Consider the following 72,089-nt stretch of genomic DNA (forward strand, 5'->3'; position numbering starts at 1 on the left):
GCAAAGATGAGGCTGGCTGTATAATAGCCCTGAAGTATATATGTGCAAGACTGAAATCAAGATTAAAGGAGAAAAAGAAAGGCAACCAGCTTCCATTATATGTTCTTCGAGTACGTGCTAACCATTTCCAAGATCACAAATTGTTTTGAAATCTTAAACCTCGTTGACAGGGAACTAGAAGAACTGTGAATTAAACTGTGAATTAAAATCAAAGAAGTATTAAAATGAAAAAAGATTGCCAAAGATCAAGAAACAGAAGAAAGTAAAATGGATGGCAGAAGTAAGTGGGTTAAACAGCCATGAGAAGTTAATTAAAGACAAAAATCTAAGGGAAAAATTACCAAAAGTTTCAGAGAACAATTGAATGAGAAAAACAGCAGAGGCATTGTAAACACATTAAAAATGAAAACAGGTACAAAAAACTCCCCAGGTTCTCCAAAAGATCCATGTACGTAGAATTTCCAACCTGAAACTAAACAAAACAATGTCAGTGAGATGGTAGTACAGCTAGTAATTGATTCCAAGAAAATCAAATCAGATGGAAAGAGTAAGCTGAAATAATGTACAGTAGGGATAATTATACCAAGATTCCTTTTTGAGCACCCCTAGTAGTAGCACCGAACCAGACTATCTCAGGGACTGCCTTCTGCTGCACGAATCCCAGCGACCAGTTAGGTCCCACAGAGTGGGTCTTCTCCGGGTCCCGTCAACTAAACAATGCCGCTTGGCGGGACCCAGGGGAAGAGCCTTCTCTGTGGCGGCCCCGGCCCTCTGGAACCAACTCCCCCCAGAGATTAGAATTGCTCCCACCCTCCTTGCCTTTCGTAAGCTTCTTAAAACCCACCTCTGCCGCCAGGCATGGGGGAACTGAGATACTCTTTCCCCCTAGGCCTTTACAATTTTATGCATGGTATGTCTGTATGTATGTTTGGTTTTACAATAAGGGTTTTTAAACTGTTTTAATATTGGATTGTCATATGCTGTTTTACTACTGTTGTTAGCCGCCCCGAGTCTACGGAGAGGGGCGGCATACAAATCCAATAAAATCAATCAATTCAAATTAAAAAAAACAGGCCAACATTAGCAAGTCAGGTGTCTTTAAAAATAGAATATCAGCAGAACTATGCAAGCAGCAGAAACATTAATAAAGGTTCCAATCTGTTAATGATACTGTATGCGGAAGGCAGGAGGAAGAACTTCAGACTGGACAAATGACATCTAAAAGATATCTTGGTCCATGGAAGGAGAGGAGGCTTGGAAAGCATTTCAGAAGGAACCGTCCCAACTTTCTAGAGAGAAAAAGAGGAGGGGGGGGGGCAATATATTTTCAGTCTTGTAATATTTTGTTACCTTTTACAATAAAGGTAGAACTAATATTCCCTTATTATCTAGGTTATCTCAAACAGCCAATATACTGAAACTATGCCTGCAAATTAGGGAAACAGTACAGTATATTACAGACATAGAAACATAGAAGACTGACGGCAGAAAAAGACCTCATGATCCATCTAGTCTGCCCTTATACTATTTTCTGTATTTTAGCTTAGGATGGAGATATGTTTATCCCAGGCATGTTTAAATTTAGTTACTGTGGATTTATCAACCACGTCTGCTGGAAGTTTGTTCCAAGGATCTACTACTTTCAGTAAAATAATATTTTCTCATGTTGCTTTTGATCTTTCCCCCAACTAACTTCAGATTGTGCCCCCTTGTTCTTGTGTTCACTTTCCTATTAAAAACACTTCCCTCCTGAACCTTATTTAACCCTTTAACATATTTTAATGTTTCAATCATGTCTCCCCTTTTCCTTCTGTTCTCCAGACTATACAGATTGAGTTCATTAAGTCTTTCCGGATACGTTTTATGCTTAAGACCTTCCACCATTTTTGCAGCCCTTCTTTGGACCTGTTCAATTTTGTCAATATCTTTTTGTAGGTGAGGTCTCCAGAACTGAACACAGTATTCCAAATGTGGTCTCGCCAGCGCTCTATATAGCGGGATCATAATCTCCCTCTTCCTGCTTGTTATACCTCTAGCTATGCAGCCAAGCATTCTATTTGCTTTCCCTACCGCCTGCCTGCACTGTTCACCCACTGTTCACCAAGACTGGAAGATATCTGTATCCCAATACAAAAAGAAAAGAAAATGAGCAAAATGTCCAAAATATGCTTAATCTCTCGTGGTAGCAAAACAACATTTAGGATCATACAATGTAATTTAGAGCCATACGAAGAAAAGAAAGCGCTAGATGTTGAAGCTGGTTTTAGAAAAGCCTGCGGAACAAGAAATATTATTACTGACATGCGCTAGAAAAGCGAGAAAGCCAAAAATACCCCAGTGAAATCAGTACTTGTTTCAAAACTATAGAAAAGCCTTGGATTTTGTTGACCATGTCAAAGTACGTAATGTCCCTAGGAAAACAGGAATCTCAGAGTATCTCATGGATCTTATGCAAAACAGAAGAGGAAGCCACAGTCGGAGCACAACATGGTTAAACAAACTGACTTCAGACAGTAAAAACAAGACAAGGTTGTATACTTTCTCCTGATTCATTCAGTTTATATGCTGGATATATACTGAGAAAGGCTGGACTGGAACACAATATAGAATTAAAACTGGAGGCAGAAACATTACAAATTTGCAGTATGCTGATGACACTACTCTGATAACTGAAAATGCAAAGGATACCGGTAGGCCAGCTCAAGTAATGAAAGCAAAGGAGCACCAATGGAAAAAATCGAGATGGAGATTAAATATAAAGATGACCAAACTAATGACGAGAGATACAACCATTGCCTTAAAACTGACAAATAAACATACTGACGTGGTAGAGTGTTTCTGCCTTTCAGGATTGACAATGAGCAATGAAGCAATACACTGCAGATTAGCACTTGGTGAGATCGCAACTGGAGACTTTGGAGAAGTTATATAGTGTGAAACGTTTGTATCTACAAAGACCAGAACTGTGGAGGCAATACTTTTTCTCTGTTACTCTATGGAAGCAAAAATTGGATTTTGAAGGAGGATAGAGGAAAAAAAATTAGAATGTTGGTGTTGCAAAAGAATTCTGATAATACCAGATAGCCAAGTGGATCATACAGCTAATCAATCCAGAGTTAGAAACATAGAAGATTGACAGCAGAAAAAGACCTCATTGTCCATCTATTCTACCTTTATACTATTTCCTGTATTTTATCTTAGGATGGATATATGTATATCCCAGGCAGGTTTAAATTCAGTAACTGTGGATTTACCAACCACGTCTGCTGGAAGTTTGTTCCAAGCATCTACTACTCTTTCAGCAATATATTTTCTCATGTTGCTTCTAATCTTTCCCCCAACTAATCTCATATTGTGCCCCCTTGTTCTTGTGTTCACTTTCCTATTAAAAACACTTCCCTCCTGAACCTTACTTTACTTTAACATATTTAAATGTTTCAATCATGTCCCCCCTTTCCCTTCTGTCCTCCAGACTGAGTTCATTAAGTCTTTCCTGATAAGTTTTATGCTTAAGACCTTCCACCATTTTTTGTAGCCCTTCTTTGGACCCGTTCAATTTTATCAATATCTTTTTGTAGGTGAGGTTTCCAGAACTGAACACAGTATTACAAATGTGGTCTCACCAGCGCTCTATACCAACACTCTATACAATTCTCATTCAAGGCACAGATATCCAGACTCAAAATTATATTTCAAGGTATGTGAATATCTTGACAAATCTAAGAGAGAAAAGGATGACCAGCAATGAAATGGATGGACATGATCACAATATCACTGGATGCACTGTTGGAAAATCTGAAGGACCGGTCACTTGGGCCTAGCTTTGTGGCTGTTAAGAGACAACACCAAACTAATAACATATAATAAATCAACGTTGCGTAATAGAGTAGGAAAAATGTGTATGTCTGATCCAGGATACTTCTCGGATGTGTTAAAATAGGGAAGGTATTCTTTTCGGTTCCTTGCTTACTTAAATTAAGATGTTTATTAAGACATTCAATTTCAGTTTCACCAAGGTTAAAAAAGAGCTCATTGGTTTTCTTGCACAGATTAAGGGAGTAAGGAAAAAAAAATCATTTCTGGGAGGTTGCAGTCTGTCTCACAATCTGCAAAAATGATGGAGCATCCAGCTGCCCTTATTGTTTGGAATAATTATGGCTTTTCTGTTAAAGTTTTATTAGAAACATAGAAACATAGAAGACTGACGGCAGAAAAAGACCTCATGGTCCATCTAGTCTGCCCTTATACTATTTCCTGTATTTTATCTTACAATGGATATATGTTTATCCCAGGCATGTTTAAATTCGGTTACTGTGGATTTACCAACGTCTGCTGGAAGTTTGTTCCAAGGATCTACTACTCTTTCAGTAAAATAATATTTTCTCATGTTGCCTTTGATCTTTCCCCCAACTAACTTCAGATTGTGTCCCCTTGTTCTTGTGTTCACTTTCCTGTTAAAAACACTTCCCTCCTGAACCCTATTTAACCCTTTAACATATTTAAATGTTTCGATCATGACCCCCCCTATTCCTTCTGTCCTCCAGACTATACAGATTGAGTTCATTAAGTCTTTCCTGATACGTTTTATGCTTAAGACCTTCCACCATTCTTGTAGCCCGTCTTTGGACCCGTTCAATTTTGTCAATATCTTTTTGTAGGTGAGGTCTCCAGAACTGAACACAGTATTCCAAACGTGGTCTCACCAGCGCTCTATATAAGGGGATCACAATCTCCCTCTTCCTGCTTGTTATGCCTCTAGCTATGTAGCCAAGCATCCTACTTGCCTTTCCTACCGCCCGACCACACTGCTCACCCATTCTGAGACTGTCAGAAATCACTACCCCTAAATCCTTCTCTTCTGAAGTTTTTGCTAACACAGAACTGCCAATGCAATACTCAGATTGAGGATTCCTTTTCCCCAAGTGCATTATTTTACATTTGGAAACATTAAACTGCAGTTTCCATTGCTTTGACCATTTATCTAGTAACGCTAAATCATTTACCATATTACAGACCCCTCCAGGAATATCAACCCTATTGCACACTTTAGAGTCATCGGCAAATAGGCAAACCTTCCCTACCAAACCTTCCCCTGTCACTCACAAACATATTAAAAAGAATAGGACCCAGAACAGACCCTTGTGGCATACTGGTATAATCTAATATAATTATTCTTCCTTCTTACAGATCGCTTTCAGCTTCCTTTCTAAAATCCAATCAACCTAATTAACTAAGCTGAAAAGTTTAAACGTTTATTTACAGTACAATAATGTCCACCAAAATTGGAAAGGAAGCAAATTCACGAAATAATGTAGCAATCGGAGAAGTTGTGTGTGACCGAAATTTGTAGACAGCAGCAGTATCAAGCCCCATATAAGGCATCAATCTCTACCTGTACTTACTGCTACATCTCAAATGCTAGTATGCATTTCCTCTCTTTCCCACTGAGTCCAGCTATCACATAGCAGAAATTGCTGTTGAAGAGGCCTTGCAAAAAGCAGCAGGAAGAGGAAGTGAGAGCTATTAATATACGCAGAGCAGATTTGCCCACAAAGTATGTTATACAGTTTGAGGTTACAATAACCCTGCCTAGAACAGGAATAGGAAGAATGGTCGACAAGGTTTCCTAGTTAAAACCTATGCTTAGCATTTGCAGCCATCTCTTGCTTTCTGCCAAATAATGTTGCTCTCCAATTGCTCTACAGATCCCTGTACAAACACTAGCTTGCATGAAATATGGAAGCAACTGTGGTCGATATGGTCTTGTCTTCATTATATTGGAAGTTTCTGCACTAAAACAGGAATTGAGGCAGAGGAACATAACTCATTATGACTGGAAACGGCTGCTCCCACACTTATCCCTCAACTAAAGCAAGTGAGCTGCATAAAATATCAGTAAATTGCTTTTTAAAAATGCATTAGTATTTTTTATAAAAATGCTTAGTATTTGTGGATTATCAAGTCTTTGTCAGGCCTAACCTCCAGGACAGTTTTTAAAGCAGACACGAATACCCGTAAATATCCCACACGCTACAGAAATCCAGAAGCAAGGAATCAATGATGCATTTTGCAAATCTTACCTCTTACATTTGTCGCCTATCAGACTGCATTAAAAGACTGTGCCAGCAATGTCACCAATTCACAAAGGCAAGATTTCAGTTAACTGGTAGAAACCCCATAGTGTTACAAAAAGATGAAATATCTGCATAATACATTCAGTTTCTCAGTACATCTTTTTTTTTTAAAGTGCAGATTATACTGTACATAGTATGGATTTGGCCCAAAATAGAGATGATATAGGCAGAGTTCCTCGTACGTCATGATATGAAGAGCCACCACTCTTTTCCACCAAAAACAGAGTGACTGCAAACCATTCAAGTTCAAAATGAAGTTTATAAATTACCAGTAGGAGAAAAACAAGAGACTTGCAAGATTACAATTCTATATAGGATCCTCATGCTATTTCAGGAGGCCCCAAGATCTTAGAATGCACTTTTGGGAAAAAAATATTTCTCATTAATATAGCAGACTTCACACTGTCTATTTTAGGACTCCTTCTCTATGTGCAGAATTTGTGTGTGTGTGTGTGTACACACGCACATAAACATAGAGACTTCAAAACTTAAATGAAAACCAACTCTAAAAAAAGCAAGGGGCAAAAATAAACCTGAAAAGAGAGATTAGAAATTAAAGGTATCCAGCCCTAGCAGAACCTAACCAGAAATATTTCCCATCAAAACCTGTCAATTTCTGTGCAACTCCATTGGGTTAAAATATCATTCACTTCTCAATCCTGTTTACTTTTTGCTGGCAATGCTTAATTTAGTGCAATTTATTATAAATCCGATTGAGAACTCCTAGACATAGACATTTTGACCATGGAAATAAATGAAGCAGCCCCACAGACTGCATGTTTCCAAGTCTGGCTATCTCTGAGCATGCCATTGTATGGAAATGAAAAGGGGAGCTATAGCTGATAATGGTTTGAAAGGAAACGCAATAGGGGAATATCTCTTTCTCTCTCAACAATTTCCTCCGTGGTATTTCTAGTGGGTTTCAAAGACTGGATTATGTTAAGATGGAGCTAGGAGCTTTGCACACAACAATGTGGATCTGCAGATGGATCCTGTAACTTTCTGCACACGGTATATTGGTAGTACATTCCCAGAAAAGCAAATCACGGAGTAAAACACTTTTCAAACTTCCCTTATAAACTTTGCTGTCCATCCTGTTAATTCCATCTGGTTCTGACTTTTGGAGTGTTAATAGGTTGAGAATTAGGTCAACGCTCCTCCCCTGTCTAATCTTTGGGAGAATGGGCAAAACAGAAATGGCTACCCTGTAGTCCTAAAGTTGTTTAATTCACAAAGCTTTAAATGGGACAGCTAGTTCTCCTGTGACAAAGTACTGGGTACTTATCTTTCCCCACCTTTTGTGTTGCAGCAAAGAAAACCCCCAGAACTGATGTATTAACCTGAACATGTCAGGGTTGCTTGGGCAGAAGTGGTATTAATGGGAAAGTGTAAGATCCAATACTACTCCAGCAGATGGGAAAGCTGTACAGAAGGAGGTCTAAAGTGTCTCTTCAAAGCTCATCTGTACTGATATTATTCCACCGAAGGAAAAGCAAAAAGTGAGACAACAAGGTGAGGGTAAAGGACAAATCAAATAAGAACAGAAATCAAAGAACAGAGAGCAACTCAATTATTTTTGTCCCTCTGACCCCAAGACAGACATCCCCTCTTGTTCTTCTCTGCCTCTCGTCCTCCTGCCCCTGCCTTTTGCAGTCTGAAAGCAGAGTCCAAACAGCAGCCAATCCTGGGAAGGCTCTGGTCCTAAGCGAGGCAGCATCCTTAGAAACGGGACCCAGCCCACCGGTTGGGGCACTAGAGATTCCCCCATGATTCTGGAGGGGGGAACTGGTCCACATCGCCCATTTCATTGTAAGTCTGATCTGCCATGGTGAAGGTCAGCTTGTATCGTAGTCTCACTTTCTCCTAGACAGAGAGAAAAGATGTATAACAATGAAGAGAGAAGGACTCGGGGATGAGGGATGAGATTTGCAAATGTGGGGAAAGGAGTGGAGTAGAGGAACTAGGACAGTGATGGCGAACCTTTTTCTCCTTCAGGTGCCAAAAAAGCGTGGGCGTGCGCTATCACGCATGCGTGAGTGCCCACACCCATAATTCAATGCTTGGGGAGGGCGAGAACAGCTTCTCCAACCCTCCCGGAGGCCCTCTAAAGGCCATAAACGGACTGTTTCCCAACTTCAGGTGGGCCCAATAGGGTCATGTTTCGCCCTCCCCAGTCTCCAAAGGCTTCCCCGGAGCTGGGGGAGGGTAAAAACGCCCTCCCCATCCCCCTGGAGGCTCTCTGGAAGCCAAAAACACTCTCTCAGAGCCTCTGTGAGAACCAAAAATCAGTTGGCTGGCACACACATGTACGTTGGAGCTGAGCCAAGGCAATGACTTGTGTGCCAGCAGATATGGCTCCGTGTACCACCTGTGGCACCCGTGCCCTAGGTTCGCCATCACTGAACTAGGACTTCTGAGGAAGACAACTCTAGATCAAGAACATGGCCTGGTGGGGTTTCCCCATCACCGCCGCTACCTGTGCATTTGCGTGCGCAGCTTTGTGTGCCCAATCTATGTGAGATATATGGCTTCTGCCCAGAAAGCCAAATCTTGTGTGAGGACGCTCATGCATGCGAGGGTTTGCCAATTTCCAGCGTCTTATTGCTTTGCGGCAGCTTTATTTGCTGAAAATTGGCAAAATCTCTCACGCGTGAGCATTCTCACGCAAGATTTGGCTTCCTGCACATGTGCAGAAGCCAAATCTTGCACACGTGCACATGTCGGGGACACAGAGCTTGTGCCCAGCTCCATTTTTCCTACCGTAACGTCACCCCCCACCATCCAACCAGGAACCCACTACGGAACACAGCCTCCACTTATATTTCCCTTAAAGGAGGTAACGTTACCTTTTGTGGATTTGCAAGCAGGAGGACCTGGGTGATTGCTGTAGGGGGCACTATTGGGTTGAATGGTGGGAGCTCTGTCCCTGAAGGTGGCTGCAGTTTCACTTTCATCACCTGTACAAATAAAAGCACATCTGTACAACTCTATGGTTTACTCATTAAAGAACCAGAGTTGCCTCCACACAGCCCAATAAAGGCATTACCTAATTAAAAAGGTTGTAGGCTTTGCATCTACTCTCTGGAAGAATTGGACTGATATATTAAACCACATCCATCCATTGATTAATATAATAATTCAAATTCATACTTGTTTTACAGTCTTTACGAATATTATATTTCTTTTTTCAATGAAAAGACAATGGGAAATATGAAAGCAATCATTTTAAAAATTCTTCAACTAAACAAAATTATTCTAAGGAACAGGCCATTGCAATCAGTGTACCAAGGGTAGCATGGAAGTATATCAACATATTGATGACCTCTCTCCAGATCAACATGAAGGTATGGAAGTGTTGCGGTTCACCAGCTGTCCATGCAACTGGTAGCAGATCCTGCCAGAGAAGAGGCTGATATAGTGATGCGCCAGTGGCCTGTGCAACTGGCACCTGAGCCAGACAGTGAGGAGCCTATTCTTAATACATGGGCATGCAGAGGTGCCAAAAGGCAAAAGTGGTTCCTCAGAAGATCTCCTCAACAGTAGGCCACTTGACCACTCCCCTAGCCTATTTAAGGGATGATGATGCAGGCAACAATTTGCAGGGAACAATGTTCATTCATATTCCTTAATCTCTTGTCTCCAGAAATGTCTGATCGGCTCCTGTTCTCTCTCTTGGCATTCTTCCTGCAAATTGCTTCTGGGCATTTTGCCAACCATTGTTGGCAAGACTGTTTACTCAGACTTCATTTATTATTTCCTGGACTCGTGCCGGTTATTAATGAAGTTGAATTAACAGCCGGTGTTCAGCAAAGACTGTTCTACACTGTATTTGTGTTTGCCAACTACCAAGAACGTTCATTAGTAGTCTTTAATTTAGTAAACAAAGGTTTGGACAGAATTTGTGTGTGCTGTGTTCTTTGTGGTTTGTAGCTGGGCAGAACAGGAAGTGAAACATTAACCCCAAACAAAAAGCGGAATTATTCTATTATAACTGGTAGTGGTTCTCCAAAGCCTCAGTTTTTTCACATTTTAAAGTAGCCTTTCAGGTAAGAGAAAATAAGGAATGAAACCAAGTCATGCCTTTCACTAGTAGGTTATGACTTCTCCTTAACTCAGTTGGGAAAAATCAGCAGAAGTTGTAGGCAAAGTAAGTACTAGATCAGAGGTCTTCAAACTTGGCAACTTTAAGACTTTTGGATTTCAACTCCCAGAATTCTTCAACCAGCAGAAAAAATCAGAAGTTGTAGGAAATGTAAGTATTAGATCAGAGGTCTTCAAACTTGGTATAGCTGTCTGGAGAATTCTGGGAGTTGAAATCCACAAGTCTTAAAGTTGCCAAGTTTGAAGACCTCTGCATTGGATAGATAAGTGCTTACTCAGACACTTATACTAGGTAATTTGAGGATGGGTGGTGACTTCCTAGTGTTGTCAAACAATTAAAATAGGTGTACGTGACATTTTCATTTGCATAACAATATTACCTTTGGGACGGCAGACTGAAAGATGATGTTCCTAATAGGCAGAGGGGCTGTGCTTAGCATAGAGATGACCACCACTAGTACATCAGGTCGGTCAGGCAGAGAGTCCTTGGCAAAGTGGAAGAGGACACGGAAACCATGCTGGTCATACACAGTCACTGGGAGAATGCTGCCTAGAATAAGCACCACCAGGAAAGGCATAAAACATAAGATTAGAATGGCCAATCCAAGGAACCACCTTCCCCACCCCATTTCTAACTCTCATCATTGATGTTCCAACTACTGGGAACCTCACATTTTAACTTTCCCTTGTCTTTGAAAAGCCAGGTTGAGGCAATGGAGGTACAGTGGTACCTCTACTTATGAACGTAATTTGTTCCGTGACCAGGTTCTTAAGTAGAAAAGTTTGTAAGGAGGAGCAATTTTTCCCATAGGAATCAATGTAAAAGCAAATAATGTGTGTGATTGGGGAAACCACAGGGAGTGGAGGCCCTGTTTCCTCCCAGGAGATTCCTAGAGAGGCCCCACGGAGGCTTCTCCCTGCCTTTTCTGGTTACAGTTTTGGAGGCTCGGGTTTGTAAATGGAAAATGGTTCTTGAGAAGAGGCAAAAAAATCTTGAACACCTGATTCTTATCTAGAAAAGTTTGTAAGTGGAGATGTTCTTAGGTAGAGGTACCACTGTATCTTGCAAATGTAAACGGAGAAGAATTCTTTGCACAAACTCTTCCCCAAGTTTTCCAATTTGCATGAATGTCAGACACAAGGAAACAGAGTGATATTTTGAGCTGATCATTCTTTACTTGTTGTCTGACTCAATATTGGGTTTCTACCAGTACGGGCCACACTGTAGCTCCGGTAGAGAAAATGGAGCTGCATATACAGCTCCACGTCCTGGCACATGCGCACCTGTGTTTGAGCAAGATTTTGCTAATGCGCATGCACAGGAAGCAAACTCACGTGAAGGGTCACATTTGCAAGTGAGATTTCAGCAATTTTTTGCTTCTGTGCATGCACGAAAGCAAAAAAAAAAATCCGAAATCTCTCGTGTCTTCTCGCGAGATTTTGCTTCCTGTGCATGCACAGAAGTAAAATCGCACACAGGCACATGCAGGCCAGGGTCACAGAGCTCCACAGGAAGCGCATCAGTAGCAGTAAGTGGAGTCCACCCCTGGACTCACTGTATTATTTTGTGAACAGAATATTAAAGGCTGTCAGGAATTCTAAAGGGTGGGGTGGGGATTTCCTGGCCTTCATCACTTCCCCCCTGCAAGGACTCCAAGCTCACCAGTTTTTCCACTCTTTCCAATCCCTCCCCCCCAAAAGAAGCTGGAGATCCCACCACAATAAATGAGCCAAGCCAGATGCTTTGGGATAAGACTGTCCTCCGAAACTTTGCTCGCACTCACTTGGCTTGATAGATTCCAGAGGCACAGTGACATTGGTCAGTGAGAATTCCAAGGGGTGGGGGGAAGTTGGGAGACCTGCCGGAAGGCTTGCACTTCCCGAGTGAGTCGGTGACCCTTGCGGGGCCAAACCAGGAGCTGTTTTTTCCAAGGGCAGGCTGGCGGCAGGGTTTGACGAGAGATTCGGGAAGACGGACGAAGTGCTGTTGGTGCTCAGAGATGGGCTGGAAGTGCTTTTGTTTTGGAGATCCCGCAGCGTTAATCGAGGAGGTGGCTGCTTCTCCCTGCAACGTGTGAAAGAGAGCTTGAGAGTCTCAAGAGAAGGGCCAGAAACAGGCTTCCCTGTTCCCTTTTCAGAAAGAACCTCTGCCCTTCCCCTCCATGCCACGTACCATCTGACTTGAAGAGACTCTGGAGGAAGAGACTGCTGTAACAGTGTCTTGCCTAGCAGATCCAGGTCATCCATACCACTGGTGGCAGCAGGAGAGGCAGGCTGTCCAGCTTCAGCTTTTCCTATTGCAGCTGGTAGTCCTGAAGGGGCGCCGACTTCTGGGCTGTCAGATGACTTTAAATGAAAAAAAGGAGAAAATGTGATACAGGTCCCCACAAAGCCACAGCCGAACTGAATAGCTTAAATACAACCCTTAGATCAGGAGTGTCAAACTGAAAGCCTGGGAGATGGATCCGGCCTGGTGGGGTACTTAGCTCTAGCCCACTGGGCCACCTTGAAAACAGCAAAGGACTTGCCTGTAGGGATCATGCGTTCGCCCAGGTTCGCCTAGTGCACCAGTTGCGGCCCTATTTGGACCGGGACTCACTGCTCACAGTCACTCATGCCCTCATCACCTCGAGGCTCGACTACTGTAACGCTCTCTACATGGGGCTACCTTTGAAAAGTGTTCGGAAACTTCAGATCGTGCAGAATGCAGCTGCGAGAGCAGTCATGGGCTTTCCCAAATATGCCCATGTTACACCAACACTCCGCAGTCTGCATTGGTTGCCGATCAGTTTCCAGTCAAAAATTAAAGTGTTGGTTATGACCTATAAAGCCCTTCATGGCACTGGACCAGATTATCTCAGGGGCCGCCTTCTGCTGCACGAATCCCAGCGACCAGTTAGGTCCCACAGAGTGGGCCTTCTCCGGGTCCCGTCAACTAAACAATGCCGCTTGGCGTGACCCAGGGGAAGAGCCTTCTCTGTGGCGGCCCCGGCCCTCTGGAACCAACTCCCCCCAGAAATTAGAATTGCCCCCACCCTCCTTGCCTTTCGTAAGCTACCGTATATACTCGAGTATAAGCCGACCCGAGTATAAGCCGAGGCACCAATTTTTGCCACAAAAACTGGGAAAACGTATTGACCCGAGTATAAGCCGAGGTTAGAAAATGCAGTGGCTACTGGTAACTTATAAAAATGGAAAACAATAAAATTACATTAATTGAGACATGTTTTAGAATATTTATTTTAAAGAAAACCAGTAAACTAGCTCTGTAAATTTAAAAGAGGGTAAACAAATTAACAATATTAACAATAAATTAAAAAGTAAAAAAAGTAGCTCGATCAGGAACAAAGCTAAAACCTAAGAGTTAAAATCCTTCAAAACTGGATTCCTTCTCATCATTAATTGGATTTACATTATTGTTCTGTTTTTATATATGCTGTGAGCCACCCTGAGTCCCTGGAGAGGGATTGCATACAAATCCAATTAAATAAACAAACAAACAAACAAACAAATAAGTGTATCCAAAGAAGAGCTTCAGCATTAGCTGCTGTGAGGTTATCAGCATAGAAAACCAAAGATAGATAGATAGATAGATAGATAGATAGAGATAGAAAGATAGACAGACAGACAGACAGACAGAAAAATAGATAGATAGATAGATAGAAATAGATAGATAGATAGATAGATATAGATAGAAAGATAGATAGACAGACAGACAGAAAAATAGATAGATAGATAGATAGATATAGATAGAAAGATAGATAGATAGATATAGATAGAAAGATAGATAGACAGACAGACAGACAGATAGAAAAATAGATAGATAGATAGATAGATAGATAGATATAGATAGAAAGATAGATAGACAGATAGACAGACAGATAGAAAAATAGATAGATAGATAGATAGATAGAAATAGATACAGATAGATAGATAGATAGAAAGAAAAATAGTTAGATAGAAAAATAGATAGATAGAAATAGATACAGATAGATAGATAGATGATAGATAGATAGATAGAAAGATAGACAGACAGATAGAAAAATAGATAGATAGATAGAAAGAAATAGATACAGATAGATAGATAGATAGAAAAATAGATAGATAGAAAGATAGACAGATAGAAAAAGAATTCCTGTCTAGCTCTGCCTCATAACACATTATTAGATCCTATCCAAGCAAGGACAGCAACTACCACAAAATACCATTTTTTAAACAGTTTAAATCCTTTCAAAGGAGGGGGAGGAGAATCTGACAGCAGGGGGCCTTTTTAATCCGACTCACCATTGCAAATGGCTGCCTACTTTGCTTGAGCTAGGGAGAGGAACTACGGCTTGCCAGAGGGGACAAAAGCTGGTGCCTCCTCGCTCTGGCTCAAGCAATGGCGCCCTCGTGTGGTGACTTTGTCAATGACCCGAGTATAAGCCGAGGCTGTGTTTTTCAGCCCATTTTTGGGGCTAAAAAACTCGGCTTATACTCGAGTATATACGGTACTTAAAACCCACCTCTGCCGTCAGGCATGGGGGAATTGAGATACTCTTTCCCCCTAGGCCTTTACAATTTTATGCATGTTATGTCTGTATGTATATGTTTGGTTTTTATATTAATGGGGTTTTTTTTAAATCGTTTTTAGTATTGGATTATTATTGTATACTGTTGTATTATTGCTATTAGCCGCCCCCAGTCTGCGGAGAGGAGCGGCATACAAATCCAATAAATAAAATAAATAAATAAATAGAAAAGGTGGATAGAGAAAAATTATTTTCTCTATCACACAATACTAGGACAAGGGGGCACTCCCTAAAGCTCATAGGTAAGAAAGTGAGGACAAATCAAGGGAAATATTTCTTCACCCAGAGGGTCGTTGGTTTATGGAATTCACTTCGAAGAGGTCGTGACAGCTGTCAGCCTGGATAGCTTCAGGGCAGGATTTGACAGATTCATAGATGCCAAATGTATTGGTGGTTATTGAAGCGGATGTCCAAGTGCTGTTTCTATGAGGCAGGCAGGTGCCCTTGGGTACCATTTGTTGGGGGTCAAGGGAAAGGAAGGGTTTTACCTTCTTCTGCTCAAGATCCCCATGTACAATTGGTGGGGCACCATGTGATACAGAATGCTGGACTCAGTGGGCTTTGGCCCGATTCAGCATGGCTCTTCTTATATTCTGCTGTGCTTCCGCCAGCCAAAATGGGCTCCCAAGCTCTGTTTTCGACTGCCTCCTCTAACCCTCTGCTGGTGAAAACAGAATTTGGGAGGGCCATGTGCTGGCTGAATGCTCAGGCCACCACAGGTGCCCCCAACATGAGTGACATCGAGCTGGGCACTCCCATGCTGGCCACACGCACACCCACGCACACACACACACAAGGTCAAACACAACCCTGATGCGGCCCTCAATAAAATCGAATTTGACACCCTTGCCTTAGGTAAAGAACATGCTATACAAAGCACAGATAAACCCTTGGGTTTCTTTCACACACATTGATAGCAATTTCGAATAACTGCAGTCCTCCCAGATACCATTAGAAAAGTCTACAATTTTCTGCACAAATGATCAGGTTTGCACAGAATTTACAAGGTCTACACAATTCAAGGAATGGCATGGATTCAATTACTTATTTGTGGTCATCTCTATTCTGTGTGCCTTTTCTTTAAGCTTTCTAAGATAATTTTTGTCTGAAAGAAAGGAGGGCTCAAGTGTGCTGATTTTCTGATATCCCTTTCAAGAAAGTAAGGTTTCTTTTGTTTTACAAAAAGATAGCTCGGGAAACAAAACAAACGAGAACAGAAGCTTGATTCACACTTTGGTAGCGTCCGTTTTTTAAAAATAAGACTCTGATTTTCTTCTTCTCAAATCAAGATCTAACAATCTCAAATTAAAGCAGATCCAGAAAACCAAGCAACTCCTATCGAGAGGATTTCCTTCAAAAAAGTTATGGTATTTCTGCATACAACCTTGCTCACATACCTATGCTATAGAAACATTTCAACATGCAAGGGCACCTTTATAAACCTAAATAGTCAACTAAAATAATCTCCATTTAGATTTCCACTGGATAATCTGGATACATTTTGATTGAAGAATCTTTAAGAGTATAATATGGAAGATTAGCTTGAAGAATCTGTTGTCACAGCTTTATTATTCCATTGACTTCTAATGCCAGAGTTGTATGATTTATCAACCAATAATGTCCTTTCGGTTTTCTGATAACCAGGATCCTTACCTGGAAACTATTCCATCCACTGTTGTCTGCGCCTTGGACTGAAGAAGCTGGTTGATCAGTAAGCCCTAGACAGGGGATCAGAAATAACGGATTTGAGAAAAGGAGATCCAATTAATGTAAAAGTAAGGAGCCCAAAATACAGTAGTGTTCCTCTCTAATCCAATAACTCAGTATAATATGGAAAACACATTAAAACATCTGTGATTAAAACAGTTAATTAACTAATAATCATAGAATGCCCCCAATACACAATAGATTCAATAAATTATGTTTTTAGTATATTGCTCCCAACAATCTGGGTCCTCATTTTATCAACCTCGGAAGGATGGAAGGTTGAGTGAACCCTGAGCCAGTGAGGATCAAAGTCTTGGCAGTCAGCAGAATTAGACTGCAATACTGCATTCTAGCTATTGTGACCCCACAGCTTTTACTATAACAAGGCTGTTCTAAACAGAAAAGAATAAGGTTTAATAATATAGCAATCCTGCAAGATCAGAGCCATTAAGCAAGGCTTTAAGTAAATTTTGGTATGTTGTGAGTACTTATATTATTGTACAAATGTGCTTAAATCCTTCCCAAATTGCCGATTCTTGATTTAGAAAAATTCATAATTCACTCTTCTTGCAAATGCAGAATTTATTCACAAATTATATATGGATCTCATAGCTTAGAGTGAGCTCTAAAGCACTGTGAAGTGGCAAATAAGTCTAAGTGCTATTGCTGTTATAGAAGAAAAGCTATTCTCAGAGCAAACAACTGGTATTCATAAAAACCTGCTCAGCATTTGACAAACACTAATCCCGCAAGACCTATTTCTACAGAATTTTTTAAGCAAAAAAAGAGAGACTGAGCTAAAATTCTTCTCAAATTTCATTTTTTTTAAATGTTCCCACCTGGCCCACTCTATTCTGCTCAAACACCACTTTTAGAACCGCCACCTTCTGTCCTGCAGAACCGTGGATTTACCTAGTGACATGAGCTCATCGTCCAATAGAGAGACTGAGCTGCTTGGCTCTGGCACAGTTGCTGAGCTACTGCCTGAGAAAGTTGGTACGGCTGGGTAGGCAGGGTTTGCAGGCGGCATGTCCAGTCCTGACAGATCCAGAAGGGCAGAAGTGCTGCCTAAACAAAGAAACAAAGTCTATACCAAGAAGAACAGAATAGCCACAAATACAGCTCTTAGCAATCAATGCCTTACATCCAGGGGCGGATTCCACTTACCACTGTTACTGGTGTCCTTCCCGCAGATCCCAGTGACCCCAGCGCACGCACATCGGAGCGAGATTTGCTTCCTGTGGATGTGCAGGAAGCCAAATCTCATGCAAGAATGTGCAATCGTGTGAGATTTCGGCAATTTTTATGGCGCACACGCAGAAGCAAAAAAACCAATAAAAATTGCCAAAATCTCACGCTCATGCATATCCTCGTGTGAGATTTGGCTTTTTGCACATGTGCAGGAAGCAACTCTCACTCCGACACGCATGTCCGCTGTGTGCAGCTCCATTTTTGCTACCGGAACAGCACACGCCCAATATTGCTTATCTCCAATCCAATAACTCAGTATAATATGGAAAACACATTAAATCATCTGTGATTAAAACAGTTAATTAACTAATAATCATAGAATGTCCCCAATACACAATAAATTCAATAAATTATGGTTTTAGCATATTGCTCCCAACAATCTGGGTCCTCATTTTACCAACCTTGGAAGGATGGAAGAGATTGCTCAGCAAAAATCCTCACCCTACCTCTACTCCCCTCCGCCTTCATTCCCTGGTTATGGTTTTATTATTTTCAATCCTAGAGATGGACTAAATGAGAATGAGCTGGTCACACAAGATCACTTTTTGAATCCTAAAGTTGGGTATCGTGTTCAGATTCCTACTTTAGAGAGGATTCTCAGCCTTCTCCTCCTATGTCAGCAGCAGCTTATTATCCCAGGCTCCTTACCTCGGAGAGAACCTGCCGTTGTTTCGCCGTTGATCTCATCTCCTTTCACAATCTGCTTGTACAAATTGATCACTTGTGTTAAGTTGTCATTAGCTTGCAAAATTTCAGCTGCAACAAGACCAATATGATAGAAATGAAGGTTCAGAGGGTAATTCAAATGTTCCGCAAAAGGGAGAAAGCCTAGCATTAATCATTCTTTAATAAAAAATACAAATGTTTTAAACCTACATTGTTGGTAGGTTTAAAACCTTCAGTTGAAAGTCACACTGACATTTAGTTGTTACTCATAATATACCAACATAATGCAACAAGTCTATACATTGATAAGCAATTTTGCTTCCGCTTAATTATCTAAACTGGTTAGAACAATACAGACATAAAGATGCTCACCAGAGGATGACAAGAGAGATGTCAGAAGTGAAAGGTCACAAGTATATCTATGTACAAGGTAACTTTGGGTGTACTTTAATCCAAAAAGTCATGTGTAAAGTACAGTGATCCCTCTATTATCGCGAGTGTTCCGTTCCAAGACCCCTCGCGATAATCGATTTTTCGCGATGTAGTGTTGCGGAAGTAAAAACACCATCTGCGCATGCGTGCCATTTTTTTCTATGGCCGCGCAGGCGTAGATGGTGGAGTTTGCGTTCCCCACCGCCCACGCAAAGGGGAAACCCCGATTCGGCTCCTCGCTGCTGCTGCGCTACCGAGCAGATCAGCTGCTGGGCGGCCGAAGGAACCTTCCCTGGGTCTTCCCCCTCTTGCTGGCGGGCGGGCGAGCGGCGGGCATCAGCGAGGAGCCGGGGTTTCCCCTTTGCGTGGGCGGCCGGGAAGACCCAGGTTGGGGTTCAGGGGGGTGCTGGGAAGCCCCCCAGGCCGGCTGCGACCTTTTAAAACAGCCGCGCCGCTTCCCAGCTGACTCCTGAAGCCAAACGCGGAAGTGTTTTTTTTTAAATTAATATTTTTTTAAAAATCGCGATATAGCGTTTCGCGAAGATCGAGATCGCAAAACTCGAGGGATCACTGTACTGTACTTTTTGGTGTATAAGATGCACTCCCCCCCCCCCCTCAAAAGTGGGTGGAAATGTCTACGCATCTTATACAGTGAATGTTGCCAAAGGCCCGTCCACGCATCCTTCGACCTCTGCCTCTCAGCAATTTGCCTCCTTACAGCAAACAACAAATAGCCTGGTCAGCTTTAGCACAACGTGATTTAGCACGAGCAGCTGATTGGCAGTTGGATCTGCTTCATGGAATACCGCCTATCAACTGTTCCAGTCTGCGGGGATTGCCACTGCTGCCATCACCACCCTTCGCCACTCCAAACCTGACCTCCGTGTGTCCTGTTTTTAGCCTCCACATGCCCCATTTTGGCCTCTGCATGCCCCATTTTTGGCCCGTTTCAGGCGCTGGGGCTGCAGCCACCTATCCCCGCTGCCTGGAAAAGGTGAAAAATAGGACATGCAGAGGTGGCAATGGTGACGATGGCAATCCCCGCAGGCTGGAACAGCTGATAGGCGATATTCCAGGAGGCAGATCCAACAGTCGATCAGCTGCTCAGGCTAAACCAGCCTGTGCTGAAGTTGACCAGGCTGTTTGCTGCAAGAAGGCAAATTGCTGGGAGGCAGAGGCAGATCTGTTTTCCTTGTTTTCCTCTCCCCAAAAGCTAGGTGCATCTTATAGTCCATAGCGTCTTATAGTCCAAAAAATACAGTAACTTATAATGGAATGTGAAGAAGTCTGTTGATATCTTAGGGTTTACTTGAAATTATTCTAATGTGTAACTGAATGCTTGTTCAAAGTTAACTTACCCAGTGCTTCATCATTGTCCTCTGTGTCACTAGCAAGCCTGAAAAGCATGGGCCTCATGCGTTCACAGCGCTGATACAGCTCCTATAATAAGGAATATTAAAGTTCAGCATAATTAAGTGCACTGTCATGCATAAAAATACATAGTCAAGTAAGTGGGGTGGTTCCATTTTACTGATTATATCTGTGTGAACCTATATGAAATTATAAAATTGATACATTTGAAAAGAAGCAAAAGGGGGAAAAGTAGAAAAGAAAGACAATGTGGGAATCCCCTTCTCAGAAGAACATGAATCCTCCAGTCCTAATTAGAAACATAGAAGACTGGCGGCAGAAAAAGACCTCATGGTCCATCTAGTCTGCCCTTATACTATTTCCTGTATTTTATCTTACAATGGATATATGTTTATCCCAGGCATATTTAAATTCAGTTACTGTGGATTTACCAACCACGTCTGCTGGAAGTTTGTTCCAAGGATCTACTACTCTTTCAGTAAAATAATATTTTCTCATGTTGCTTTTGATCTTTCCCCCAACTAACTTCAGATTGTGTCCTCTTGTTCTTGGGTTCACTTTCCTATTAAAAACACTTCCCTCCTGAACCTTATTTAACCCTTCAACATATTTAAATGTTTCGATCATGTCCCCCCTTTTCCTTCTGTCCTCCAGACTATACAGATTGAGTTCATTAAGTCTTTCCTGATATGTTTTATGCTAAAGACCTTCCACCATTCTTGTAGCCCATCTTTGGACACGTTCAATTTTGTCAATATCTTTTTGTAGGTGAGGTCTCCAGAACTGAACACAGTACTCCAAATGTGGTCTCACCAGCGCTCTATATAAGGGGATCACAATCTCCCTCTTCCTGCTTGTTATACCTCTAGCTATGCAGCCAAGCATCCTACTTGCTTTTCCTACCGCCCGACCACACTGCTCACCCATTTTGAGACTGTCAGAAATCACTACCCCTAAATCCTTCTCTTCTGAAGTTTTTGCTAAAACCGAACTGCCAATGCAATACTCAGATTGAGGATTCCTTTTCCCCAAGTGCATTATTTTACATTTGGAAACATTAAACTGCAGTTTCCATTGCTTTGACCATTTATTTAGTAAAGCTAAATCATTTACCATATTACACACCCCTCTAGGAATATCAACCCTATTGCACACTTTAGAGTCATCGGCAAATAGGCAAACCTTCCCTACCAAACCTTCCCCTATGTCACTCACAAACATATTAAAAAGAATAGGACCCAGAACAGACCCTTGTGGCACACCGCTTGTAACCTGTCTCTGCTCAGAATACTCGCCAGTAACAATAACTCTCTGATGTCTACACTTCAGCCAGCTTGAAATCCACTGAACTATCCAGGGATTAAGTCCAATCTTCACTAATTTATCTATCAGCTCTTTATGTGGAACCGTATCAAAGGCTTTGCTGAAGTCCAGATAGGCATTACAGAAACAATGGGGCTCAGGACAACAGATTTCTTGGATCTTCGATCTGGATGACCTTGAAGTAACAGATGTAAATAGAGCCGCCTCCTTTTAATCCACACTCAGCCATTTGCAATTAAATCTGCAGTCAGAGGCGAGTGTATTTATGACTATGCATGAGTCAAGATTATGAGGAGCACGCCTGAGTGAGGTGCATGTCCCAATTCCAGTTTGGTCATTCCTCATTTTATTCATGGATTCACAACTTCTGAAAGGAGCAGCCAGTTTGCTCTATAAGTGACCGTTTCAATTTGTAATTTCTTTTACTGAGCGATTCCTGAAACATTAACATCTTTTCAATCATTGACGTCACTTATTAAATTTCAAGCTTAAAGGCTAAATTCAATGGTTGGGTGCACACAACACATTATAGTTTATGTCTGCTTTTTGGAATAAGACAGGAATTCAGGGATTCGGTCAGTGAATGAAGCCAAATCAAGCCAAGTATCACAATAGGTTAGTGATCCCACAAGAGAGTCCAGATACTGCTTTGGTTATTGTGGCTAATATGTAGAGCCAAAGAGCAAAAAGCATGTTCTGCCCTCTTCTGGAGGATTGTCAGATTAATCTTCCACCATACTTTTTTGGAGTATTTTTCGCACCTTTTCCACCCACCTAAAAGAGGCTGAAAATTTGGGTGCGTCTTATACTCAAAACTTTTTTCAGCCCTAATGAGGCACTAATGAGTGAAGGATCTTCCTTCCTCCAACTATCAGCTGTGCTTTGGAAGCTTTTTCTCCCAGCCCTAATGAGGCACTAGCGAGTGAAGCCATCTTCTAGTCTTTGCCCACTATTGCATCTCTCTCCCATGATAAGCTGTGCTTTAGAAGCTGGGTTTTTTTTATCCCCAACCAGGAAATAAAAAGCACACATTTCAAAACCAGTAAACTAATGTGTTAAACCTGACCAGACTATGGAGGTTAGGCAGATGAATAACTGGTAGGCAGAATGGGTGAGATCATCTAAGGGCATGGGGTGAGGTATCATCAATATGCAGATGATACCCAGCTTTACATCTCCACCCCTTGTCCAGTCAGTGAAGCAGTGGAAGTGATGTGCCGGTGCCTGGAGGCTGTTGGGGTCTGGATGGGTGTCAACAGACTCAAACTCAACCCTGATAAGATGGAGTGGCTGTGGGTTTTGCCTCCCAAGGACAATTCCATCTGTCCGTCCATTACCCTGGGGGGGGGGAATTACTAATCACCTCAGAGAGGGTCCGCAACTTGGGCGTACTCGATCCACAGCTCACATTAGAGAAACATCTTTCAGCTGTGGTGAGGGGGGCGTTTGCCCAGGTTCGCCTGGTGCACCAGTTGCGGCCCTATCTGGATCGGGAATCACTGCTCACAGTCACTCATGCCCCCATCACCTCAAGGCTCGACTACTGTAATGCTCTCTACATGGGGCTACCTTTGAAAAGTGTTTGGAAACTTCAGATCGTGCAGAATGCAGCTGCGAGAGCAATCATGGGCTTCCCTAAATATGCGCATGTCACACCAACACTCTGCAGTCTGCACTGGTTGCCAATCAGTTTCCAGTCACAATTCAAAGTGTTGGTTATGACGTATAAAGCCCTTCATGGCACCGGACCAGATTATCTCAGGGACCGCCTTCTGCCACACGAATCCCAGCGACCAGTTAGGTCCCACAGAGTGGGCCTTCTCCGGGTCCCGTCGACTAAACAATGTCGTTTGGCGGGCCCCAGGGGAAGAGCCTTCTCTGTGGCGGCCCCGACCCTCTGGAACCAACTCCCCCCAGAGATTAGAATAGCCCCCACCCTCCTTGCCTTTCGTAAGCTCCTTAAAACCCACCTCTGTCATCAGGCATGGGGGAACTGAGATATTCTTTCCCCCTAGGCTTCTACAATTTATGCATGGTATGTTTGTATGTATGATTGGTTTTTATAACAAGGGTTTTTAGCTGTTTTACTATTGGATTGTCACATGCTGTTTTTACCACTGTTGTTAGCCGCCCCGAGTCCACGGAGAGGGGTGGCATGCAAATCCAATAAATAAATAAATTTCTCCCTTCCCTATTTTCCTCTCCAAAAAATAAGGCATGTGTGTCTTATACTCTGAAAAATACGATAATTGGTTACTGATTCTATCAGTCTTTCCCCTCCAACTCTGGAGTATTAGACTATCAGAATTCCCAACGAAGTACTATACATGACAGGCAAAAAAATATGCTAATAAAGATTACATATCTTTGATGCAACAGACAAGCAGTCTTAAGGCAGTTTAAAGATTAACAAGTATCATCGTATACATTTTCTGTAGACTGAAGTCCATGTCAGCATATATATGGAAATTTCTAATGAAGTAGGCTGTAGTGCACAAAACATTAAGCCAAAAAGTAATATGGTGTAATGTGATTTGGAACTTATAATATGGAACCTGTTCAACTTAACAGTAAATGGTGGAAGTATTAGAAACAATTTAGATAATAGTATTTAAAAATAAAAGTAAATTTGCTGAATGTGTATATTTGTTGAATATATATAATAATTAGCATGGTCACATGCTTTGCAAATCTTAGCTGTATTCAGGCATCTAATTTACTCATTTGCAATGCAGCTTAAGCAACAGACTAAGAAATGTAAAGCAGGCATTGGCTGAATGAAAAAATAATGAGGAAGCTGAGCCTCAAGGATAACTGGGGAGATACTTAGATCAATCTTTGTGAGCATCTTTATTACGCTAAATTATGTAACCAAGGATCTTCGATGATGACTTGTAAGGACATATTGAACTAACAATTTTAGATTCGTCATGCAAACATAAATGGGACATTTGCTGCTTATGATGTAAGAACGCCACATATATTCATAGTTAAGAATGTCAAATCCTCCATTGCAAAGCAAAATGTGGATATCTCCTCACTTTCATGAGATCCTCGCTGCTCTCTGTCATCTCTCCATTGCTGTAGTTATTCACCATGTCAGTCAGTAGTTTCACATTGTTATTTACTTCTTCAATGGCGTGCACTCGCTTGGAAATCTTCTCCATTCGCTTTTGGTCCTGGAAGAAGAGAAGAGTTACAACCTCTGCCTACTCCTTAGAACAGGAGTGAGTTTGACACTCCTGCCTTAGAAAAGTAGAAAACTTAAAACATGGCAATCCTGTTATTTTCAATGACTTTGAAAAGAGCCTCAGCTGATGCTATCCCAGTATTATTCTATCAAGATCACTGAATGCTAAGATATTGCAGCTAATAGGTATCCTAAGCAACTCCAGACATCACAATATGCCACAGAAAGCTCTTATAACCGGATGTATTTCAAGACTGTATTTTATTTCTGAATCTTGGAAACCTTCCGTGTGCACAGAAAAAATCCCTATGAAGTAAGTTGTGGGGAGGAAAAGCCGTAGCTTTGAAAACGACAAGATGATCAAACAATGCCAATTGATAAATATGTGGGGGTGGAAGCAAAGCTTGCCTCTTGAACCATCTCTTTGATGAGTTTATTGGCGGCTCGGAGATCTTCCGGATGGGAACTTTTGAGCAGGCGGGCCAGCATCTGCAAAGACACAGAGATTATTTTTTAAAAAATAAATTTTATTAGTTTTTAATAATAACAACAGATACACACTACACAAAAGACAATATACCGTGATGCATGCGCCCATCACCCAACATCATTCATTCAGACCCCTCCACCGAAATGAAGGTGCACTAATTTATATTATTTGAAACCAAGAACATTACACATGATTACAAATTATATAGTGATCCCAGTTTACTCTTTATAACTTGGTCTCAAATTCTACTAACCATAAAACCGCGAACCCTGTCCCTTCTTCCCATCAGTTTTTTCACTTTATTTTCATTAGTCATATTCACCTTTGTATCCATAATTTCAAACTGAATGTGTTCCACCATGTACCGGTACCAATTTTGTATTGTCCATTTTGTTACATCCTTCCAGCCTAGGACTATTACAGCTTGGGCACTTTCTACAGCTGCTTCCTTAATTTCTCTGAATTCACTCATATCACCCCTTATTACTAATACTGCCATCTCCTTTTTAATCACCCATTTTAACATTATTATTATTATTTAGATTTGTATGCCGCCCCTCTCCGCGGACTCGGGGCGGCTCACAGCAAAATATAACAATCGTAACAAATCCAAATAAATTTAAAATATTTAAAAAAGTTTAAAAAAGAACCCCATTTACTAACAAGCACACACACACACACATCCTATTAATTTCATCTTGCACCTCTTTCCAGAATTTCTGCACCCCCAACCACTCCCAAAACATATGCATGAACATCCATTTTTCCTGACATCCATGCCAACAGGCAGCCTTAACATTCTGATAGATATATGCAAGTTGTGCAGGTATATGGTACCACTTATGTAAAATATTTCATTTTTCTCCTCATTTCTCTAATCCTTGTACAGTGATCCCTCGATTTTCGCGATCTCGATTATTGCGAAACGCTATACCACGGTTTTTCAAAAAATATTAATTAAAAAATACTCCACGGTTTTTTTGCTATACCGCGGTTTTTCCCACCCGATGACGTCACTCTCTTCCTTCCTTTCTCATCTTTCTTTCTCTCTCTCTTTCTCTATCTTGCTTCTTCCTCTCACACTCTCTTCCTCCCTCTCTCATCTCTTTCTTTCCTTCTCTCTCTTTCTCTATCTCTCCCCCTCTTGCTCTCGAGCGGCGGGCGGCGGGCAGCAGCGAGGAGCCGAAGATCGGGGTTTCCCCTTTGCGTGGGTGGTGGGGAACACCCAGGGAAGGTTTCTTCGGCCGCCCAGCAGCTGATCTGCTCGGCAGCGCTGCTGCAGGAGGACCCGTGTCCGAAAGCCGGTGAGAGGGGTGGATCGGGCGGGCGGGCGAGCGGCGAGCAGGCGGTAGCGGCGAGGGCGCCGGACGCGCTGGGGGGGGGCGGGGGCAGCCGACATTCAAAGCAATCTTCGTCGGCTTCCGCACTTTCATTGCTCCCTGGCTCCACCATCTGCGCATGCGCGGCCATGGAAAAAGGGCGCGCATGCGCAGATGGTGTTTTTACTTCCGCACCACTATACTGCGGAAAATCGATTATCGCGAGAGGTCTTGGAATGTAACCCTCGCGATAATCGAGGGATCACTGTATTCTTAATTTTGCCTATATTCTCCACTATATTCTTCATATCTTGTGCATCTATTTGCAACTCACTTTGCCACCATCTAGTTAATCCCTATTATCTGCCTGTGGCTTTGTACTGTCACTTTTGTCTCTTAAAATTTTCTCTAATTCTGTCTCTTGACTTAGTTGTGCTTCTTTATTTTCTCTTCCCTTCAAGCATGTGCATATTGTGTTTATTTGTAACCATCTCTTTTGGCTCAACCACCATTCTATTCGGTTTCTGCTGACTCTTCTATCGTCTTCATTTAACTGTTCTATCCTGTTTATCCCCCTGCCCTTCAGCTCATCTATTACTTTATTTAGATTTCTTTCATTATCTCTATTTATAACATGTAACGTTGAAAACTTTGACTTATTGAATCCTAATTTTCCCTGCCACTTTTTCTAAGGTCCCTTTCAAAGTTCCTATTAATTTATCTAAATCACTTTTATTCCAAGGTGGAAGGTGGATCAAAGACACCGAGATTAGAAAAAATAGGTGTCTGTGGAAAGCTTACAATAGAAGGATATCTGAAAAAATAGATATGAGATATAGAGCAGGATAATTTAAGAGCATTACTTTCCACATAATGTTATAGTTTTAAATCAAGACCGTTAGAAATTTCATCCTTATATAGTTTGATAGAGACCTAAAACACCCCCGAAGGTACTCTAATCAATAATAGAGTACAGATAAATTTAATATTTTCTACTTTCTATGTAGATCAGGCTAGTATAATCTGTGAGATATTAAGATAAACAGCCAGATTTCATGGGCTGTTTCTAAACTTGTTTAAGGAAAGAAAAGTGGTGACTGAACCACTCACATGTTGCCAATTTGTTTTTAAGAATATTATATTGAACTGTATAGTCCATGCCTATAGACAATTTCATCTTTTAGCCCAGACCAGAGCAATCTGGGCACTCTAGTTGTCTGATTACAAATATACTGGTCCCTTAAAAAAAAGGAGAAAAAAAAAAGCTCAAAACAAAAACGAAGAGAAACAAGGAGCAAAAAATAGAGGTTGACTCATTCAATCCTAATCCTATCCAAATTTATTAAAACTTGCTGGTGCCTGTTCACTGCAACCCTAATATACCATATTTTTCAGCCTATAAGCACCTTTTCCCTCCCTAAAAGAGGCTGATAATTAGGGTGCGTCTTATACTCTGAATGTAGCTTTTTTCCCCCCCAGACATAACTAGCTGCTAACGATCTTTCCAGCTCTTACCCTCCAGGCTCTTTCATTGTTTCTCTCTGTGAAGAATGTTTTCCAAGCCCTAAGTCTTTGCAGGGCTTTTTTCATTACTCTAACTTGCTCCGAGTAACTTTCTTTCCAGCCCTAACCAGGTGCTAACGATGTTCCCAGCTTTTACTGGCTTGCAAGTTCTTTCATTGTTACTCTCTCAGAATAAAGGTTTTTTTAAAGTCCTTAACCAGGAGATAAAATGTGCTGAACCTGATTAGACTAAGGACGCTAGCCAGATGAATACCTGGTAAGCAGATTCTTTTCCCTATTTTCCTCCCCAAAAACTAAGGTGCGTCTTGTACTCTGGTGAGTCTTATAGTCCGAAAAATATGGTAGTTCACTTTCCACCCCAAAACCCTTTCCGGTGATATAGTACCTTGAAAAGCTAAGTGTTTCAAACCTTAGACAAAGCAATTACTATAAAGTATCTAGTCAATGAATTATTTTTTACCTTGGATTTCTCTTCATCATCAAAGATGGCATTCTTTGGTCTAGGAGAAGGTAGAGGGAAAGGTGCATCATCTGGCAACTTGGGGTCACATTTTACAATCCCTGGGGAGGAAAAAAAAAAGGAAAGCTCCTACTAAAGGTTCCCAAGCAGCCAAAAGCAAGTAGACAAATAATCCATTTCACTATCAGGCCAATTTAATAAGTCTCCCTGATTTGACCCCTTTTTCCAAGTGAATGAAAGTTGCAGTGAAGTAGACAGTTAAAATAAATGGAGGAACTACAGGTAACTCTTCGGCTTACAAGAGTTCATTTAGTGAACTTTGTGGCAAACCCTGAGATACTGGAAGACTGCTATCATGTCTCCCCTGGTCCTTCATTTCATTAAACTAGCCATGCTCAGTTCCTGTTCTTCATATGTTTAGACTGCAGTCCCCTATTCATCACTCTTCTCTGCACTTTCTCTAGAGTCCCAATATCCTTTTTGTATTAATCGTTTTAATATTAATTAAACCGTACCCTGTTTCCCCGAAAATAAGACATACCCCGAAAGTAAGGCATGTCAGAGGTTTTGCAGAATTTGCTAATATAAGGCACCCCCCTGAAAATAAAGGCGTAGTCAAGTTTACATACGGTACGGTGGAAAAACATACGGTACCATTCTGTTCATAGCGGTACCATAATAATGTGGCGTCCCCTGCTGGCCCCTTCCATTGCTTTGTACCTTCCAGTACAGCAGACACATTCTGCTGCTGTCTCACCGCCATTACAGTCTCCACTACAGTGCGTAGACTGTAGTTCCTCTGGTGGCCGGAAGCTGCAATAGCGGGAGTGTACTGTTGTACCATATAAGTGCCGTCGTTTGTGTGTGTGTGTGCCATATTGACAGGTACGGTACCGTAATCAGTGTACCGTACGGTACACTTTCTTTTGGGGTGTCAGCTTTTCTGCCTGTAATAAGAATTTATCTTATTTGAGAAATATAAGGCACCCCCTGAAAAATAATACGTAGAACAACTTTTGGAGCAAAAATTAATATAAGACAGTGTCTTATTTTCGGGGAAACACGGTATTAATCATTCGGAAGGAATGTCTGCACAGAAAAGTATATCTCACCTTGTTTTTTTAACATCTGATATGCTTCTGTAATTTTCACTTCTTCAGGCAGTCCCAACGTCCAGCTGTACATCAATTCTAAGATTTTTGATTTCACTTTTTCTGGAGTTCTACTTCCTAGATACTGAGGAAGAAACAAATCACATCTCATACTTAACGTGAAGGGGTTAAAGAAAATTACAAGGGTTTGCTTCCAGGGTGTTCAGGACCAAGCATGAGATGAAGCGTCATGTGTTTGGTTCTACACTGAAGAGGAAGGCAAATCCAACAGTTGCAATCCTGACAATATCAGACATTAATTAAAATAAATCATCAGCAATTCGTCACTTTTCATTTACAGTGTACTAGCACAGGACTCGAAAGAAAATGACTCAAAATACAAGGTTTTCTTAATGCAGCCAATAACGTTACAGTGGTACCTCTACTTACGAACTTAATTCGTTCCGTGACCAGGTTTTTAAGTAGTAAAGTTTGTAAGAAGAAGCAATTTTTCCCATAGGAATCAATGTAAAAGCAAATAATGCGTGCGATTGGGGAAACCACAGGGAGGGTGGAAGCCCTGTTTCCTCCCAGGAGATTCCTAGAGAGGCCCCACGGAGGATTCTCACTGCCTTTTCCGTCCCTGTTTCCTCCCAGGAGATAACTAGAGAGGTTCCATGGAGGCTTCTAACTGCCTTTTCTGGTTAGTTTCGGAGGCTTGGGTTTGTAAGTGGAAAATGGTTCTTGAGAAGAGAGAAAAAAATCTTGAACACCCGGTTCTTATCTAGAAAAGTTTGTAAGTAGAGGCATTCTTAGGTAGAGGTACCACTGTACTTTTTATTCAACATGTTGAAATATGAAGTTGCTCAGTTTGTCACTTTTACTTGTTACACTTCGAACCTGACCCACTAGTAATATTCAGTTTATTTAGTTGACTTTATTGATTAGCCCTGTGGCCATTAGAGTAACAAACACTCACCTTTGGTGACACAACTTTGATGAGCTCGTTAAGGAACCTAAACTTGCCAACTTCATCATGAAAGCGCTTGCCACAGTTTTTCATGCAGGCCTCTAGCACCTGTAAAATAGAACAGGACATGACCCGTAAGGTCCACGTGCCAGAATTCCCTATTCTCTTCATAATGCAATAAAATGGAGGGATGAGGACTGAGAATAATATTGTAAAAAGCCTTCTGAAGCTTTCATACTTATTTTTCTCTCTGCTGAGATAACCACAAGAACAATATAAACCAGTCTTCCTCAATACTGTCTCCTAGCAATTAGATTATAATTATATATAATTTATCTATAATCTATAGATTATAATTTATATAATCTAATTAAAATCAGATTATAATTTCTGAAAGTTTTCCTACATCTGGAAAGCTCTTTATTACCTCTTCCCATTTTGGGAAGAAGTAATAAAAAAGCTTGCTCCTCTGCCAAAAATAACAAATTATGATCTCAGATTGGCTCCACTTAGGGTGACATCTATCTATCTATCTATCTATCTATCTATCTATCTATCTATCTATCTATCTATCTATCTTTCTTTCTTTCTTTCTTTCTTTCTTTCTTTCTTTCTTTCTTTCTTTCTTGATCGGATTTATATGCCGCCCCTCTCCGCAGACTCTGCAGGCAACCAATGCGGACTGCAAAGTGTTGGTGTTATATGGGCATTTTTGGGAAAGCCCATGATTGCTCTCGCAGCTGCATTCTGCACGATCTGAAGTTTCCAAACACTTTTCAAATATTTGGGGGACATTACCTTCCTTGGCTCTTAAACATGGAGAGAATTAGAAGCAATCCCACCATGGCTCAGTACAGAATTAGCCACCTTGGCCTATTGAGAGAACATTGCCTTGTAATAAAAATACACTAGGCCAAAGATAAACAATCTATATCAGTAATGGCAAACCTTTTCTGGTTCATGTGCCAAAAGGGAGTGTGTGCGTGTGCTAGCATGTGCTCACACCCATTCCCTCCGCCCACACATGGGCAAATACCCCTGTGCTGCCCCTTGTACATGCACCCAAACCCACTTCCAGCCCCCACGCATGCGTACAGGCCTCACTGAAGCCTGGGGCAGTGAAAAAACGGCCAAACCGCAAGTCTGTTTTTCTTAACTTCTGGTTTGCCCGCTGGGTGGTTTTTCACACTCCGGGGCTTCAGGGAAGCTTCCTTGGAGTCTCTGGAGGGTGAAACAGCCTTCCTCAAGGCCGAAAATCAGCTGGCTAGCACACACATTCTACAGCTGACATACGGCAACACCTCATGTGCCTTCCAATATGGCTCTGCGTGCCACCTGTGGCAAGCATGCCATAGGTTCGTCATCAATGATCTATATGATGGTTTGTTTGTTTATTATTTATTTATTTATTAGATTTGTATGCCGCCCCTCTCCGCAGACTCGGGGCGGCTCACAACAGTGATAAAAACAATATATAATGACAAATCTAATAATCAGAATCTAAAATAACAATTGTACATTTAAAAATCTAAAAGCAAGGAACCCCAATATAAAAAACATACATACAGTCATATCATGCACAAAACCTACATAGGCAGGGGGAGATGTCTCAGTTCCCCCACGCTTGACGACAGAGGTGGGTTTTAAGGAGTTTACGAAAGGCAAGGAGGGTGGGGGCAGTTCTAATCTCTGGAGGGAGCTGATTCCAGAGGGTCGGAGCCACCACAGAGAAGGCTCTTCCCCTGGGTCCCGCCAGACGACATTGTTTAGTCGACGGGACCTGGAGAAGACCAACTCTGTGGGACCTAACCGGCCGCTGAGATTCGTGCGGCAGAAGGCGGTCTCGCAGATATCCTGGTCCGGTGCCATGAAGGGCTTTTATAGGTAATAACCAACACTTTGAATTGTTTGCAGTATTCAGCCCAAGAATGCCTTATTCAGACAAATAACACACGCGTGTACAGGAATATGAGCCTGCAATTCATTATATAAAATATACAGTTAGTTAAATATGATATAAATGCCAGGAAAAAAATGTGGGCTGCTCCCGGAAACTCAGAGATCTCTCATTTTGTGGCAGGCACAGGTGATAAAGAATCATTGGAAACACCGAACTGAGAGCTAGGCAGGAGTGTCCTTATTAGACACCTGATCCAAAATTTCAAATGTCAATAGACGTGTAGTCAGGTAAGAAATTGCTCTTTCCCAAGTGATTAGGTACAGATAGTATTTACTCTTGCTAGAAATAGATTGCATGTAAAATCATGAAGAGAGGTTGTGATCACAATTTGTGAGGACGGGAACAGCTGATTGCAGAAGGACCTTTTCCATTATCTTAGAATTCATTCATTCAGGTATCAGGTGGGACTAGCTTTTATTTATTTATTTTCTATTAATTGGATTTGTGTGCCGCCCCCCTCTGTGGACTTGGGGTGGCTCACAACAAACGTAGAATACATAGTAAAACAATTTGATCCAATTAATTACAATTAAAACTTAAAAAGATCCTAAAAACTTTAAAACATTCAACTTATCATTCACTCAATAGGTCACTCTAAACACATTCGTTGGTTGGGGGGGTGGAAATCTAGTGGCCCCAGGCCTGGCGGCAAAGATGAGTTTTCAAACATTTTCGGATAGCAAGGAGGCTGGGGGCAGTGTGAATCTCTGGGGGGAGCTGGTTTCAGAGGGCTGGGGCCCCCACAGAGAAGGCCGGCATTGTCTGGCTGACGGGACCCTGAGAAGACCCACTCTGTGGGACCTCACTGGACGCTGGGATTTGTGCAGCAGAAGGTGGTCTGATGCACGAATCCCAGAGTTCACTGCTGTAATTATTGTCCTCTATGTCAGGAGCAGTATTGGGCTGCCCCCTGTATGACTGGGATCGCCCGCTCCATTAGTGAAAATGGCAGTACATGCGCATCTCATGCCCCCACAGCGCCCACGCACAAGAATTTGCTTCCGCGCATGCGCATAAGCAAAGAAAACGGTGAAAATCAGTGATTCTGCTTCCGCGTATAAGCAAATAAATCAACAAAAATAGTCAAAATCTTGCGCATACAAACGTCCTTGCGTGAGATTTTGGAAATTGTCACAGATCACAGTGGAAGTGATGTGCCGGTGTCTGGAGGCTGTTGGGGTCTGGATGGGTGTCAACAGACTCAAACTCAACCCTGATAAGACGGAGTGGCTTTGGGTTTTGCCTCCCAAGGACAATTCCATCTGTCAATCCATTACCCTGGGGGGGGAATTACTAACCCCCTCAGAGAGGGTCCGCAACTTGGGCGTCCTCCTCGATCCACAGATCACATTAGAGAAACATCTTTCAGCTGTGGCGAAGGGGGCGTTTGCCCAGGTTCGCCTGGTACACCAGTTGCGGCCCTATTTGGATCGGGAGTCACTGCTCACAGTCATTCATGCCCTCATCACCTCGAGGCTCGACTACTGTAATGCTCTCTACATGGGGCTACCTTTGAAAAGTGTTCAGAAACTTCAGATCGTGCAGAATGCAGCTGCGAGAGCAATCATGGGCTTCCCTAAATTTGCCCCTGTCACACCAACACTGCGCAGTCTGCATTGGTTGCCGATCAGTTTCCAGTCACAATTCAAAGTGTTGGTTATGACCTATAAAGCCCTTCATGGCACCGGGCCAGGTTATCTTCAGGACCGCCTTCTGCCGCACGAATCCCAACGACCAATTAGGTCTCACAGAGTTGGCCTTCTCCGGATCCCGTCAACTAAACAATGTCGTTTGGCGGGACCCAGGGGAAGAGCCTTCTCTGTGGAGGCCCCGGCTCTCTGGAACCAACTCCCCCCAGAGATAAGAATAGCCCCCACCCTCCTTGCCTTTCGCAAGCTTCTTAAAACCCACCTCTGTCGTCAGGCATGGGGGAATTAAGATATTCTTTCCCCCTAGGCTTCCACAATTTATGTATGGTACGTTCGTATGTATGATTGGTTTTAAAATAAGGCTTTTAAGTTTCTTTAGTATTGGATTGTCGCATGTTGTTTTTATTACTGTTGTTAGCCGCCCCGAGTCTACGGAGAGGGGCAGCATACAAATCCAATAAAATGAAATGAAATTTCTTTGCTTCCACGCATGCGCGGAAACAAATTCTCACGCCGGGGTTTGTGCGCCCAGTGCCGCACGCCAATATGAGCCTCTGGGACTGATCCAGTAGGGAAAGGTAAGTGCGATCCTTCCCTGGTCAGGAGTCTCCAAACCTGGCAACTTTAAGACGTGGACTTCAACTCCCAGAATTCTCCAGCCAGCCAATTGTTTACATGAATGGGGAATATATTTATTAATTTACTATATTGCCATGGGCGAAAGTCTGCCAACTTTCACAGTTGAAAACCAATACGCAAGAATGTTATAACAATCTAAAGCAACCTAAGACTGCACGAGAATAAAACCAAAGTAAAAGAGAACCAGTGCAAGAATCCGGAAAGAAGTACTTTAAAGCTGAATGTTTGAAAAAGCACAGGAAATGCGATTTTCACTGGAAATGGAAGAGATCATAAAAGTGTATCACATGGTCTTTTCTAGAAAGGGTGATATATCAAGTGACTTACAAATGCTGAAAAGATCCTTTGAATTAAGCCAAAAATCATAAAAATAAAGTTATAGTCAAGCCAAATTGTCTCTAAATAAATAACCAAACAGAATTGCAGTTTACTTGAAACCAGAAAACAGTGATGCTATAGTGTCTCTTCTGAAATACTGTATTTTTCTGAGTATAATACTCAAATTTTCTCCCATAGAAGAGGCTGAAAATGTGGTTGTATCTTATACTCCAAATGCAGCTTTTACTAAGCTTTTTTTCAACCCTAACGAGGTTCTAATGAACGAAGTGATCTCTCGTGCTTTGCTAGCAAAGCGATCTCCCCTTTGCCTGCTTTCTCATTGTTTCTCTCTCTGAAGAGAGAGAAAAGCGAAGTGTTTTAGAAACAGGTTTTTATCCCCAACCAGGGGATAAAAAACAAGCACCTACACTCAATGTGCTGAAGCTGACCAGACTAAGGACTAGCCAGATGATACCTGGGAGGCAGATGATTTTTGTCCCTATTTTCCTCCCTGAAAACTAAGGTGCATCTTGTACTCTGAAAAATATGGTACTTGACATCCCATGAAAAGAAGAATGTCTGTATCTGTCAAAGGTGTGGCACTTGAAATCAGAACGCAGAATGGGATGAGGGAATAATCATCCTGACCTTTCACATTTGGTCCTGATTATATCACTACCACCAGTTATTTGTTTGTTTGATTTATTCGATTTTTATTCTGCCCTTCTCCTTAGACTCAGGGCAGCTTACAACATGTTAGCAATAGCACTTTTTTCAACAGAGCCAGCCTATTGCCCCCACAATCCGGGTCCTCATTTTACCCACCTTGGAAGGATGGAAGGCTGAGTCAACCTTGAGCCGGTGGTGAGATTTGAACCGCTGACCTACAGATCTACGCTCAGCTTTAGTGGCCTGCAGTATAGCACTCTACATGCTGTGCCACCCCGGCTTTCTTTCTTTCTTTCTTTCTTTCTTTCTTTCTTTCTTTCTTTCTTTCTTTCTTTCTTTCTTTCTTACCTACCTACCTACCTACCTACCTACTTAATTACTTTACTTACTTACTTGTTTGTTTGTTTGTTTGAATTGAATTTATAGGCCGCCCTTCTCCTTGCGGACTCAGGGCGCTTACAACAGTAAAAAAACATGAAAAAAATTTAAAATATCCCAATACAGTGGTACCTCGAGATACGAGTTTAATTCGTTCCGGACCTGGGCTCTTAAGTCGAGCAGCTCTTATCTCGAACGACTTTTCCCCATAGGAATTAATGTAAATAATTTTAATTGGTTCCAGCCCTCAAAAAACTCACAAAGTTAGTCTAAATTATGCAGAAAGACATGTTTTTAATGAAGAAATGTACATGTACATATAAATGAATAATGAAGTTTCTTTCACTTAACTTGTAAACTTTCTTAAACTTTTAAATTTACATATGTTCAACTTCTCTGCCACCCAATCCTGTAGGAGAGAGGTCCCCAACCCTTTTTGCACCAGGGACCGGCTTTAAGCGATCAAGAGAGGAATGGGTGAATGAATGGACGGAGGGTGGGAAGGAAGGAAGGAAAGAGGGAAGGGACAGGAACAGAGGAAGGAAGCAAGGAAACTTATGAAAGGGGAGAGTAAGAGAGGAATGAGTGAAGGGAGGGAGGGAGGGAAGAAGGTGGGAAGGAGAAAGAAAAGAAGAAATAGAGGAAGGGAAGGTAAAAGAGAGAAAGAAAAAGAGCAAGAAAGAAAGCTGCAAGCACCCCCCCGAGCCCTCCAGGCCGGCTGCAACCTTTTAAAACATGCGCGCCGCTTCGCAGCTGTCTCCTGAAGCCGAACGCGGAAGTTAGCGTTTGGCTTCAGGAGACAGCTCCTTGGCGCTTGTATCTCGAATTTGGGCTTGTAAGTAGAACAAAAATATATCTCCCCTCCCAGCTCTTATCTCGAGTTGCTCTTAAGTAGAGCAGCTCTTATGTCGGGGTTCCACTGTACATAACTAAGAACAAGTAAAAATTTAACCCAATAAAACAGCACACAGTCAACACTCATACAGACTTCAACGACCACAGACCTGCCGACATAAGTGTGCTTTAAGCACTTTTTGAAAGGCAAGGAGAGTGGGGGCAGTAAGAATCTCTGGGGGGGAGTTGGTTCCAGAGGGCTGGGGCCACAACAGAGAAGCTCTCGCCTGCGATCCCGCCAGACGGCACTGTTCGGCTGACGGGACCCGGAGGAGGCAAACTCTGTGACCTACTCGATCACTGTGTGAATGTGTCCCATAAATAATCTGGTCCTAAGTCATGTAGGGCTTTATAGGTGATAACCAACACCTCTTCTTCCAAGATATTCAAACATAACCCCAAGATTTCTTAAGTTGTACCAGCTCTCATTCAGGTAGTTACCAAGAAGCTTTGTTTCCTTCCAACTTGTAGTAAATCAAGCAGGTTGTATATAGTTCATGGCATCTTACCGTGAGAGCCTGCATGGCTTCCCATTCTTGTGGAGACTGGATCTTGTGGGCTAGGAGCCGGGTTGCTAGGGGTGGGCTGTGAGAGAGACATAGAAACAGTGAGTGGAGTCACAGAAACAGTTACTGAAGTAGTAATCTGGATCTTGCTAGTACCCATTTTATTTCAATCTTTATACATTCATAACAACACACGAGCTGCCATTCACTGGAGTTAAGAGCTCTCAATCCAGAGGCTATTCTTTTCAAGTTATTGAGGCATAACAACATTCTTTTCTCTGAGAGTCAAGGAAGTTCAGCCTGCACCTGGAGTGGCATGACTTGGGAGGCCTGTCCAGTTAGGACTGGTGGATTGATTGGACCATGTGATGGACATGTGGGTGCAGGGGAAGGGACTTCGACTTTCCTTTGGGTGGGGAAAAACCCGGGAGGTTTCAGATTCAGATTTTCCCAGATGTGCCGATATGACGTCTCTAATAAAAAGGATCTTTGAGAAATTACTTGCCTCGGGGTCCTTCTTGGTTGGGGTGTTACTTGCAACTCTGACATTTTGTGAAATGGAGCAGATGTGTTGGTAAGATGCTGCCTATTGCTATGTGAACTTGAAATCCCACTTTTCCCTGATGTAGACTTCACATTTTTAAAATTTCTACTGGCTGGCTTCAAGAAAATCTCACTGGTTCTTAAACTCTGCAAATACTTTCTACCCACTTTTTAAAGGTACAATACAACACAATCCAGCAAATGTTAGGAATAAGGCAATTTAGTAAATTGCTAACTGATACTAAGAGACTGATTGAAGTTGACTTCTAAAAGATGTAGCGAAAATTTGATTATGACTCTAGTGTCCAGTCCATTCCCTAGTTTTTTTGGTAGTTATGTGAATCTGGGTTCCCCATTGATTTTGCTTGTCTGACGGTCGCAAAAGGTGATCACAGGGCCCTGGGACACTGCAACTGTCATAAATATGAGTCAGTTGCCAAGCAACTGAATTTCAATCACGTGATCAATGCTGCAAAACAACTATTAAGTGTGAAAAATGGTCATGAGTCACTTTTTTTCAGTGCTGTTATAATTTTAAACCATCACTAAACAAACTGTTGTAAATCAAGGACTGCCTGTAATGCAAAAGAGGCTATCTGCTTTGCTGGACAGCATCCCAATCTCACAAATCAGCTGCTGGTGGATTTATCCAGCCGCATATGAGAAAGGCTGCATGACAAAATGGATTATGCAAACGCAGAATAGTGGATTAATTTAGTAACTACAGCTCAGTAAAGAGCTTTCAACATTTAAAAAAAACCACAAAGGGATGCAGATATAACCATAGGTTTATTTGGAGTGCGTCTTTGGAATACAGTACTTTCTTTCATTATTATAACATTTTTAGCAGATACACCCTAGATCAGTGGTCCCCAACGTTTTTTCCACCAGGGACCAGTTTCAGCAAGACAATTTTTCTATGGCCCAGTGGGGGCGGAAAGGGGTGTGGTTGGGGGCGGGATTAAGCATGGGGGTGCTGGTCCTCCCCGCCCCTCTTTCCCGCCATCGTCCTGTGGCCGGCAGAACCTGCCTCCCAAGCCCTCTTGCCCAGCGGGAGCTAAGCGCTGGAGAGAGGGGGTCAGGCTGGCCCTCCTGCCTCCCCCCAGCCAAAAACGCAAAAGCGCCCCGCGGCAGAAGCCAAAAGAGGCTTGAGCCTCTCGGTCCTTCCTGCCCCTCTGTCCCATCCATCGTCCTGTGGCCGGCAGAACCTGCCTCCCGAGGCCTCTTGCCCGGCGGGAGGCGAAGCGCTGGAGGGAGGGGGTGGCGGCATGAGGGCCGGCAGCTGCTGACTCCACGGACCGGTGCAACATGCCCCGCGGCCCGGTACTGGTCCGCGGCCCGGTGGTTGGGGACCCCTGCCCTAGATAGTCAAATATGAGATTAGGTGTACTAACCCCTCTAATTCTTTGTTCAGCTGGTCACAAAAACCATTGATGTTGTCCCATTCCAAGTCCTTATTTAAAGGATTTGTAGCTCTATCTAAATTGAAAGAGAGAAAAATAGAGTTTTCTTTAATTTTTTTTACTTGCAATCAGAATAAATACACTGCTCAAAAAAATAAAGGGAACACTCAAAAACACATCCTAGATCTAATGAATGAAATATTCTCATTGAATACTTTGTTCTGTACAAAGTTGAATGTGCTGACAACATGTGAAACTGATTGTCAGTGTTGCTTCCTAAGTGGACAGTTTGATTTCACAGAAGTTTGATTTACTTGGAGTTATATTGTGATGTGTAAGTGTTCCCTTTATTTTTTTAAGCAGTATAACTATCAGAGACCATTTAACAATCACATTACACAAAAAGGGAAGTTCTAAAAATTTTATTGCAATGCTGGCATCAGACACAACAGGAATGACACAATAGGGAGACGCCATTGTCAGTGGTAAACCATGTGCTTACCCAACAAAGGTCCCAGGTTTCATTTCCAATCTTTTTTCTTGCCACAGTAAGTTATCTACTTAGCATGTGGAAGTATTACTTAATGATTTGACAGTCCTCAACAAATTCAAAGAAATATCTGGCTCAACCTAAGGTAGCTCTATGAATGGAAATTGGAACATAAGGGAGGGGGAATCAAATTGAGCACATTATTCCCTAAGAAGATACCAAGCTCAAGTCAAGTCTTAATTGTCTATGCTACTGAACAGCAAGTGTTCATTTTAAAAAAATACATAATCCACCATTACAATAATATAACCTCAAAATCAATATTGTTGTCATCTCCGCCGCAGCCAAAAAACTTGCTTACAGCTTCTATTTGTACAAAGCAGAGGAATACATAATAGTCATCTCTTCTGCACACAGCAAACTTAATTTTTAAAAATAATGCTGTCAAGTAAAAAAAAAGAAAGAGGAACAATGTCACACCATGAAGAGAAACGAAAGAGGGCAGCAAGACGGGCTTAAAAATAGCATACGGAATCTGCTACACCTTAAAAATTAAAATGCTGCACAAAAAGTTTTGTGGGCCAAAGTTCCATTCATCAGATGTAGAATAGAATGTTATAGGCCAAGTGTGCTTGGACACACAAATAATTTGTTTTGGTGCATATGCTCTGAGTATACATAAAAGACAAGATAAGTTCATCAAGAATCAGAAGGTACAACACTTAATGATAGTCATAGGGTAGAAATAAGCAATCAAATCATATTAGGAACCAGTCAATATAAATTGTAAGCATACAAGCAACAAAGTTACAATCATACAGTCATTATTGGGAGATGGGTGATGGGAGCAATGAGAAGATTAACAGTAGTGCAGACTTAGTAAATAGTTTGAGGGAAATATTTGTTTAGCAGAGTGATGGTGTTCATGAAAAAACTCTTCTTGTGTCTAGTTGTCTTGGTGTGTAGTGCTTTGTAGTGACGTTTTGAGGTTAGGAGTTGAAACAGTTTAAGTCCAGGATGCGAGGGGTCTGTAAACATTTTCACTGCCCTCTTTTTGACTGGTGCAGTATACAGGTCCTCAATGGAAGGCAAGTTGATAGCAATTGGTTTTTTTGCAGTTCTAATTATTCTCTGAAGTCTGTGTCTGTCTTATTGGGTTTTGCGTGACTCAAAAAGCCCTCTTTTTTGACAAAATCAGCTTGCAAATTACAAACTACCCCATTTTAGGGGTAGTTCATTGCAACTGAAGATTTGCAAAATGACCTCCTTTGAACATGGATTCCATTCGTAACTAAACCTTTTCAGAATTCTTTTTAAAAAACTAATATATTTTTACTGTCCATAATTGATTAATTATTTTAATTAATTAATTAATTAATTAATTAATTAAATTACTTAATCCAGCAACAAGTTTCTGGGGATTTCACTGTCTGATTCGACTAACTAAGCCAGGTTACAAAGCTTCATTCCTGGACACAGTAACAGACTCCCCTAATCTTTGACAGTCGGTTTAGAGCAGGGGTAGGCAAAGTTGGCTCTTCTATGACATATGGACTTCAACTCCCAGAATTCCTGAGGTAGCATCATTGGCTCAGGAATTCTGGGGGTTGAAGTCCACAAGTCATAGAAGAGCCAACTTTGCCTACCCTGGCTTAGCTTGGGTCAGACCGGGGGGCGGGGGGAATCCTCCCCAGGACTAAAGGGGGGGATGGAAGTCTCTCCCTCGCTCGGATGGCCCAACCAAGAGGCAAAACGGGGCAACCTTTTTCCTAGCAAGTCGTGACCCCCGGGATGCAGAAGGGGAACCGCAAAGCATGTGATGGCGAACGGGTCACGCGAAGAAACGCCCTCTTCCAAACAGGCCCGAAGCACCTGCCGTCGCCAGGGTTTAAAGCCCCGGTCGCTCTACTCCCCCAACTTACTGATCCTGGACTCCAACGTCTCTGCCTCCATCTCTGCCTCCATCGTCGGTTCCCGCTCGGTTGCCCCGCCCCCCCGGGCCGGGCCAGTTCAAAGGCGCTGTATTCCTGCCGCCCTCCGGCTCCGGCGGCCCGGAGCCATAGAGTAGAAACCGTCGAGAGGGCCGTTCTGGAAACAATAGAGCTTCGGAAGTTATAAGCCGGAAAACCCTCTGGGAGAGGTGCGAAACTTGCTCCCAACTTCCTCCTCCCTGACGAATCACTGAGATGGACAGGCTTCGTCTAGAGTGTGATGACAGGGCCGAAGGGAAGTTCCACTGAGAGGCCAGCTGAGGCGGGACAGCGGATTTTCTATCTGTGGCAGGAAGGAAAGACAAGACACTACACGGGCAGAATAAAGGAACGGGGAGAGATAGAGAAAAAAATTGAGTTCAGTCGTACAAATTTATTGTGTTCTTTCTATCTCTATGATATGACATTGAGTAAACAAAAACGGAAGCTTTTGACAGAACATCATAGAGAACGATATTTGAGTACGCTAGAACGTCTCGCTATCTTCGGATTGCCTGCGTCAGACTATTCTGACGACTAGACCGGAAAGTGCTATAACTGCCATTCCTTGTTGAAAAGACACACCGTTGCCATAGTCATGCTTTAGGAAAACAAGCTATTCCCTGGTGCACTCTGGGAACTGTGGTGTCATTGGTCAAAAGGAATGTGGGGTGGAAAGCGGTCACTAGGAGGGCGCTCCATTTCCCCCCGAGTCAGTACTTTTGATATGAGTTGGACTACCAAACCCACAATTCCTGGCGAAACTTGCCATAGCCATGCTTTATGAAAATAAGCCCTTTCGTGGTGCGTTCTGGGAACTGTGGTGTCATTGGTCAAAAACAAACGTGTGGTGTGGGGAGTGGCCAGTAGAGGCGCGCTCCATTCCCCCCCCCCCCACTCAGTTATTTTTGATATGGGTTGAACTACCAAACCCATAATTCCTAGCAAAACACCTCGTTAGCGAGTTTGTGAGATTGACACGATTTCTGCGCCAGTGCAGCTGGCCTTGGGCGGCTTTGGAATGCTCGTCCATTAACGAAGGCACACTGGGTCAGAGCGCTAAGTGTGGACTTCAACTTCCAGCATTCCTGAGCCAATCATGCTAGCTCAGGAATTATGGGAGTTGAAGTCCATATGTCATAGAAGAGCCAATTTTGCCTATCCCTGTGCTAGTGGGAGGTAACCGTTGGTTGTTTATTTCTGGGTTGCTAAGCAAATCAGAACTGGAGCGGTACCCATTTATAAAGTCAAAGCTAAATAAGAAAGATTGTGGTTACTTGGGGGGCCCTTAGTGCTCTTTTGAGCTTGCTTGTTTTCTTGCAGGTGTTTCATTGCCCCAACTAACATCAGTGCTAGTAAGGAGTGCTGTAAGTACCGGTAGTTGTCTTATTCCCATTCTGGGTAGCTTAGTACAGTGATGGTGATGATGATGATGATAAATATTAAATAAAGTACACTGAGAGCAAATGTGCCCATGACAAATTCCTTGTGTGTCCAATCACATTTGGCCAATAAAGAATTCCTATTCCTATTCTATTCTATTCTAGCAGCTTATAAGGTAAAAACGTAGACAATAGTAGATGCATCAAATATAAAGAAACACACATTTCCCATCTGTAATAAATATTCTGCAAAGTTGCAGACATTCATTTAATTGTTCCATTACCCCTTTTGTATAATTTGGAATTATTCACTCCATTTTCCTTATTAAAACACAACTACCTTCCTTCCGTGTTTATGTTTTCAAGATCTGTTCAGATGCTACCATGAAATAATCTTCAGAACTTCTCATTAGTAATTATTTCTACTTTTAGCATAATAAAATATGTCATACTTTTGCATTTATTTTCTTTATTTTGATGTTTGTATGTATGAGTGGTTTTCTGGATAAACTACATTATGTATTCCAAACCATAATAGATACATTATTTGCCAAATAGTTACTAGTGGTATTCCATTCATTTTGGGTTCCTCCATATTCCACTCTGGTTTACCATTATTGCTGTTCACTGGAATGCACTCTTGTTTTCACAACCTAAATGACACCAATTCGTAATGTCTGAATCCCAATAACTAGAAGATCAATGCAATGTCCTAACATTTATTTTGATGCCTTCAAGTCAGCGTTGACTTCTTGTGGCTGGCCCTTGTAGCTTTCTTGGCAAATTTCAGAACTGGTTTCCTGTTGCTTACTTCCTAGGGCTAAGAGAGTAATTGGGTCATCATCACAAAGCTGGATTTGATACTAAAACAAGACTAGAAATCGTAGTTTTCTGTTTTCTGACCTAAACCAAATTGCCTCTCTCTGATTTATTGAGGGTATCCACACTCATAATAAACCAACCATCCTTAGTGCAATGTGTGAGTCTAACATTAAGCTGTTTACCACAAATATACATTAATTTACATTTATGCAGTGTTATAATAAATGACATTTTCAAGAGTGTTGTTCATAACATAACTCTGATGGATTGGCTCATTTTCTTGGCAAAATTATTCATTATCTTCCAAATTAGATGATATTGTTGATATCTTTATTATGGCTGTAAAAAAAGAAGCTCTCTAGATAATTAAATACCATTTGTCCTTTTGTCCTTGCTTCTTCAATAAGTTATCCTGCCTGCAATTATGATAGTTAATAATAATAGCTTGTCTTCTATCTGCTCCAGTAGTTTTGTAGCAATATAACGTGTTAACTCTGTACAGTACTTTTAATTTAATGCTTGGAGAAGTTGTCAGCTTGACAATCGCAGAGTCCTCTACTTGATGACTTGCACATCGTACTGTGAAGGTGAGGGCTGTAGAGTAGGGTGCTCCAAGAATCTCATTGACTTGAATGTGATGAAGAAGAAGGCCAATTGTTATAGCACTATTGATATTTCTAAAGCCCATCCAGCTTTGATCTGGTCAATCATAGCATACAAGACTGCTAGAGAAGGGGCAAGATTGAAATGTCTTAAGATAATGGATAACATAAATCTAACATCCCTAGGTCTGTCTGTAAAAATATTAGCAAAATATTTATTGGGGCATGAAGTGAGAACACAGAAATATTACCTGTATGAATTTTGAAGTGGAGACATGTGCTAAGGGTTTAGCATCTGGATGTAGCAGGGCAATGTCAACCCTATCTGTCTGTCTGTCTGTCTGTCTGTCTGTCTGTCTGTCTATCTATCTATCTATCTATCTATCTATCTATCTATCTATCTATCTATCAATCATCTACCTACCTACCTACCTACCTATCTATCTATCTAGACTTATATGCCGCCCCTCTCTATGGACTTGGGGCGGCTTACAACATTTCAATATATAAAACACAAAATACAATATATAAAACACTTCTAATCCAATTAATGGAAATTAATTAATTTAAAAATTATCTTAAAAAGCTAAACATTTAAAAATCAAACATTCACATGCCTACTACCACGTCCTACACATTCACTGGGCAGAGGCTGGGGTCTAGTGGCCCCAAGCCTGATGGCATAAATGCCTTTTCAGATTCTTACGAAAGGCAAGGAGGGTGGGGGCAGTGCGAATATCTGGGGGGAGGGCCGGGGCCCCTGCAGAGAAGGCTCTTCCCCTAAGTCCCGCCTAGTTGACCGGACTTGAAGAAGGCTAACTCTGTGGGACCTAACCGGACACTGGGATTCATGCTTTGCTTCCTAGTTGCCAAATATACAGTATTATGTACAATATAGCATTTCCGCCCCAAGTCTGCGGAGAGGGGCGGCATACAAATCTAATAAATGAAATGAAATTTTCACTAATGACATGGGATATGCATGCAACTTTGAGGGGGGATAGTGCAGCTTTTAGACATCCACATACTATTCAGAAAAGCCTTCGACAACACTTGCTGTTGAGTGGGAAAATAGAAACATAGAAACATAGAAACATAGAAACATAGAAACATAGAAACATAGAAACATAGAAACATAGAAACATAGAAACATAGAAGTCTGACGGCAGAAAAAGACCCCATGGTCCATCTAGTCTGCCCTTATACTATTTTCTGTATTTTATCTTAGGATGGATATATGTTTATCCCAGGCATGTTTAAATTCAGTTACTGTGGATTTATCTACCACGTCTGCTGGAAGTTTGTTCCAAGGATCTACTACTCTTTCAGTAAAATAATATTTTCTCATGTTGCTTTTGATCTTTCCCCCAACTAACCTCAGATTGTGTCCCCTTGTTCTTGTGTTCACTTTCCTATTAAAAACACTTCCCTCCTGGACCTTATTTAACCCTTTAATATATTTAAATGTTTCGATCATGTCCCCCCTTTTCCTTCTGTCCTCCAGACTATACAGATTGAGTTCATTAAGTCTTTCCTGATACGTTTTATACTTAAGACCTTCCACCATTCTTGTAGCCCGTCTTTGGACCCGTTCAATTTTGTCAATATCTTTTTGTAGGTGAGGTCTCCAGAACTGAACACAGTATTCCAAATGTGGTCTCACCAGCATTCTATATAGCGGGATCATAATCTCCCTCTTCCTGCTTGTTATACCTCTAGCTATGCAGCCAAGCATCCTACTTGCTTTCCCTACTGCCTGACTGCACTGTTCACCCATTTTGAGACTGTCAGAAATCACTACGCCTAAATCCTTTTCTTTTGAAGTATTTGCTAACACAGAACTGCCAATACAATAGTCAGATTGAGGATTCCTTTTCCCCAAGTGCATTATTTTACATTTGGAAACATTAAACTGCAGTTTCCATTGCTTTGACCATTTATCTAGTAAAGCTAAATCGTTTACCATATTGCCGACGCCTCCAGGAATATCAACCCTATTGCACACTTTAGAGTCATCGGCAAATAGGCAAACCTTCCCTACCAGACCTTCCCCTATGTCACTCACAAACATATTAAAAAGAATAGGACCCAGAACAGACCCTTGTGGCACACCGCTTGTAACCTGACTCTGCTCAGAATACTCGCCATTCACAAAAACCCTCTGGGGGACTCTCATAAAAATTTATACAGTGTGATAAAATCCAAAGAAAGTGCCATATCCTGGATTTATATTGGCTGACAGCAACACTGCTTAATAAATTACTAAAACCGCATCTATTTCCCCAGAGACACCTCAAACAATGCCACTTCCCATGAATTAGGAATTGTGCCTATGAGAATGCCCATATGACTGTGACAACTAGAGGGAGCCAAACTGCCGTGCATAAATGGAAAATCCCCAAACAGAAGAACCTTTAAGACAGACAAAAGATCAAATATGCTCAGAGTGCTGTCCAATTAAGAAGATATATCTTTTTAAAAAACATTAATTTTAATTATTTTTTTCACAGGTTCGAATTCATACAGGAGAGAGAAAAAAATGTACTGTAGTAATCCTTATGTAAGCATATTGTAGCTATACAGTATCTCCAATCACAACCAAAATCCATTCCATGACTTTAGTTGCAACCTGGTTCGGTCATGACTGGAAGTGAGACTTACTGCACATTTGTGTACACACAAAAAAAAAAGGCACAAAAGGGAAAATTTCCACAGCTGGAGAATTTGCCGTGGCTGTGTTTTATCGCCACTTGAGTTCAGGACCAGATGCAAAAATTTTACAAAATATTTGGTCGTCAACCAATTTGGTCATGGTCAGAAACATTTGTGATCAGAGGTTCTACTGTACCTGGAAATGAATGGAACTGATTTTTCAGATTGTCCAAACACTTGTGCAAAGCCACCCCAAGTCTCCGGAGAGGGGCGGCATACAAATCCAATAAATAAATAAATAAAATCAAGAGGGCTCAACACATCTGGATATGTTCAGGTTGGGGAAGATTACTTGGGGGAAACCTAATGAATCAATGCAACTCCTTACTCAGCATAACAATCAAGAATTTCTTGGAGAAACCAAATTTGGCAGAATTTGACTCCCAATCAATGTTAATAAAGTCCATTGTTTGACTCTGAAAGATTTATATACTTTAAAAATAACTAGCATTTCTTTGGCTGAGCAAGTCAATATCACTGTAGCTTAATTCATTCCTCCACTTACTCTAAATTAGATGTTATAAATTTTATTGTCAATCCATTTCACTTTTCTGAGCAGATGTGTGCGTTTTCAAGATATTGTGAAAATTGTCCTCTCATATTGCATCCAGTTCTTTTGAAAAATATATGTTCTTCAGTTGCTCTTCTACTTCTAGCAATCATCTAATTCGTTATGTCTTTAAAATCATGTTTGCCTTTTGTTATGAAGTGTTGAATTGTATCTACTTTTCATAGTCTATATTAGTACCGTATATAGAAGTGAATAGTATAGAAGTAGTATAGTATATAGGCACACCGTATATAGTATATAGAAGTGCTGTCTGGTTTTGTATTGAATAGTTTAATATACCCTATAAAAGCCACATTCCTACTTCCTTATTACCCTGTCCTTAATTTTATTTTATGAATCCTGTGATTGGAATCATGCAGCACATTAAATCAAACGTAGAGAAGCCAATTACTGTATGTGAAATTTAATGCCAGCCACTTTTTGAGTGATTGCTATCTCAAATCAACCTATTAGTCTTCACTACACCTAGTTTTGTGTGCTAAGTAATTTACTACTTTTTCAGAAGAAGATAATCTAGATATCTCTGAAATAACTAGGAATGGAATAATCTAGCCTTGGAAGAAATCCTTCTTTCTACTTCTATTAAACAGAGGTCAGTTTGAACACAAGGGTTTCTATGTACTCTAGTATATTTCTTAACAATAGTTTGGTTATTTTCTTTAAAATAAATAGAAACCAAGAATCCAGCCAAAGTCTTTCTATCATTGATAATTCCCATGGTGACACCTGTTAGAACTATTTGTTCATTGCTCTGAACATTGTTAATTCCTATTTTTCTGGAATTACCTGTTCTTTTACCTGATTATTTTTTCTTTGTGCATATTTATTGTAAGGACTCATATGTGTTAAGCAACTTTCTATTGATTTTGGCATCATAACTTAAGAAAAGAAATCATCACAAAAAAGATTTTTCAATCTCTCTTCTTTTTCCTGGGACCAAATAAATTGAATCAGTATAACTCATTATATAACTTGAGAAAAATGCAGGGTTATGCAGTTACTTGACTGCATTTCTGTAATTTTTGGCTGGCACTCAAGGTTGGACAGCTATAGACATTCTTGAAAACACTGTCTCAACTATTTTAACTCTGAGTTCAAGTGTGATTCGGGAATGGAATCAGTGCTGATGGATTATTTGCTTGTACAGAAAGCAAACAGTAAAGATGTAACTCCTGATAGGGTTTGATCAATCAGCTGCTTTTGAAATTGTTGTTCTGGATTTTCTTGGTGAATTGGAATATTTTGCTGTGGCAGTTCCACTCCTTGTGGGAATGATCTCAGAGAAAAGATGTCTATATTTTGCTGCAGAGTGCAGAAATCTCTGTTTGAAGGCACTAAAAGCGGCTGTGAGAAGTTTAGGGATAAAATATCACCAGCATGTTGACACTCAGCTTAATAACATCCTAATTAGGAGACATTGAACAAATCCTGCACTGGTTTCTAGTGTAGTGATGGGATGAATGAAAGACAATTAACTGAAGTTGAATAACAAACATCTGAAATATAAACCATGATGCTAAACCATGATTAAATGTATGTTGCACTGTCATGATACATGACAGACACTGCCATGTCTGGTTTTGTTGTCGTCGTTCTTGTGTTCTGATGTTGGATACAAACAAGGAGGTCAGAAAGTTTTGTCTTGTCACAATGCATTTTTGTCACTTCCTATGTAGCCTGCAGATCTCTATGGGATAAATCAAAACAAGATGCAGACATAATAGGTCAATAATTCCCAAGTACAGTAGTACCTCTAGATATGAGCTGCTCCACATGCGAGTATTCCAAGATACGAGCCACGAGGGGAGAGAAATTTCTTTTCGAGACCCGAGCTCAAATTCGGGATACGAGCCGAGCGTCCACTAGGTGGCGCAAGAATCCTTGCTTCTGGTTATCTCGGAGGGCAAAAACAAAGTCTAAAGCCATTTGTTCCAGATACGAGTTGTTTGACATACAAGCTCCCTTCTGGAACGAATTAAACTCGTATCTAGAGGTACTACTGTATAAGAATTGTGATTCCCTCAAAAAAAAAAGATTCATAATTTAGAATAACAGTGTTGGAAGTGTCTGTGGAGGCTTTCTAGTCCAACCCCCTGCTCAAGCAGGAAACCCTATATCAGTGATGTCGAACGTATGGCATGGGTGCCACAGTTGGCATGCGGAACCATATCTGCTGGCACGCAAGCCGTTGACCTAGCTCAGCTTCCACTCAGCCTGGATACATTTTGGGATTCTCTACCTACCTATTTTAACAAGATACGGGAAAACAGAGGAAGAAAAAAAGGCACTTTCTGGGTTGCAGTGAACTGTAGTAGGAAAAAAACCCTCGGAAATTAATGACTGATTTGTATGAGTAAGTTCTTAACTGGAAGCATCTATGGATAATTCAACTCTACAGTATCATTGGGAAAGTTGTACCAATTGACCAGAAAGAGTTGCATCTTCTTATTGCCCTTTATATGTTGAGCCAATGGGATAATATTGATAGAGCTGGGGGGGGGGGGAAATAACTTGAACCAGTTTTGGGTTAGTGAAGGGACAAATATGACTCTGTGTCAATCAACTTGTATGCTTGCTTATCTTTTCATTTATTTGTTTCTGATAGTTGTACTGTCTGTCTATCCATCAAATTCTTTAGATGCGGTCAATAAATCTATGAAAGTTTAAACCAAGCTCAATAATTATAGGTATGCTAAGCTTGGAACAATACACTGGAAATTTATTAAAATGTGAGCACTGTAATAATAGCCAATATTAACCCTTTATCTAAGTCTAGAACAGCCAGCATAAAATCAGTTGCAGCTTTAGCCTCGTTTTAAGAGGCAGTAGAGAGCCAGATTGTGGAGTGGTTAAAGATCAGACCGAAATTGAGAGACCATGAATTGTAGTCCTGCCTTAGGCACAAAGGCAGATGGATAAGGGAATAAATAAAGCTTAGACCCAAAAGCTTCCTTCATAAGTCTGTTCCATAGACAGGATACTACCACGAAAAGACCTTCTTCATTGGGGCTGGCTGCCTTACAGAATTAGATGAAAAATATATCTATTATTGTGCAAGAAAGTACATCTTGAGAGAATTTAAGATTAAGCTAACATAGTTTTTTTCCTTTTCCTATAGAGACATTTAGTTTTTCAAACATGTTGTTGGTTTAGAAAAAGCCACAACCCATCAATAATCATACAAGAATTGTGTCCCCCGTCTTTTTTCTGGTTCCTCCTACCCACTGCATATTCTATATTTAATTTATTTTTATTTATTTATTTATTAGATTTGTATGCCGCCCCTCACAGCATACAATGAAACAATTCATAACAAATCTAATAAATTTAAAAAACTGTTTAAAAACCCCATTATTAAAACAGAAATACACACAAACATACCATACATAAATTGTATAGGCCCGGGGGTGGGTGGGTGGGTGGTGCCTCAGTTCCCCCATGCCTGACGACAGAGGTAGGTTTTAAGGAGTTTGCGAAAGACAAGGAGGGTGGGGGCCGTTCTAATCTCTGGGGGGGGGGGAGTTGATTCCAGAGGGCCGGGGCCGCCACAGAGAAGGCTCTTCCCCTGGGGCCTGCCAAACGACATTGTTTAGTCGACGGGACCTGGAGAAGGCCAACTCTGTGGGACCTAATCAGTCGCTGGGATTCGTACCATTTTTGTCAGAGTCCTCTTATTTATTTGTTCTAAAGAATTCTACTCAGCCTGTTTTCATTTTGTTCTTTCTTACTTTTCTTAGTTCTCTTTCAGCTGTCTGAAGTTCCCACTCTAGAAGTCAGTTTGCTGCAGCAGGCCATCTATTGGGGAGTTTTAAATTGTCTCTCCTCTCTCTCCCCATCACACTCTCAATCTCTCTTGTTTCCCTCTAGTAGCAGCTTTTTCACTTCAGTTCCACTCTCCTATTCCAGCTTTGCCGCATTATTGCAAAGGCAATCAAAAAGAACATGTACTATTTAATGTATTTCAGACATATGGTTTCTAGTTTGATATTCAACTGTCGAATATGATTTTTAAAAAGCTGTTATCTTTGCAAAATGCTGAGCATGGCTGACTTTGTGAAGAAACTTCCGGCAATTTCCCAGAGAACCACAGAGGATTTAGCCTTAGAAGATGAAGTTATGGTATCTAGGCCCCATGGAGGACATTTTCATTTTTACTCTCCCAACCATTCAATATTATTCCAGCATAGTACACATTTTTGTGCTCTCAGTTTACAAAGTGCAGATTGAATTTTTATTGCACATTCTGCTATTCCTGTATCATTTAGTACAGAGGTCCCCAACCGCCGGTCCGCGGACCAGGACCGGGCCGTTGGGGGTTTTCAGCCGGTCCGCGGCGCCGCTGCCCTCCCGGCAGAGAACATGCAGGACGGGGTGGGGCGTCGGGCGGTGACGCAGCCCTCCACACTTCTCCACAGGGCGGGGAGAATCAGGAGGCTCCTTTGGTGGCTGGGGGCTGCCTGGCTTTGTGATTTTGGCTGGGGGGGGGGAGTTAGGAAGGTCCTACTTCTCCTCCCCCAGCCAAAAATTCAAAGCCTATCTGCTGGATACGGGCGATGAGTGGGACAGAGCGGCGCAGAAGCCTCTTGCAGCAGCTGCCACAGCCACTGGCTTCGGCGCCGCTCGTCCCGCCCATCGCCCGTATCCAGCAGAAGCTACTACCCGAGTGCTCTTGGCCGGCGGGATTCAAAGTGCTGGGGTGGGGGGTGTCCTGACAGCCCCCCCACCCCAGTGCTTCGCCTCCCGCTGGGCGGGCTAGAGGCGGGCAGCGGCGGGGGGCGCGATGGATGAAGGTGCGCCGCTCCCCCGAGAAGCGCATTCGGCAGAGGAAGACTCCGCGAATCCCTCGCGGCTCTGTCGCGAGCGCGTCCTCCTGAGGAGGAAATGGAAGCGAGGGCAACGGAACGGCTGTTCGTCGCGGCCCCTGGTGAGTTATGCAGGGCAGGTCAGGGGGCGTCGTTTGCCCGCAGTAAAGATGGTGGTGTTTCCTGTTTCGGGTTTTTTCCCCCTCACTCATGAGAGAGAGGAGTCCCACGATTCTGGCCGCTCTTTACTCGCCGGCTTTTTGCCTGTCCCTGATCTCTCTCTCTCTCACACACACACATACACCCCTTGCAGTGTCTTTGGGACACCTCCGTCTCTCCTTCCCCGAGCTGCTTCTCCTCCCCCCCCCAAACCTGCTGCGTCACTAAGCTCCACCCCTCCATAACCCCACCCCCATATGACCAAAGCCCCCCCCCCACCGGGCCGTGGAAAACTGGTTTAACTTAAAGCCGGTCCCTGGTGTAAAAAAGGTTGGGGACCTCTGATTTAGTATACCGCTGTGTTAGATTACCAGTTACCAAAGTAAAGATCACCAAGCACATTATTAAAACATATATTTAAAAATGTTGAAATGGAATACTGTATACTGCAATTATAAATACATTGGGGGAAAAGGAGAGTCAAGTTTAGCCCTGAGTTTGGCTGATTTCATGGACACATCTGTGCCATTATTTTACTCATAATATGGAAGTATTTACTACTGCTTTTTCTGGGATATTTTTTAGACTACCCCAGTCAAGCCTTTGTTATTCCCCAGTGATTAAATGCCACTGGATTCAGAAAGGCTGAATACACTATTTTGTGCTGAATCCTTATTAAGTACATTCCTAGACAAAATGTACATTTTTGGAATTAAGAGAGTATTCTCCATAAGAAATGCATTATTGCCTGTAATATTTTTCACAACACATTTGTTAATATTTAAGGAGCCTTTAGACTGTAGACTATTTTAAAAAACAATGTCACTATTGATGTAGTGAATGATATGGAAATGAGCTAGTAATAGGCATCCATTTTATCTGAAAAACTATAAATTTGCATTACCATTTTCCCCTCAGAGCTTCTCCAGAAGGATTTGAAAATATATGTCTTAATGCAGAGCAATGAATTTCAAATAACATAGAAGTTCTTTAAAGTTTATACCTGACTTAAAACACTTAAAAGTTTATACCTGAAAACATTATTATTTGTTTGCACAATTTAGGACTTCATTTCACATTTTTTATGGATGCCTTGTGTGCCATTTATTGTCCTAGATGAGCCAAAAATGCAATAATTTATACAGGCTTTCTTGCAAAATACTCCCTGCCATTACTTACTTAATTCTAGGAGTTTGTAGCTTTGTACACACAACAAGGATCTTTTAAACATTATTTTCCCTTTGTGTAGCATAAACAAGTAAATAAACTTTCCTGAAACTTGCACATGGGATTTTTTAAATCAATGCACGAGTCTTGCTAGATGTAACCTCTCTGCCTTCTTCAGTTGTGTGAGATTATTTGTCCAATCAAATCTAACCAGAACACTAATTAATTCTGTTTGGGGAAGATTGGAATTATAGCCCAAAATATATGGCGAGCTCTGAAGAGCACAGGCTGTTCTTAAAACATGAAAAAGAGCTATATTGCTCTTGAGTTAAAATGGTATATATAAGAAATGTCTCCATTCTGGTGGAGGGGTGTGAATCTTGTCTGGCAGTGGGCACCAATCACTGAGCACTTGTTGTATGTTGTGTGTGTGTTGTATACTTTATATTTTAAAACCAATTAAAAAAATAGTTTAAATTTTTTAAAAAAACATGAAAAAGAGCTAGCTATAATGCATACATTGTGTAACCAATTACTATGCTATTCACTGCTATATTGAAGTTCAGTTTCTATTTAATATTTCACCCACAGCTAGTGAAATGTTGAATGGGAAACCATTCAAACCAGAGGCTGTCCTCTGAGTCGCCTTTGAATATATGACCATCCTGTGTAAAAAGGAACATCTACTACTCTCTGTTGAAGACATAATAGCAAGGTTTTTCTCTTTGTGTTCCATTAAAATTTCCCATCTCTTTTCTGAAAGGGCATTGTTGCTTGCTAGTCCCCAAACTTACGCATCCCATGGTACTTATTAGACAACAATATCAAGAAATAATAATAATCAATTTCAAAAGGCGGCTTTGCTCAGAACAGTTTCTATCCTGCGATGATATCTGTAACAGCATCAAACATCCAAATCTGTATATTCCATTGGAAAGAACTTCAAATGTAAATAAATGTAATGTATGGTGTGATTGGACTGTATGATTGCATATTACATTAGGGTTTTTAGTTGTATTTTAAATTATTAGATTTGTGCTACATGCTTATATTGTATTTACTCTGTGAGCCGCCCTGAGTCTTCGGAGAGGGGTGGCATACAAATCTAATAAATAATAATAATAATAATAATAATAATAATAATAATAATAATAATAACTTGATAGGTAAACCAAAATGCCAGACCCAGGCTGAACTTTTGGCTGAATCACCATCACCATCATCTTTTTTAAAATGTTCAGTTGAGTTTAATGAATAAAAGAGATAACAATGCATATATTAAAACCAGAATTGAGAAGACAGCAACACCTGAAGAAACAGTGGATCACTGGGTTAGCCACTGCAAGAAGATTGCACAGGTTGACTGCAAGTAAGGACATGACAAAGTATCAACAGTGTTACATTGGAGGTGAAAGGAAGTCTTCTCGGGATCGAAGAACTCAGGAGCCCGGCCGATTTGGAGGTTGTTCATGTTGCACGCGTGGTTTCTTTCGTCCGTCGTCGCCAGTGAAATAAACCCAGAGACAGGGTTAGGTGAGAACGGTACCTTTATTCAGCTCAGAAAAGGTAAGTGACTTTCAGCTAGTACCGTCTGCTCTGCCTGGGAGAAACCGCTCCTTTTATACATTTGCGGTTCCCGCCAAAGCAAGAGCAGCCGCGTCTGAGCCAATCAGGAGCGACTTCCTGATTCTAGCTCAGACAGCGCTTTAACAAGGAACAAACTATTTACAGAGATACAAGGTAGCCATTACAGGATACAACAGGAGGGTCAAGAAAGATCATTTGTTTGCAAAACTAGAACCGGTGGGATCATAAAATAGTGAAAATAATAAAAAATAAAGAAGTTAAAGTGCTGTAGAGCTTTAGAATTCAAACAGACAGGCACTTGTCACATAATATCCCAGATTTAACAACTGTCAATAAGAAATACAAAAAAAGTCTGGATAATGGACCTGGAGACAACAGAAGTGAGGAGAGAGAACTGGAGAAAATAACAACATTAAAAGACCTGCAAATAGAAATTCTATAGAATGATTGTGGCAAAAAAACCCAAGAAGCAAAGGTAGTGCTGATAATAAAAGCTGCTTTGGATGTAATCCCAAAACAACTGGAATGCAACTTGAACACCATTGGTATTGACAAAATCTCTATCAGTCAATGACAAAAGGCAGTCTTTGCTTGGAGCAGCTTACATCCTTCTGACAATACCTTTAAGACCATCAAACATCCAAATCTTCCAATTCCAGGTTCTTGTGAATTTTGTGAGTGCTCCTTGTCCACCTCAGGGCCTGTCAGATTCTGAGGAGGTTGATCCAGGCCCCTCTGGATACCCTGATCGAGGGTTTGCCCGTTGAAGCAGAGAGTGAGGTAGAAAGTGACTTGAATGAGCCTGAGGGGGCTGATGTGACATTGGTGAGTGGTCCCAGTCAAACAGTGAGGAAGATATGTTAGTGGAAAACAATTGGATAAATCCTCGCTATCGAAGAATGCTTCGAAGGTGAGAGGAGCTCAAGTAAAAGGTATTAATTCACAGCTTTATCTCTTTCAGGTGTGATGTCACTTCCAGGCAATATAAAGGAATGGGATTGTGGGAAAAGGGATGTAGAGTCTCAACGCCATTCTTTGGAAGAAGAAAAAAATGAAGGTGTGTTGGAGCAAAGCATTAAAACCATGATTCTTGCTTCAAACCTGTCATGAGATTGGGATCGGTTTTGAAGGGCTGGGATCAGAACAGTGAAGGTGGACAAAAACGCCAAATGCAATCTGAACATCCGGCTGACTTGTGATGAACCATGGTAATAACTTTTACTTTGTCATGGGATTTGTGTGCTCTGAGGAAGTTGAGAGTTATGCTAGAGGTTACACATACTTTATATGTCTCACTAAAGGAACCAGAAGAAGAGTGTGTCTCTCATAAAACTGGTGAGACATAAACTACAGAAATACATACTGGCTTGATTGTAACCCTAGGCAACCACGCGAGGTGTTGGAGTTCCTGGATACCTGGTGAAAAATGGGCTGCAGGAGTCAGGACTGTTAGCTGAACAACCAGGGCCAGCAGCTGCAGAACTGCTGGAAGAAAAATATTTACCCATCACAAATATCCAGAGATTGAAAACAAAGAAATAATGATCTATTACTAACAGATCAATTCAACAGGAAGAAGGTATTTGAATTACATCTGTCAGTGCAGTTTTGGGCACAGATCTGGGATAATTGAAAGAAACACAAGAATCCAGCTCAATTAAAAGAAGCAAATAGAACAGTGATGGCGAAACCTTTTCCCCTCAGGCGCCGAAAGAGTGTAGGTGTGCTCTATCGCACATGTGCAAGTGACCACACCCACAATTAAATTCCTGGGGAGGACTCTAGAGAATATCATACCACTATCCAGCAGATTACATACTAACACACTTCACCTTCGCAGATTTTATATGTATATGCTATTTTGAACACTCCTTACTTAATCTACAACTATATTACGGAAATCATACTTGTTAAATCCACAACATACAGTAGTACCTCTAGATACGAGTTTAATTCGTTCCAGAATGGAGCTCGTATGTCGATCAGTTCGTATTTGGAACAAATGGCTTTAGACTTTGTCCCCCCCCCCCCCCCGTGGAGATAACCAGAAGCAAGGATTCTTGCGCCACCTAGTGGAAAGCTCGGCTCGTATCCCGAATTTGAGCTTGGGTCTGGAACAGAAATTTCGCTCCCATCGTGGCTTGTATCTTGGAATACTCGCATGTGGAGCAGCTCGTATCTAGAGGTACTACTGTACTTACAAACAGTTCGCTCAACCACTAGAGCCAACAGCAACAGTTGGCTATCCTTGTTCCCCCTCTTTTCTTTTCTTGCCACTCCTCTCTATTTCTTTACTATTTAATCTATACCCATATATGACTATAAATATGTTTATTGATTCTTTGTGTTTTAATTATTATTATTATTATTTATTAGATTTGTATGCTGCTGCCCCTCTCTGCAGACTCGGGGCGGCTCACAACAACAATAAAACAATGTACAACAAATCTAATAATTTAAAATCACTAAAAAACCCTTATTAAAAAGCAAACATACACACAAACATAACATGCATAAACTGTACAGGCCCGGGGGAGATGTCTCAATTCCCCCATGCCTGATGGCAGAGGTGGGTTTTAAGGAGTTTACAAAAGGCAAGGAGGGTGGGGGCAGTTCTAATCTCCTGGTGGAGCTGGTTCCAGAGGGTCGGGGTCACCACAGAGAAGGCTCTTCTCCTGAGTCTCACCAAATGACAATGTTTAGTCAACGGGACCCGAAGAAGGCCAACTCTGTGGGACCTGACTGGTTGCTGGATTTGTGTGGCAGAAGGCGGTCCCGAAGATATTCTGGTCCGATGCCAGAAAATTGTTTAAATAAAGTATTTTTAAAAAAAAAAATATCTTAAGAGTAGTGATGGGCGAACTGAACCCCCACAATTTGGGTCCATACTGAATTTTGTGGTGTTCGGTATGCCGAATACGAACCCAATTTTTTTTTGAAACTTTGGGCAAAGTTTGGGGTCGCGTTCAGCGTTCGGAGCCTTGACCTCACCGGCAGGTTGCTAAGGATGACCAAGGCTGATCACTTCCTGGATTCCATGTAATCCAGGAAGTGATCACCTTGGCATCGTTAGCAACCTGCCAGTATACGTGACGTCAAAGCTCCACCCCCGGAATCTCTTGGTGGGATTCTTCGTTCAGGTTTGGCCAATTTTGCGTAAAGTTCGTCCGAACTTGCCGAACTTGAACACCGTTGGGTTCGCCCATCACTACTTAAGAGCATTAAAAGTTAGTGTCAAAAAAAAATTCCTGGGTAGGGCAAAAACAGTTCCCCCCGGAGACACTCTGGAGTCTGGAAACAGCCTTTTCCCAATTTCTCATGGGCCCAGTAGGCTCGTGTTTCACCCTCCCCAGCCCTCCAAAGGCTTCCCTGTACCTGGGAGAGGATAAAAACAACCTCCTCCATCGCCCCAGAGGCTCTCTGAAGCCAAAAACCAGCTGGCTGGCACACCCATGCACGTTGGAGCTGAGCTAGAGCAACGGTTCGCATACCAGGAGATATGGCTCCATGTGCCATCTGTGGCACCCGTGCCATAGGTTCGCCATCACTGAAATAGAATAAAAAAGAAGCTAAAAGAACTCATCAAGTGTTAGGGAGCAAGAAAGCTTGAATTTTGCAAAAGGAGGAGAATAAGCCAAGGAAGCAATTGGATGGAATAGGAAAGGAAATACTATTCTACATTATAATGATTCTGTAATGGCCGATGGGAATGCCCTTGGGAAACAGGAGAAGGAGCAACCACAGCCTCCCCCACAATGGACAAATAAGAGGCAGCTTAGCAAAGAGGCATAGCAAATGTCTCAATAGGGGAGCCTCTAGTTCAGTGTTTTCCCAACCTTGGCAACTGGAAGATATTTGGACTTCAACTCCCAGAATTCCCCAGCCAGCATTTGCTGGCTGGGGAATTCTGGGAGTTGAAGTCTAAATATCTTCAAGTTGCCAAGGTCGGGAAACACTGCTCTAGTTTCTTCAACAGTAAAAGCGAAGAGGTAGAACTGTACCTTCAGATGCTGTCCCTTAACTTTACACTAAAGGTAATGTTCCAGGGATAGGCAAAGTTGGCTCTTCTATGATATGTGGACTTCAACTCCCAGAATTCCTGAGCTAGCATGTTTGGCTCAGGAATTCTGGGAGTTGAAGTCCATAGGTCATAGAGGAGCCAACTTTGCCTACCCCTGGTTTAGGACTAGCTCTAAGGCAGGGGTGGGTGCAATTTGCTTCCTCCCGCATTGTGTGGCTGCACTGGGCATGTACGTGCTTTGTGCATGCATGTACATGCAGTGCCAAAAAATCTCAAAACATTCAAAAAACCCTTCAGCCCCCAAAACAAGATGGCGCCGCATACAGAGTGCTAGAAACTCTGCTTCTGTGAATGCACAGAAATTAAAAAAAACCTGAGGGGGGGGGGGGAATCCAAATAAATAAATAAATTTTTAAGCCCTCCCCCCCAAAAAAGATGGTGGCGTCCATGGACTGATACCGACATAATTGGTTCCACAATATCATTGTGACATCATCAGCGGTGTTGTTGTCCGGTTCTATAGAACCGGTGTGAACTGGGAGGAACCCATCTCTGATCTAAGGAAAGTTTGACAAAGGCTAAATCTGTAGCCCAAAGACGGGCTACAAGAATGGTGGAAGGTCTTAAGCATAAAACATATCAAGAAAGACTTAATGAACTCAATCTGTATAGTCTGGAGGAGAGAAGGGAAAGGGGGGACATGATTGAAACATTTAAATATGTCGAAGGGTTAAATAAGGTTCAGGAGGGAAGTGTTTTTAATAGGAAAGTGAACACAAGAACAAGGGGGCACAATCTGAAGTTCGTTGGGGGAAAGATCAAAAGCAACGTGAGAAAATATTATTTGACTGAAAGAGTAGTAGATGCTTGGAACAAACTTCCAGCAGACGTGGTTGGTAAATCCACAGTAACTGATTTTAAACATGCCTGGGATAAACATATATCCATCCTAAGATAACATACAAAAAATAGTATAAGGGCAGACTAGATGGATCATGAGGTCTTTTTCTGCCGTCAGTCTTCTATGTTTCTAAGGGCAGACAGGTTCTTGTCCCTCACCCTGAAATTCTTCCTTTGGGCTCAACATCAGATTCCTCTAATATGCCTGCTACCCTTTTGAAGTAATGTTTACCGTATTTTTTTGGAGTATAAGATGCACCTACCCCCCCCCCCCCCAAAAGAGGTTGAAAATATTGGTGCGTCTTATACACCCAATGCAGTCATTTCTACTGTCCCAATGCCCCCCCTGCCTGAAGAGAGCCTTTGAGGACTTGGGGGATGTCAAAAATGCCACCATTTTTGTGAAAAAAATAGGCAAAAAAGTGCAGGTTTTACGAGACCTGCAGAATGCTTCTGGGGGCTGGGAAAGGCAAAAATGCCCCCATATTTGTGAAAAATGGCCTGGGCATTTTTTTGCCTCCCCCAGCAGCATTATGCACACCTCCCAAATCCCCTGTGCACCTCATCTTTGGGAAAAATGGCCCCATTTTTTTTTGCAAAGTGGGACAAAATGGGTGGGGGTTCGGGAAGCCAAAAATGGCTACATTTTGCATATAAGATGCACCAACATTTCCATTCTCTTTTAGGAGGCAAAACGGTGTGTTTTATACTCCCCAAAATACGGTACTTGGACAACTTGATAAAACTTGGGGCATTCATCTACATTTGCCCAAACCTGCTACTCCCCCTTCTCAAGTGTTTTGCCATTCTTCTCACATGCGAGTGATGGGAAGATGATGATGAAGGAATTGAAGGCAGAGAATCTTCTAATTAGGGTACAGTATACAGAATAACAGTTGCAAGGGATCTTGGAGGTCTTCTAGTTCAACCCCCCTGCTCAAGCAGCAGATGCCATACCATATCTTCTTAAAAACCTGCAGTGAAGGCACACCCACAACTTCTGAAGGCAAGCTGTTCTCCTTAGTTCTAGCTTGGATACGTTTTCACCCATTACTTCTTGTCTTATCCTCAGATCCTTTCATAAATAGATTACCCCCTTCTTCTTTGTGACAGCCTCTCAAATGTTTGAAAACTGCAATAAGGTCACCCTAGTCTGGAGATCAGCCATCTGCAGCTCTAGAGTCACATGTGGCTTATTGGGCCCTCTGCTGTGGTTCCCTGTCCTACCACTAGCTGTCTCTGTCCATCACCATACCCTCCCAGTCACTCTCATCTGGCCTGAGAAGGTAAAAGCGATGAAGGGGATGGAGAAGTGGCTGGAGCTGATTCTCTGAAGTCTCAGTCTTCTTGGAGCTCCTTCCAACCCTTGTTGGTGCAAGGCATGCGTCAGTTGTTTGCTCTTCACCCCTAGACCAGTGAGGGTGAACCTATGGCACGGGTGCCACAGGTGGCACTCAGAGACATATCTGCTGGCACGTGAGCCTTTCCCCTAGCTCATCTCCAATGTGCATATGTGTGCCAGAGAGCTGATTTTTTGGCTCAAACAGAAGCTCTGGGAGGGTGTTTTTGGCTTCCAGAGAGTCTCCGAGGGGATGGGGGCAATGTTCCCTCTAATTTTTTTTCGGTGTGGGCAGAAAAGTATAGTGTCTGAGCGGCAGTCACTTTGGGACTGGGCAGCATAGAAGCATGAAATAAATAAATAAATAAATAAATAAATAAATAAATAAATAAATAAATAAATAAATAAATAAATAAATAAATAAATAAATAAATAAATTAATAAATAAATAAATAAATTACCCTTCTTTTTTAATAAAAGAAATTAATAATAAAACCAAACCAAAATCTATTAAAACTAAAACAACCAGCAAAACCAAAAACACAACTATTAATAAATCCATGCTTTAAAATCTTCATTTCTTAAATCTTCACCATAGTATTATAGTAATCTAATAATACTATGAAAATCTATCGGAACACCAATGCATCAATTAATATATTTCCATATTTACTTTGCTATAATTTCATTCTACATTTCCAAGCTCAAATAATTTTCAGGTACTTAGCATTTACTATTATTTTTACATTTTTACACTCCCCCGGCTCCAGGGAAGCCTTTGGATCCTGGGGAGGGTGAAACACAAACCTACTGGGCCTGCCAGAAGTTGGGAAACAGGCCATTTTCAGCTTTCAGAGGGCCTCCAGGGGTGGGGGAAGCTGTTTTCACCCTTCCAGGGCATTGAATTAAGAGTGTGGGCACTCGCGCATGCACAATACAGCACATATGCTCTTTCAGCAACCAAGGAAAAAAAGGTTTGCCATCACTGCCCTAGACACTGGCCCAACCCAGATGCGACTGATGCGGGTTGGGGGACTGGGAATGGAATCCGGGAAGATGGGATGACAGAAAGGGCTGGGCCACGGATTTAAAGCTGTGGCTTTAAAACATGTGTGAGTGTGTGTGTGTTCACAAAAAGGAGGGGGGAGGAGGACGGTCACCAGAGCCTTAATGAAGGAGTGAAGTGCCACATTTGTACCCAAGGCAGCCCCCTCTCTCTCACCGCTCCCCTTCCCCCTTGTGCGGCAGGAGGCAAAGGCTGCCTTGAGTGCAAATGTGGCATGAAGGGCCACTTTGCTCCTGCACTAAGCCTCTGACCATCGCCTTACCACGTTTGCCCCCCCCCCCCAGCTATTCTGCTGAGCATGGTGGGCACGAGGTCCATCCTGAAGCGGTCACCAAACACCCTTTTGGCAATGCATCTGGCCAATAGAACTGTTCTGCCGGGCTCTCTGGTAGGAGCCTCCCAAAAATTCAAGGGTACAAATTGCAGACACACACACATTTGAAAATTCAATACAATGTTCTTTATCACAAAATTCAAAATAAACTAAGCACTCTTTTTCTATTGCAAAGAGCACTCGTCCCAAAACAACCGGGTAGTCTGTACAATTTCCCTTAAGCAGTCATTAAGTACTTAGCTAGCAGCTATGAAGAAACTTCACACCCCTTCTTCTTCCAATGAAGTGAGACACACACACATGTTGCTCTGCTTTGTTTTCAAAGGCGTGAAAAATCAACAAACAAAGTCCAGAAAACAGCCACACACGATTCCTGAAGAACTGTGATCAGATACTCCTTCACAACGGCCAAACCCACATGCTGCTATTTATAGCAGCAGCCCTAATTACTGGAGCCCCACCCAACCACAGGTGGCCTCATTTTCTCTTGTAATAATCCTTCAGTTGTTGTCTCCTATGCATCATTCTACGCATACGTGGATGTGTCATTAATTCTTGTTCAGAATCCAAGGATGATACAGATGATTGATCTCCTCCTGGGCTGTCTGCCAAACTCCCCTCTTCCCTGTCACTCATGCTTCCTTGGTCAGAGGAGGCTTCATCGGCAGATTCCATCGGGAGCAAAACAGGCCTGCGGCATGTGGATGTCTCCCCCACATCCACCTGCACATTCCTTGGGGCAGGAGCTGGGCCAGAGCTAACCACAACAAGGACTGCCTTCAGCCATCAAGTACCTTGTATGTATACTCCTCCAAAAAATAAAGGGAACACTCAAAGAACACATCCTAGATCTGAATGAATAAAATATTCTCATTGAATACTTTGTTCTGTACAAAGTTGAATATGCACAACAGCATGTGAAGTTGATTGTCAATCAGTGTTACTTCCTAAGTGGACAGTTTGATTTCACAGATGTTTGGTTTATATTGTGTTGTTTAAGTGTTCCCTTTATTTTTTTGAGCGGTGTATATGTTTTGGCTATTTGCTAAGCTAAGGCCTAGGTTGGAGAAGTTTAGATTGGACCAGTGTTTCTCAACCTTAGCAGTTTTAAGTTGTGTGTAGATTTCTTGCAGGCTGAGGAATTCAGGGAACTGAAGTCTTCAAATCCATTTGTAGATTTGTACTACTGGGCCTTCTCTGTGGTGGCTCCGACCTTCTGGAATCAGCTCCCTCCAGAGATTAGAACTGCCCCCACCCTCCTTGCCTTTTGTAAACTCCTTAAAACCCACCTCTGTCGTCAAGCGTGGGGGAACTGAAACACCTCCCCCTGCCTATGTAGTTTTCTGTTTATGATATGACTGTATGTATGTTTTTTATATATTGGGGTTCCTTGTTTTTAGACTTTTTTAAATGTATTATTGTTATTTTAGAGTTTAACTATTAGATTTGTCATTATATATTATTTTTATCATTGCTGTGAGCCGCCCCGAGTCTACGGAGAGGGGCGGCATACAAATCTAATAAATAATAATAATAATAATAATAATAATAATAATAATAATAATTGCTGCAGTGAATACAGTGATCTCTCGGTTAGCGCGGGGGTTACGTTCCAAGACCTCCCGCGCTAACCGATTTCCGCGTTATATTGGATGCGGAAGTAAAACCACCATCTGCGCATGTGCGCCATTTTTTTCATGGCCGCACATGCGCAGATGGTGGAGTTTGCGTGTGGGCGGCGGGGAAGACCAAGGGGAGGTTCCTTCAGCCGCCCAACAGCTGATCTGCTCCGCAGCGCGGAAGCAGCGAGGAGCCGAAGATGGGGTAAAGGCAAAGGGGAAACCCCATCTTCGGCTCCTCGCTGCTGCCGCGCTGCGGAGCGGATCAGGTGTTGGGCGGCTGAAGGAACCTTCCCTTGGTCTTCCCGCTTGCCGCTTGCCAGTCCACACACGCCCCCCTGGATGAGCCGGCCACAGGGGCGAGGGGTGGGGATGAAGGGGCAGGACTTCCCGGGCGGAAGGCATGCTCGGCTCTGCCGCTCCAGCCCCTTTCGGCCGAGCAGCCAGGGAAGTCGAGCCAGGCGTGGCGGCGGCCTGCGCCGATGTTCCCCACTGCGACGGAAGGCAGTCGCTTGGCTAGGGAGGCTCGGCCGAAAGCGGCTGGAGCGGCAGAGCCGAGCACGCCTTCCGCCCGGGAAGTCCTGCCCCTTCATCCCCACCCCTCGCCCCTGTGGTCGGCGGGAATGAAAGGGCAGGACTCCCTGGGTGGAAGGCGTGCTCGGCTCTGCCGCTCCAGCCGCTTTCGGCCGAGCCTCCCTAGCCAAGCGACTGCCTTCCGTCGCAGCGGGGAACATCGGCGCAGAAGGCAGGAGAGGACCGGGCGACCGGAGAAGCAGCGCTGCCGCCGCCACGCCTGGCTCGACTTCCCTGGCTGCTTGGCCGGGGAGGCTCGGCCGAAAGCGGCTGGAGCGGCAGAGCCGAGCACGCCTTCCACCCAGCGATTGTTCCGCTGCCGCCAGCATGGCCTGGCTGGCAGCGGAAAATGTAACGGAGCCCACGGGGGATTCGCCTTCCTCCCACCCGCAGCCGAGACTGATTGTGGGCTCCTTCGCAACCTCGGAGAGCTTCCGGGGCATGAAAGCTCACGAAAACCAGGAAGCTCTCCGAGGTTGCGAAGGAGCCCACGATCAGTCGGCTGCCGGCGGGAGGAAAGCGAATGCCACGGGGCTGGGCTCGGCTCCCCCCTCGGCTCCCCCCCTTACCAGCCCCGCCGCGGAAGGCTCCATTCTGTTCCCTGCCGGCCCGATTGAGCGGCCGGCGGTCTCCATTCAGGGAACAGAATAAAAAAAATTTTTTTAAAAAAAAATTTTTTTTTTTAAAATAATATTTTAATATTTTATTTTTTAAATAATATTTTTTGAAAAACCGCGTTGCAGCGTTTCGCGCTAATCGAGAACGCGCAAGTCGAGGGACCACTGTAGTTGAAACAAAACAGCAATCGCTTTTACCTGAAGGTAACAATTCTAATTCCAGGGCACAGCATATTTGTAAATAGGTCCCACAGAGTGGGCCTTCTCCGGGTCCCGTCAACTAAACAATGTCGGTTGGCGGGCCCCAGGGGAAGAGCCTTCTCTGTGGCGGCCCCGACTCTCTGGAACCAGCTCCCCCCAGAGATTAGAACTGCCCCTACCCTCCTCGCCTTTCGCAAACTCCTTAAAACCCACCTTTGTCGTCAGGCATGGGGGAACTGAGATATCTCCCCCGGGCCTATACAATTTATGTATGGTATGCTTGTGTGAATGTTTGTTTAATAATGGGGTTTTTAAAAAATATTTTATATTGTAAATTATTAGATTTGTTACAAACTGTTTTTATTGTGTTGTGAGCCGCCCCGAGTCTGCGGAAAGGGGCGGCATACAAATCTAATAAATAAAATAAATAAATAAATAAATAAATAGCAGCCAAGATTTGAAATTGCCTCTTTTATTTATGTTAGTTTTTTCATCACTACTTCTGAGGGCTATGGCATCTATTAAGCTTCTGCTTTAGCAAAGATTCCTGTTCTATTGCTGTAAAGGTTGAAAAAAGCAACAGCTCAAATTTGCATTCTGCAGCTGACATCATAGTGCAGCAGTTCTTCCTGACTAGTGAGCCTAAAGATGGTTGTTTGTCTCGTCTCGTGCAGTTTGGCAAAACAAGCCACCCAGTGTTAATAGTCCAAATATATTAAAGGAAAGCATCTTCCTCCGGTTTCCTTTGTTATCGCTCCCTGTCATTATCTTTATGGGAAATTCCAGATAGTTAGCAATTAACTCAATCTTGCCAAGGCTTATCTTATTCCAGATGCGGGAGGGAGAAGCAGATAATTTTTAAAGCTTTTGATACCTGCATGAAAGACAAATGCTATCTGCCAACACACACACACCCAACCCCCCCCCCCACAACAACATCTAGGAAAGTTCTGATGAAGGTGGGACGTGGCTTCAGAGAATAATTAACTTCACTAAAGCAGGTTTTAAATTTTCATCTCGCTTCATTTCAGTACGTTCTCCTTCTTAGCTAGGGTGAATTACTTTTCATGAAAATCTGCTTCACATAGTATGCTTTGTATGATGTATTTTGTTTGGTTGTAACTTCATGATGAATCCAGCCAGGTCTGGTTTGTAAACCATGTTTGCATAAATCTAGTACTATACATAAGATTTTACAATCTGGTTTAACATTAAGAAACATAGAAACATAGAAGACTGACGGCAGAAAAAGACCTCATGATCCATCTAGTCTGCCCTTATACTATTTTTTTGTATTTTATCTTAGGATGGATATATGTTTATCCCAGGCATGTTTAAATTCAGTTACTGTGGATTTACCAACCACGTCTGCTGGAAGTTTGTTCCAAGGATCTACTACTCTTTCAGTAAAATAATATTTTCTCATGTTGCTTTTGATCTTTTCCCCAACTAACTTCAGATTGTGTCCCCTTGTTCTTATGTTCACTTTCCTATTAAAAACACTTCCCTCCTGGACCTTATTTAACCCTTTAACATATTTCATGTTTCAATCATGTCCCCCCCTTTTCCTTCTGTCCTCCAGACTATACAGATTGAGTTCATTAAGTCTTTCCTGATACGTTTTATGCTTAAGACCTTCCACCATTCTTGTAGCCCGTCTTTGGACACGTTCAATTTTGTCAATATCTTTTTGTAGGTGAGGTCTCCAGAATTGAACACAGTATTCCAAATGTGGTCTTACCAGCACTCTATATAGCGGGATCACAATCTCCCTCTTCCTGCTTGTTATACCTCTAGCTATGCAGCCAAGCATCCTACTTGCTTTCCCTACCGCCTGACTGCACTGTTCACCCATTTTGAGAATGTCAGAAATCACTACCCCTAAATACAGTGATCCCCCGATCATTGCGAGGGTTCCGTTCCAGGACCCCCCGCAATGATCGGTTTTTCACGAAGTAGCGCTGCGGAAGTAAAAACACCATCTGCGCATGCGCAGATGGTGTTTTTACTTCCACAGCGCTAGCGAGGAGCCGAAGATTGGGGTTCCTGGGAAGGGGACTCAGCTGGGAAGCGGCGCTGGGGTTTCCCCACCGCCCACGCAAACTCCTCGCTGCCGCTCGCCCGCCCTTCACCCGCCCACGCCGCTCGCTCGCACCGCTTCCCAGCTGAGTCCTGAAGCGAATTGGCTTCAGGACTCAGCTGGGAAGCAGCGCGAGCGAGCGGCGTGGGTGAACGGCTTGTCCGCCGCCCGCCGCTCGCCCGCCCTTCGCCCGCCCACGCCGTTCATTCTCGCCGCTTCCCAGCTGAGTCCTGAAGCCAATTCGCGGGCGAAGGGCGGGCGAGCGGCGGGCGCGCAGGCAGGCAGGCGGCGGACAATCCGTTCGCCCACGCTGCTCGCTCGCGCCGCTTCCCAGCTGAGTCCTGAAGCCAATTCGCTTCAGGACTCAGCTGGGAAGCGGCGAGAATGAACGGCGTGGGCGGGCGAAGGGCGGGCGAGCGGCGGGGCGCGCGGGCAGGCAGGCGGCGGACAAGCCGTTCGCCCACGCCGCTCGCTCGCGCCACTTCCCAGCTGAGTTTTGAAGCCAATTCACTTCAGGACTCAGCTGGGAAGCGGCGAGAATGAACGGCGTGGGCGGGCGAAGGGCGGGCGAGTGGCAGCGAGGAGTTTGCGTGGGCGGTGGGGAAACTCGCTGATGCCCGCCGCTCGCCCTCCCGCCAGCAAGAGGGGGAAGACCCAGGAAAGCCGCCCAGCAGCTGATCTGCCCGGCGCCATCTACGCATGCGTGCCCATAGAAAAAAGGGCGCACATGCGCAGATGGTGTTTTTACTTCCGGGTTGAAAAATCGCCATATAGCCGTTTCGCAATGATCGGGATCGCAATACCCGGGGGATCACTGTACTTCTCTTCTGAAGTTTTTGCTAACACAGAACTGCCAATACAATACTCAGATTGAGGATTCCTTTTCCCCAAGTGCATTATTTTACATTTGGAAACATTAAACTGCAGTTTAACTGCAGAATACATTAAGTATTCGCTGAAGCCACATTGTTATGCCCTTTGGTAAAATGGCATTATAAATAAACAGTATTATTATTATTGTTGCTGTTGTTGCTGTTGTTGTTGTTAACATACCGGGAATATAGCCTAAGAGTAACTATGTATTGGAATGATGGACATGTTGGAATCATGAACTTAAGCTATTTAAAAAAAATTAAGCATTAGGACATTGAACACTTTGTAAATTGCAATGGTGATGAATCAAAATATTATGAATGCTCTGGAGTTGTGGATTCGTGTGATACATTTCGTGTCAATTGTGAGCTTATGTGACCACTTTCAGACAAAGGCATTAGTAACTTGGATTAGTTAAAGGAAAATAACTTCTAAAATTCTACTTGTCTGCAGAGAAAAAGAATCCTTCCTTTGATTATTTGTGTTACTAAACCTTCTGGCATATCAAGGATTAGTCAGAGCTAAAGCATGTCTCTTGATTAGATGAGATTCTTTTGAGGAGCCTGGTACAACGATTAGTCATGCTTTCATCTCAACCCAAACAGAATGCTTTTTATTCTATAGAAAAATGATATTGAGTTGTTGAGAAGCAAAATCTAAATGGCACAAATAAGGTTTGGGCTAGTATAATCTTGTGTATTATTGACTCCTAAAACTGCCTCAGGTGAATTGGCATATACATTTTATTTTATTTATTTATTAATCAGATTTGTATGCCGCCCCTCTCCGTAGACTCGGGGCAGCTAACAACAGTAAAAAGACAATATGAACAAATCTAATATTAAAAGTAATGTAAAAAAACCCCAATTTAAGAAACCAATCATACATACGGACATACCATGCATACATTTTATAAGCCTAGGGGGAAGGGAATATCTCAATTCCCTCATGCCTGACGACAGAGGTGGGTTTTAAGGAGCTTACGAAAGGCAAGGAGGGTGGGGGCAACTCTGATATCTGGGGGGAGTTGGTTCCAGAGGGTCGGGGCCGCCACAGAGAAGGCTCTTCCCCTGGGTCCCACCAAATGACATTGTTTATTCGACGGGACCCGGAGAAGGCCGACTCTGTGGGACCTAACTGGTAGCTGGGACTCGTGCGGCAGAAGACAGTCCGGAGATATTCTGGTCCGATGCCATGAAGGGCTTTATAGGTCATAACCAAGACTTTGAATTGTGACCGGAAACCGATCGGCAACCAATGCAGACTGTGGAGTGTTGGTGTGACATGGGCATATTTAGGAAGGCCCATGATAGCTCTCGCAGCTGCATTCTGCACGATCTGAGGTTTCTGAACACTTTTCAAAGGCAGCCCCATGTAGAGAGCGTTACAGTAGTCGAGCCTCGAGGTGATGAGGGCATGAGTGACTGTGAGCAGTGAGTCCCGGTCCAAATAGGGCCGCAACTGGTGCACCAGGCGAACCTGGGCAAATGCCCCCCATGGAAGTTGAAATCCAAAGAAAAGAACCACAAGGACACCAACCAGTCTCTCTCTCTCTATATATATATACATATACAGATTTACATATAAAAATTGTAATAGTAAGAACAGTAAAAAGTGCCAGGAATACATAGAAGGAATGGACAGAATCTGTACTTTGAAGCTTATCAGATAACCCAGAGCAGATGGAGGGATGTTTGCTAAGACAATTTCCAAATTGCCAAGGGTAGCATTGGAAAAAATGGGCAAGCAATGTAAATATGGTATTATTTTTCCTACAGATTTTAAAGCTGTTTAGGGTTATGCTAGACATAATGTTCAATACCATTTGCATTTAAAATGCACACTTTTTAAAAAATCACACGCGGCTGTTGATATGCATGTGAAAATCACTGAAATAACAGTGACTGAGAAGGGGAACCTTCCTAATATAAAGATAGGGAGATAAACCTACATTAATAGTATTATTTTGTGGGATGCAATCAGCTTTATATACTAGATTTCCAGTTTCAATTCTCAATCTCTCCAGATAGGGCTGTGAAAAGCGCCTGTTGAATCTACGTCAGCCAGTGCAAATAAAAGTACTAGATAAGCCTATGGCTTAGCTCTCTATATAGCCAATTGATTTTTATTTTAAAAAAATGTGCACTTGATTGCAAAGATGTACTTAACATCCGACCTTGTTCAGTGTTTAAGCCAACCCTTTCTAAAATCCATCTCTAACTATCAAGAATACCAGCTAAATGCCAAATCACTACTGATGTGTTGTTTAAAAAAGATGCTTACAGTTTTTTCAGTGGGGTGGAAGTTAGCCTGTTACAAGCCATCCAACACAGAAAATCAATTAGCTGTATGTTGCCACATAGCGCCTATTGACTATTGACACCTCCACATTGCTTGTGGCAGGAGCTGGGCTAGAGCTAACCAGAACATCTAGCCCAAGCAATGTGGAGGTGGAGGTGGGGGAGACATTCATATGCCGCAGGCCTGTTTTGCTTCCAGTACAATCTGGCTCCTCTGACCAAGGAAGCGTGAGTGACAGGGAAGAGGGGAGTTTGGCAGACAGCCCAGGAGGAGATCAATCATCTGTATCATCCCTGGATTCTGAACAAGAATTAATGACACATCCACGTATGCGTAGAGTGA

At 42.5% G+C, this 72,089-nt stretch overlaps 1 protein-coding gene across 1 annotated transcript; it reads right to left on the reverse strand.

Moving 5' to 3' along the window:
- Positions 1–6,373: 6,373 nt before the first annotated feature.
- On the reverse strand, positions 6,374–42,611 carry GGA1 (golgi associated, gamma adaptin ear containing, ARF binding protein 1). Its single transcript, XM_070756165.1, has 17 exons — positions 41,972–42,611; positions 39,551–39,635; positions 37,617–37,692; positions 30,610–30,708; positions 29,652–29,775; positions 28,540–28,640; positions 25,155–25,235; positions 24,598–24,735; positions 20,221–20,302; positions 18,413–18,520; positions 17,426–17,581; positions 16,460–16,524; positions 12,409–12,581; positions 12,020–12,300; positions 10,616–10,785; positions 8,981–9,091; positions 6,374–7,997 (listed from the first exon to the last, which is right to left on the reverse strand). Exons 1-17 carry the CDS (start codon positions 42,012–42,014, stop codon positions 7,887–7,889), a joined length of 2,004 nt encoding a protein of 667 aa, XP_070612266.1. The 5' UTR covers positions 42,015–42,611; the 3' UTR covers positions 6,374–7,886.
- Between the last annotated feature and the right edge of the window lie 29,478 nt (positions 42,612–72,089).

This window comes from Erythrolamprus reginae, chromosome 6, assembly GCF_031021105.1.
Source record: "Erythrolamprus reginae isolate rEryReg1 chromosome 6, rEryReg1.hap1, whole genome shotgun sequence".
Taxonomy (NCBI): Eukaryota; Metazoa; Chordata; class Lepidosauria; order Squamata; family Dipsadidae; genus Erythrolamprus; species Erythrolamprus reginae.

Excerpts from the sequence above, each read along its gene's own strand:
- GGA1 (XM_070756165.1), bottom strand. The coding sequence starts at position 42,014 with ATGGAGGCAGAGATGGAGGCAGAGACGTTGGAGTCCAGGATCA. Across the intron at positions 16,525-17,425 it reads CGATGAGCTCATGTCACTAG|GGCTTACTGATCAACCAGCT; the intron begins GTAAATCCACGG and ends TCCCCTGTCTAG. Across the intron at positions 12,301-12,408 it reads GAGTCTCTTCAAGTCAGATG|GGAGAAGCAGCCACCTCCTC; the intron begins GTACGTGGCATG and ends CACACGTTGCAG.